Here is a 70,201-nt window from a genome sequence, read left to right as displayed (position 1 = left end):
AGAACCTGTATGCTCTTAAGGTTCAAGATGCATGCAAAGCCTTGAGGAGCAAGGAAAATGTTAGGGACTTGGTGGTTGAGAGGGAGAGTAAATTACCTCTCAACATGTAGTCCCAGAAGAAGTCTCAGACAATTGTGGAGGAGCCACAATTAGACAAGTGGGAAGAGGGATCACATGTAGACATACCTCCAGGTGTGAGGTGGGGCGATGTGAAGTGATAGTACCAAGAATGCTAAAATTGGGCAGGGTCCATTGAGAGGTTCTATCTCATGGATTGTAGCTTGCTATGGGAGCCCAAAGTACATAGTAGTGGGAGGAATCAATGGGATTGATGCCATCAGAGATCAAAGTGACAAAGGCTAGAGCAGTCAGATACTGAAAAACACAGAGAAGGATTGACAATAGTGCAGAAAGGCAGAGTCAGCCGAAGCACAAAGTTTTCAGTTGACAAAGGCAATAGCAGTCAGAGACTTTGATGACAGATGCATCATATTGATTCAGGTTGGATGTTTTTTTTTTTTGGAGTTGCTGGAGCAACAACACTTGGGGAGAAGTGTTGCATGCATAACATTCCAAAGGTTCACGATTGGGATCGATTTGTATTCCTTTCTTGTTGAGAGGGAGTGTTGAAAATAGCAACAAGAAATGATAAAAATAGAATCCAGAAATTCCAATTTTAATTTGTCCTTGAATTAAAATCAAATTTAGTCTCACCAACTACTTGTAAATAATTAATTAATTCATTATGGATTAATTAGTTGGATAAATTCAAGTTATAATTCTTTCTAAAGTCATGCAAAAGTTATCCCTTAAATTAAGGAGATTATCCCTTAATTAAGGAGATAAGATTGAGTTATATTTGAGTTGTAATTAGTTAGCTCAGTTTACTGAGTTAATTCTAGTTAAATTAGTTCCAAACTATTTGAGGAACTAATTGTGAGTTATCAGTCAGTTGCTGCATGCATGCACTCAACTAGTGTACTCCAGATAACTGAAGAGTCTCTCATCAGAAACTCATGCATGTCTATTTTGAGAAAGACCCAATTGAGCTAAATGTCAAGGAAAGTGTACTATCAGTTGCATGTTTTATCCTATAAAGGAAACTCATGCATGTAGTCAAGGTAAGGTTCCTTTAGGATTGTGCAGTTCTGAAAGTGTGTTAGAGCAGTGTTGGAGAGCAGTTTTCCATTGGGTGAAGAAGATCATCCTAGAGGAACTACGCAAGGAAATAAGAGCTTGGATGGCAGAGGAGAAGGCTTGTGAGAAGCTTTGATTGCGTGTGAGCATCCATGAGGATTGTATTGAGAGCTGGCTAGCTGTGAGAGCTAAGGCTTTGTATAATTCTTATGTATTTTCACCTTGTATGATAATACAAATAGTGGGGTTTTTAGCTGAGGCTTTCTCCTAAGTATTTTTTGTGTTTCATGTGCATTGATTCTTCTTCTTATGGTTATATGTGTTCAACTCGATCTTTCTCAATCTTTAAGATTCTGCAAATTGATAGTAGAAGTAGATTGTAGCATTTTGCTTTGGTTATATTGCATTATCTGGTTAATCTACAGTCAGATTTTCTACATGATCTTAGTGCGAGATTTGTAGAGAATTTGAAGAATTTCTACATGGTATCAGAGCCAATTGATCTATAGAGAAATTTCTACAGTTATAAACAGTTATTATTTTTTCTAAATTATAACTTTTTACATCATTATTTTATCCAATTATTTTTAATTTCTTTTCCCTACCTTTTTTGGTCAAAATATTTTCTAATTCCTACTCTTAGTCAAACTGGATGTTATCCCTAATGGCTAGTTAGCAACTCTCTACATCTATTTATCTAAATGCCTGGATTTGATTCCTCATCTTGTCCTGAAGATGAACCACACTAGATGGTTCAAAACGCGTTGACGATAATATCTCTTATGTGATCTTTTCCGAAAGATGTTATTATAATCTCTTCATCGTCGATATTCCAATGTGCCTCTACCTCTAACTTCTGATATCTGTCAGGCTCTGACATCCGGACTTGATATGCGTATTAACGATGGTTAAATCAGAATATCCCATCCTCCTGTATATCAAAACTTTTAAATGGTAAAATGCGTAAAACTCCCTATAATCCATTCACCTCCAATATTTGGACCCGATACAGTTTTTAAAAAACAATTAAATGTGCAATCACATCCACTCCATATCAGAGCCTCCCAATATCGGTGTTTTTTGTTGGGGCATATTATAAAAATTCTTGATGTGCTTACCTCCGATTCCACTCAAATGCTGCCATGTGTCACTATTTGGTATGGCTGTAATGTTTAAATATGAAAAAGATCATTTAACTTATTTTAATTCGGTCTCAGGACTCATGTTTTTTATTTTATAGTTTGTTTATACTTTGGCTTGTTTTTCTCCCCAATTTCGACTAATTTTGGCCCTTTATTGGCAGAGAAGCTTTGAGGATGAAATATACTAATAGATCCAATAACTTATCTCTAAAAGAACTCCTCCAGGTGGAAAAGCGGATCTAAAATGGGCAGGAAATTACTATTGTTGTTGAAGCAATTGAATGTGGTCTTATCCGAGCATGAGAAAAATTGGGCATCTCCTCAAGTAGTAGCCATTCATATTCAGCCAAAATGTGATCTAAAGGAATAATTCAACTCTATTTTACCTTTATTTACTTCATCTGTTGAGAAAATCAAGGGATATTGTTATTATTCCCAGCATGTACAAATACCATCTCTTGCCTTTGTAATAGGGATTCAAACCATGGAAAAAGGCCTTCTTTACTCTACAATTCAGGATTCTAAAAGCACTATTGTAATAGGGATTTAGGGTTGTAGAGGGGAGGAGATTTTAATCTCATATATGAGGAATAGAGATATTTATCGTTTACATATCTAAATTGTGTATGCTGAGAAGAGCTTACACTATTGAAACTCTTGTTTCTTTAACAAAGTTTATGAGTTGTAGAGGAATCTTGAAGATCAAAGCAAGGGAATTGGAATTAATAAATTGATATTCAAGATACTATTGTTTTAATACTAGTTTCATGTTATTATAGTAGAGACTTGTGATTTTTAGTCATATTTGTGCACTATTGTCTATGTGAGTGATTTATTTCAATTATTGTTGTTTATCTCTGCTCTTATGTGTTGAACTTTGATTTCTGAGTAACTATTTACTCAGAGATCAACCTTTTAATTCTGCCTTAACAAACAGTAATAGTGTGTGCACAATTTCCTTGTATTATTGTTTAATCATTTGAGTCGTTGGATTATTAATCATCATCATTTTTGTGAACTACTTCCTAAATGTTGTTGATTAATAATTCTAGTGAAAGGATCTCTGAACAGGATATGTTTGGTGATCATAATATCAACTGATTAAACTACTTTGTTAACTTGATATTCAATATAAGCCAGAAATATTTAAATATCAATCCATTTAGTTATCTTGCTCTCAGTTGGGTTAGATCTACAACTTCCTAATTGAGATAGCTTTAGGTTTTCTATATTTTTGCTTGTATTATAGTGTTAGTTTATATTTAGATTAATTAATACATTCCTAGAAGTCCTCTTCCTAAAGAGGCAAAATTTATTTGTGGCTTGCCTGAGCTCCAGATTAGCTTAAGGATCACTTCCTTGCCTGATCAGCAAGAGCGTTGATCTTATGTCTCTTGTCTATTGGTAGATGAAAGTCATACTTTAAGCTAGTGGAGATGGAGAGAAGGTAACTGGACCTATTTAACCAATCAGAACCACCATTTCAATGAAAAAGGAGTTTCTCGAAGTTCTTATTGGGTGGTCTCCCTTATATTGTTGTAGGCATATATTTTCAAGCCTTCAACAAAATAATAATATACCTTTTTGTAGTTTTAATCTTGAGGATAATAATGATTTTAAATTCAAAATCACTTGTAAAAAGGAAATCTTTGTAAACAAACTTCCTCTATGTTGTAACATAATTTGTAACATAGCTATATATTACAAATTATCTTTCTCTCATTCTTTTCAATTATTTCTTTGCTCAATTCTATTTTTGATTTCGTGCACATACTATGCTGGCATCTTGAGCAACAAAGTTCCACACTCTCATCAAATGCATTAATTGGTACATGCAATAATCAATTTCAAAATTCCAATCATCTATAATTTCTTCTTAGGTTGAGGTTTTATCTTATGATTAAACAATTTATTTCATATTTCCAAATGCATTCTACACAAATGATAACACTCGAGAGCACATCTATACATTTTGACCAGCCATGCATTCCTTTCAAAAATCTTCCTCATTGTTATCCACTCGATTTTTTTGGAAAGAAGATTTTTGATTTTTTTTTTTTTCCTTTACAACAACCTTTCATTTGCAAAGATTAAACATTTAATATTGGTTTGATGTTTCCTCTTTCTTTGAATTCTTTTCAAACATTTGAATCACATACTTATCTTGATGATCATATCAACAAATGTTTGGAATAATTTCAGGGAAGGGATTGTGCAAATAAGTTGCTTCTTGTACATACATTAGCATTAGATGCACATAATATATTTAGTTTTAATGGCAGAAGGGTCTTCAGACACGCAATTTTATTAATAAAAAAAAACAATTACATTTGGAATTTTGCAAGGTTTTACACCCGAACAACCAAACACTCTTGCAATGAGCAATTTATAAGCTCAATGTCCTAACTACCTCTAATTATGGATCACTTATGCAATAACAAGTGTCCACTTACAATAAAAGCTATTCAAACAATCTTACTAAGAATTCTCCTAAAATAGAGCCTAAGATATGACACATTTGTAGAGATCTATCTTTTACAACAATATACTAATTCTAAATGTCTCCATTAAATAATTAAATATTCTAGATTAATATCTTAAATTAATAATTATTTTATTCTAACTTAATAACCTATGATAATATTTATTTTTGGATCATCTAACATTCCCCCCTATGATCCAAAGATACATTACAACAGATACCAAGTTCATCCCTGAACTTAGTAAATTTTATTCTGCCAAGCGGTTTTGTAATGTCGGAGATCTGATCTTCTGAAGGACAATAAATTGGCTTGAGGACATTTTTGGCAATGAGAGATCTGATATGATGATACTTGGTGTCCACATGCTTTGTCTTTGAATGAAAAACTGGGTTCTTGGCAAGTTTGATGGCTGACTGGCAGTCAATGAATAATGATGTAGCTTCTACTTGAGAAATGCCCAAGTCCTGCAAAATTCTACGCAACCAAACAATTTCACATGCTGAAATGTACTCTGCTTTTGCTAAAGAAGTGGCCACTATATCTTGTTTCTTACAACTCCAAGACACTGCTACTGACCCCATGTTCATTAAATAACCTGATGTTTATGCTCAATCATTAATACTTCCAGCAAAGTCAGCATCTGAAAATCCACCAAGTACGAAGTTTTTAGTCTTTGTGTAAAGAAGACCAAAATCTTTTGTTCCTTGGATATACCGAAGAACTCTTTTGGCTGCATTCTAGTGGCTGTCTCGTGGTTCCTGAATAAAACGTGAAATAATATTGACTGCATAAGATAGATCAGGGCAAGTGTTTGTTAAATAAATCAAGATGCCAATCATTTGTCTGTAAGTAGTGATGTCCACCTTTCCCCCCCTTCAAATTTTGAAAGTTTCAAGTTTTTCTCCATGGGGGTAAGAACAAGCTTGCAATCCTACATACCAAATCGCTGAAGAACCTCTGTCGCGTACTTACTCTGAGAAATGAAAATATGATGTGGACATTAGAAGACTTCAACTCCAAGATAGTAGTGAAGTAATCCCAAATCTGTCATCTTAAAACCTGCATGTAACTCCTTTTTCACCTGGGCAATATGATCATCATTGTCTCCAGTAATGATCAAATCATCTACATACATAACAAGAATCACCAGATATTTTCCCTGTTGTCACACATACAAAGTATCATCAGATTCACTACGTTGAAACCATCTTTCCTTAGGCATTCATCCATTTTTGCATACCAAGCTCAGGGAGCTTGTTTTAACCCATATAAAGCATTGATCAATTTGCATAATTTATGTTCTTGCCCTTCAATTTCAAAACTTGGTGGTTGTGTCATATACGCTTATTCCTGTAAATCCCCGTTGAGAAAAGAACTTTTCACATCCATTTGATGAACTTTCCATCCTTTCTGAGCGACCAATGCAAGTGTTAATCAAATGGTGTTCCATTTAGTTGTAGGAGAAAAAATTTCCTCATAATTAATGCCTTCCTGCTACGCAAAACCTTTAGTGACAAGTCTTGATTTATACTTTTCAAGTTCGCCCTTTTGGTTGTACTTAATTCTGTAAACCCATTTTCATCCTATGGGTTTAACATTTTGAGGACAATCAACAAGTTTCCAAATGTTGTTATCAATTACTGCTCGATATTCTTCAATCATAGCCTCTTGCTATTCTTTATGTTTTATTGTTTCGTTGCATGTGGATGTTCAGTAAAATCATGTGCTATTAGTGCAAATTTCCTTCACTTCTGTGTGACTTCCTTGTTCCTATTTTATTCTGCTCATCAAACCTTACATCTTTCAAAAGTTGAACTACCCATTTTGGTAGTTGATGCTCACTTGTTTGAGATTCTGAAAAGTCACCATCATTGTAAAGTGGATTAATATAAACTAAGATTCGTCAATCAGTTGAAGACTCTGGAGGTGGAGAATAAATGTCTGAAGAACTGTTGTTGCTTGAAGATGTGGATGAACTGCTAGAAGATCCTGATGGTGTTGTTGAAGTAGATGGACTGGAGGAATCATCTTCAGATGAAGGAAAATCAAGTTCATACCAATTTGGTGAATTTGGTTGACTTTGCATATTTCCTTTTCTTTGACTGCCTTTAATTTCTAACTTTTGAAGAAGACTTTCGATTTCTTCAGCACTCTTACTCTTTGTTTCATAAAAAATTACATCCCTACTCACAATAAATTTTCCATTGGTCAAAATATGGTACCCTTTCTTCTCATCAGAATAGCCAATCATTGTGCATTTCAAACTTCTTGAGTCAAGCTTAGTTCATTTTTCTTTCGAAACTAAGGCATAGCATATTGGTCCAAAAACTTGAAGATGTTTAACTCGAGGTTTGAAACCAAAACAAGCTTTATAAGGTGTGATTCCGTCTAAAGAAGCAATTAGAGATCTGTTTCTTTAGTAGACAGTTGTATGAATTGCTTCTTCCCAGTATGTTGGACTTAACCTTTTAAAAGTTAATATAGATCTTGCCATTCCTAACAAGGTGTGATTCATTCTTTCTACTACTCAGTTTTGTTGTGGAGTGTAAACATTTGTAAGATGTATTCTTATACCATTATCACTGCAATAAGTTTTGAATTCATTTGAAGTGAATTCTCCCCCATTATCTGTCCTGAGAGTACCTATCTTTTCTTTGACTTCATTTTCAACAAGTTGGCGAAAAATTTTAAACTTTTCAAATGCTTCTGACTTTTGCTTTAAGAAATAAACCCAAGTCATTCTACTGAAATCATCAATGAATAGTAAGAAATATTTGCAACCACCAAATGAAGTTTGTAGTGGTCCACAAACATCACTGTGAACTAGTTGCAGCAGCCTATTTGTGCGCCATGAACTTGTTGGAAAGCTTTCTCGACTTTGTTTTTCATAAATGCAAACTTCACATTTTTCATTTTCCTTTTTGAAAGTGGGAAGTCCTTTAACCATCCCTTGTTTCTATAATTGAGAAATACTATCAAAATTTAAATGTCCATATCTTACATGCCATAATATTATTGGTGAAATTCCTGTAGTCACTACCCCTGCAAAATCAGAATTCCTTGGAATAAATGTCCCTTTCATCCTTAAAAATTTTCCATCTCCATAGCCTGTCATCATAGTTTTCAAGCTCTGTTTGAATGAATTAATCTTAACTAGGCCATCTTCCATAATTACCTGATGTCCTGCTTGTTGAATCGTGACCAAAGATAATAAATTTTTCTTAAAGGTTGGTACATACCATACATTTGAAATATTTTTTTCTCCAATGCCAGGGAGAAAAAATTTAACTGTTCCTTTTCCATAAGGAGTATGTTTTGTATCATCTACAAGAAAAATGGAATTAAGTTGGCAACCTTGAAAATTCCAAAAAAAATCACGTCAACAAGTCATGTGCTGAGTTTCCCCTGAATCCAAGCTCCAAGCATCTTCATAATCACTTCTAAGATGGGATGAAAGTTGTAATGTCGACGAAGAAGTAAAAACATATTCTGAGTTATCATCATCTTGATCATTTGCAAATTGTGCTGAGTGCTCATGAAACTTGGGAATTTTATTAAGAGAAGTTCGACAATCTTCAGCGTAATGTCCAACTTTGTTACATCTTCGACACACAATTTGACTTAAGTCTCTTCCTCTTCCTGGAGATTGTCCTCTACCTCTACTTTCACTTATGTTTTGAGGTTGTCCTCTACCTTGATTATTATTTCCTCTTCCTTGAAAATAGCCTCTTCCTTGATTGTTTCCTCTGCCTTGAAAATTACTCCTTCCTGAACTGTTGCCACTATTAAATTTGTTTCCTCTACTTTGGCTTCTACCTCTACTTTGTACATTATGTGCTGCTTGATTTTGATTGAAATTCCCTTTGCCTATGTTTCCAGAACTATCAGTTGATGATTTACTAGTGCTGGGCTTTGTGAAAAAGAAATCTTGACCAACTTTCTTTTTCTTCCCAAAGGTTTTATCATGTTGGGTCAACATTTCGCAGAGCTCATCAAACTTTAGTTTCTCTAACTTACCAGTTAATTGTAGAGTCTCCAAAAAATGTGTGTAGGAAGAAGGAAGTCCAATTAAAATTGTGACCATAAAACTATCATCTACTGCTTGAAAACTAGCATTAATGAATTCCTGTTTAATATTCTTAAGCCTGGAGATATGTTCAAGAACATCACCTCCCTCAGTCAATTTTTGTTGCAACAATTTTAATTGTAGATCAACTTTCTTTGATTCAGGCTGAGTATCAAAGAATTATTTAAAAGTTCTCAAAGCAAACCATGCATCTGTAGCATTTGATAGATGGACATACATTTCATCATTGATAGAAGATTTAATGAGAGCTAATGCTTTGGCATTCTTAACTTCCCATTTTGCTAGTGCAGCTGCATCTATGGGTTTATTTGGCTTAATATCACCGTCACATATACCATGCCACAGTTCATTATAAATGAGAGTGCTTTCGATGAGGCATTGCCATGTTTTGTAAGATTTTGTACCTTCAAGTTTTTCGGAATCAGAAAACAAATTAATCAGCTTTGACATTGTAGTGTTGAAGCTTCACACCAAGAATCTGGCTAAAAAAAATCAAGATGGACAACACAACATGCAACACACTACGCAAAAACGATCTATCGCAGCTTGGCCTTGACCATCGTATAGTCATTGGAGGAGAAAAATGACTAAGCTTTGCACTTGGCTCTAGTCAATTTCTCAAAAATTTACAAGGTAACTTTCGAAATTTGACTTTTATAATGCTCTTGCAAATCCTGGTAAAAAAATTGTTACACCCCCTCAAAGTAAAAAAGAAAAATTACTTTGGGTTACAATCTCTTTCTTATCTCTCCAAAAAGAAAAAAAATACAAATAGAATCTCCTTATTACTCCAAAAATTACAAATAACCTCATTACTCCACAAATATTACAAAATCCTTATTACTCCGATAATAATAAAATGTTAAATAAAAATATATACCTTATCTCTCCAAATTATAAATTAAAAATCCTTCTCTCGAGCAAAGACTTCAACTTTAAACTTCCAAATAAAGAACTCTTTAAGATGCTGAATTTTTTTTTGTTTCAGGTTGTCCTCTACGCTGGCTGCTAGCTAGCTCAAGCTGGCTTCTTGTTGGCTTCATGCTGGCTTCTTTTGCTGGTTTCACGTTGGCTTCTTCTACTGGTTTCACGCTGGCTTTGCTGGCTTCTTTTGCTGGTTTCACACTGACATTGGGCCAATAGATGCTTGGAATGAATTTTTGTTGGAGATGCTCACGCTGGCTGGCTGATGCTAGAATACATATCGCGACCAGTACAGCAATAAGAACCAACAAAAAACTACACGTGATTGATCTCTCGGGATGTAGGTGCACCAGGCATAGGCACTCTATCCATCACCAAAATTCGAACTCATCCTATCAGGTTAGAAAACCAAATCCAAACCGCGCTAATTCATTTATAATGACAAAAAAGATCAAAGAAATGTTGTATGCAATGCTTTGGTATACCGATTGTTGTAGTTTTTTTTACCATTTGAATGATGTTTTCAATCTCAATTAGTATCTAATATGGGTGAGTTGTAATTAATACACTAATGGCATTGACAGATCAAATAGGATCAACAAGGACTCGAGCAAGCGCAGAGGACTTAGTGAATCTACGTATGCCAACAAATGATGATGCAAGGAAGCGGGGTATTGGTTCCGGTCAAGCTCCCATCCAAACCCCTACCTCCGGCTCAAGCTGTGAGATCTCAAATCTTTGCATTCCAGATAAGATCTACATGTTTTAGGCTCAGATTGCCACCGATATAAGGGTGCGAGAGAGTCGAGAAATGGAGTGGGCTGAGGAGGTAGAGGCAGCTGAGGAGGAGACGCAATCAAGATGTGAGCTATAGCAATCGTGGCCTTGGTAGCTACAATGGTGACCGTTTTAATCGAAATGGTTATAATAATGATAATGACAACAATGAATATTTGGGTGGTGGTTCTGGTGGAGCCCTAAGCATTGGACAGGCCATGGGCCGCCTCAATTCCTCAACGTGTTGGAGCAGAGAAATAACAAAAATTCCAGAAACAGAGGCAATTTTTTTCGATAATAATAAAAAATGATTTCAGATTTTAAAAATCTAAAATCAATGATAAAATTTGTTTTCTTTTTTTAAACAAAAATTGGAGAATTTCCATACCAATCATTTGTTGGTCAATTGAATGGAGTTTTCCAGGACTTTGTTGAGCTGGAATATCCTCCTCACATCCACTGCAACATTACTAGAGCTTTGATACCACAATAATGGCAGAAGTGTCCTCAGACACGTAATTTTATTAATAAAAAAAAACAATCACATTTTGAATTTTGCAAGAGTTTGCACCCAAACAACCAAACACTCTTGCAATGAGCTATTTATAAGCTCAATGTCCTAACTACCTCTAATTATGGATCACATATGCAATAACAAGTGTCCACTTACAATAAAAGCTATTCAAACAATCTTACTAACAAATCTCCTAAAATAGAGCCTAAGATACGACACATTTGTAGAGTCATATCTTTTACAACAATATACTAATTCTAAATGTCTCCATTAAATAATTAAATATTCTAGATTAATAATTATTAATTTAATATCTTAAATAAATAATTTTTTTTTTCTAACTTAATAACCTATGATAATATTTATTTTTGGATCTTCTAACATAAATGGTTACATTGGAAGCGCGATTTTACTTAGTCTTAGTCTACATTTTAGATTAGGATTAGGTGTAGTTTAGCAGTTAGTTTAAATTAAATAAGAAGATGGTTTTGAACTTTGATAAACACATGGGAGAATATGAAGATTCATCAGATAAAGCTATGATCAAATTCTCCCAGGTACAAATTTACATGTTCATTTCCATATGTTCTTAGTTTTATAGAATTTATTTTGTCTTTTAATCATTGTTTCTTTCTTATATTGTGTTGTTCTTCTGGCAAGTATTGGCTTGAGTTAGAAGATTGAATTTTACCAATAAAGTAGTTGTGACAAATCTTAATGCTAAAAGGAGCAATTTTTAAAACTCATTCAAGGAGATTTCCTTTACTTATGAGTGTTTCTTATCATCCTTCTTATTCTCTTTCGAGATATGTTTATTCAAACTTACATGTTTTAAAGCGAGATTTGATAATGGCAATAACATTCCTGTTAAATTTTCGTATGCAAACTTTAATCACAACTCTCCTTTTAGTTAGACAATCCATTTAAATAAAAGTCTTGAATAACAAACTCACCAAGCGAGACAACATTTCATATGCTTGACATAATGCAAAGAACATAACAAGATCTTTATTGCTTATATCAAGATATTACTTTTATATTGTTTCACTCGAGTTTTGCTTATTTCATGATTTTTCTTGTAGTAGGTTGGCTTCTATTTTAATTTTCTTTTATTTAGATTTATTTTCTCTTGTCTCTTGGTTGGATTTGTTTCCACAATATTTCTTAGACCCTTTTGCAATCCCCTTGTGTGTATATTTTACCTTTGTTTGGGATTAATCCTGGTGATATTACCAATCTTTAAGTTGGAGGCCCTTTTCCACCCACCTTTGGTTAATACTTGGGAAACTTTTACTCTTATCTAATGAAATCCATTAGTAAAAGGAAGATAATTAAACCATTATTTTTCAGGCTCGTATTGAATTTCTAATATCATTATCTTCTATTAGTATTTGAATGCTCTCTTACCTTAATACACATAAGAAAAATACTTTACAATAAGTCATATCATAAAAAATATACGAAGGTTACAAAAGTAACACACTAGTTTAGTATTCTATAACTCTTCCAAGCCATCCCCATGTCTTAAGGAGAGCAATTGTCTCCCCATCTATTAGCACAAAATATCAGAGTATAAATTAAAAGTTGTGTGAAAAACCTGAAAGATAGGGGGTCTCCGCAATGGTCAGCCTACCATGATCATGGGCTTTGATTGTTATGAAATTACTGTATCTAGTCACCAAGCTAAGATAATGGCTCATAGCACTTCTCTGTAAGACAAGAGGTCTCATCAGGAGTCAACTTGTTCATGACTATAAACACCTGTGAATGGCATTGGTAAAACTGGTCACCAAGTCACGATAATGGTTTCAGAGTTATTAATGAAATATGTCTTTTCTAAAATACTAAATAATAGATGGGATACCGACATTCCTTAGGGTTAAAAAGGTAACCTTGTCGAGGCTATGAACACTTGATCACAATAGTGTCTCTACCTATGATAATGAGAGTTCACCTTTCTTACCAAACACAATGCTAAACTTTTGTCCTTTAGTTTATGTTGTCATTAATTAATGGTTATTGTAAACATGATCTTCAAAATGTTCAAAATGAATAAAATTTGTTTTAAGGGATTTCATAGAGTCTGAATCTTTGCATTTTGATTTTATTCAACCTTGCTCCTTTTCCTTTGAGGATTCCATTAATAATAAACCAGAGATAACTGGTTCTTCCCAGTGTGTCATCATTGTTGTGGTAAAAAAAGAACCCCCCCATTATTCACTTAATTATCACTATGGGGGCCCTTTAATTGAATAGTTTGCCATATTACTATTTGATTTTGAGAGTTTGGATTGCTTCAATGAGTTCAATATGTTCCTATCTTATTATCATAACTTTGTTATCTCATTTGGTTGTTTGGTTTGCAAATGGTGCTTAAACGAAGATTGAACTTTTTCACTGCCTTGTTCTACTAAATGTATAAAATGTATATTACTTTTGATTTATAAAATTATTCGTTTCTAAATAATAATTTTTATTTGTAAACACTAGTTTTTTTTTTTTTGTTTTTAATCAATTTAATTAATGATGAAAATAGCCCCCGAGACCAATATCTATTGTAAAGGGGCTATAGGCCATAACCCTTTATCATAAATCAATGGAGATATTTTATTAAAAATATATATCATATATCATAGTTTCTAGATTTTGGATATTAGAGGAATTCCTTTCAAAATCCTCGATATCATAAGTCTTGGGCCCATTCAACAATGGTTGTAGTTTATTGGAGGGAGGACCCACATTCCACGTCATTGTTTCCGCTCCCACATATAGGAGATTTCCTTTCGAGACACATTTAAAAAACTTCGATAACACCATTCTTCGATACTCTGATATGGTGTTCCCATTGATATTTTGATATGCCAATCCCACCGATATGTTGATACAACATATCCCTATGATCTCTGATACAACAGTCTCTCAGATCTCTAATCTCCGATAGTGATATAACCTCCGACCTCCAACATCCAATAATCATATCCCTTCGATCTATGATTGCCGGTATCCCAATGCACCTCTGATCTCTGACCTCTAATATGTCATTTCTTTTTGATCTTCAATATATATTCGCCCTTTGATATGTGGATCCGATATGGCCTATAAATAGAGTTCAAATATGATATCGTGTCAGCTTCATATCGCAGCCTCCCAATATCGACCTTTTTTTTTGTTTATGCACAATAAAATTTTTCAATATCTATTCCTCTGAGACCCTCTGTTGTTGCCGCATTTCACTCTCCTATGTGGCCATTGTTACAATAATTAAAAGTTTCTATATCTGATGGTTTTGTGGGAATTAGTTTTTGTTTGGTTTCCTATTATGTTTTTCTCCTATTTTAATATTATCTCTATTACTTGTGATACAGGGAAGAGCCCAATGTTGATTAGGAAGGATATATGCGATCAATCAGCTTTTGAAAACCATTGTTTCAATCAACTTCTAAAAACCATTCACCTTCCCTTCACCTATCTTGGAAACACTTTCGCGTCTAGGCTTTAAGCTAGATTTTTTTTCATCCTTTAGACTGGTAGAGCTCAAGATTGCTTTTGGCCTCTAGAAGCAGGCTCTCCAATCAATATCATGAATGAGAGAAACCTACTTAGATGCCCTTTGACCAACATGTAAAGAAAAGTAACAGAGAATAATCAATGTAGGAATTGAAGCCATCCTTCTCCAATGAACACAATTTGGACCAAGAGTGGAGGAAAAAATGACTCAATGATGGCCTTGGAATGCTCCATATCTAGATAACTTCCCATGTAGGAAAAAATTCCAAGTGCAATGGCTGCCTCTCCAGCCATAGATAAGTCTCTATGATCTAGATGTTTCACAAGGGGATGGATTTAATCAATTTAATTAACTATGAAAATAGCCCCTAAGACCAAGATCTATTGTAAAATGGCTATAGGCCATAGCCCTTTATCATAAATCAATGGAGATATTTTATTAACAAAATATATGATATATCATAGTTTCTGGATTTACGATATCGGAGGAATCCCTTTCAAAATCCTCAATATCATAAGTCGTGGGCCCACTCAACAGTGGTTGTATTTTATTGGAGGGAGGACCCACATTCCACATCATTGCTTCCACTCCCACATATTGGAGATTTCCTTTCGAGACACATTTTAAAAACTCTGATAACACCATTCTCCAATACTCTAATATGGTGTTCCCGTCGATATTCTGATATGTGAATCCTGCGTGTATGTCGATACAACATATCCCCTCCGATCTCCAATCTCCGATCACCGATACAACATTCTCTCCAATCTTCGATGTCCGATAGTGATATAACCTCTAATGCTCGACTTCCGATAATCATATCCCTCCGATGTCTGATCGCTGATATCCCAATGCACCTCCGATATGTCATTTCATTCCGATCTCCTATATATGTTTCCCCTTCGATATGCGGATATGATATGGTCTATAAACGGAATTTAAATATGATATCGCATCTGCTCCATATCGTAACCTCCCAATATCGATGTTTTTTTGTTTGTGCGCATTATAAAAAGTTCTGACATCCATTCCTCTGATACGCTCTATTGTTGCCACTTTTCACCCTCCTATGAGGCCATTGTTATAGTAATTAAAAGTCGCTATATCTGATGGTTTTATGGGCATTAGATTTTGTTTCGTTTCTAATTATGTTTTTCTCCTATTTTAATATGATATCTGATACATGTGATAGAGGGAAGAGCCCAATGTCGATTAGGAAGGATCTATGTGATCAATCAACTTCTGAAAACCATTCACCTTCCCTTCCCCTGTCTTGACAACAATTTCATTTTTAGCCTTTAAGCTAAAATCTATTTTGTTCCTCTGGACTAGTAGAGTTCGAGATGGCTTTTGGCCTCTAGAAGCAGGCTCTCCAAATCAATATTTTGGACGAGGGATACCTCCTTAGATGCTCTTTCACCAACATGTAAAGTGAAGTAACAAAGAAGAATCAATGTAGGAACCTGAGCCATCCTTCTCCAAGGCACACAATTTAGACCAAGAGTGGAGGAAAAGACAACTCAATGATGGCCTTGGAATGCTCTATATGTAGATAGTTTTCCCCGTAGGAAAAATTTCCGAGTGCAGTGGTTACCTCTCTACTCATAGATAAGTCCCTATGATCTAGATGTTTCACAAGGGGATGGATGAGCCTGGTTTCTCTAGCAGGAAAGGTCTGAGCAAGGCATCCAATCGATTTTATGTAGGGAATCAAAAGTCGAGATTCAAAATCATCTTCTTGTATAATTATGAGAATTTGATCAACCAATGCCTCAGCAGTAGGAGAGTTGGTCTTAAATGCAGATCTTCTGAAATTAGGATACTCCTTTGGTATAGCTATAATCGCCATCAATACCATGGCTGAATTACACTGCACTTCAACCTTATCATCTGTGCACCTCAATAAAACACATTGTTGAATCCTCTGGTGCAAGTAGGGTAAACTCTAACCACCATCGCCCAGGTACATCTCCACTCTTTGTTTATAAATTACAAGTTAAAAAGAAGTCTCAATGACCCTCTTGTCTTGCTCTGTAGGAAAAAAACGGTGCCTCTGTAGGACAATGGGATGTAGGCAAGAGGCACATGAACAAACCCATTACGCAGTGAAAAAACTAGGTACACAACTTACACAACTACCTGTGTCTTTCATTATCATAGTGCAACTATGAAAAGCATATTCTTCTAAGCCGACGAATCTCCTACAATGTCATGAAGATGAATCTCATAATAAAAATCCTATCATCTTAATTATATTTACCTATAAAAATTAATATGCCAAATTCGTCTCCCCTATTCTACAAAATTATAATTTTTATGTCATTCTTGAAATGCTGAAAACCCTTTGCTTTAACGACTATGGAGTGGGAAAAATTATAATTATATAACTTAAATTTATATTAAAAATATAAAATTATGGAAAATATATATTTATAATAACAATAATTGTATACTTTAGTGATATCATTTTTAAATTATCACTAAATTTCAAGTTGACTTTGACTCTGAATTTTAAGGTTGGCATGATAAGGCAAAGCGAAGATCTCTCGCATAGTTAAACTTTTCATTAAAACAATAATATAGCGAAAGAAGAAATATATTGTTATTATTATATTTACACAATTAGAAAAATTTAGAAAAAATTGATGATTTAGTGGTTAATTGGGTAGTGGAATAATTATTAATAACTGTTATTTCTTAATGTAGATTAACTGATCATTATTATACCAGAAAACCATACTAAATGGAGATGAAAGAAAATTTCCACATCAACGGAATGGAGATGAAAGAAAATTTCCACATCAACCAAATAAAGAGGACAAATTCAAAGAGGAATAAATAGATAAATAAAAACACAGGGGGTCAAAAAAGTTTAATAAAATCTGTTTAGTCATGAAAGCGATCATTTTCAGCTAATGTCAAAAACAGACCACTAGTGCGATTTGTTGAGGTGTGAAGTAAATGAAGGGTCCAGAGACTGTTGGAAGATGCTGAAAGATAAAAAGGATGAAACAAAACTATATTTATATCAATGAAACAGATTTTTTCATATAAAAAGTAACATTACAATTTATATAAATTGTATGGTAAAACATTGAAAACGTTATCAGCATTCATTGAAAAGCCAAGAAATATTCCTTTCCACATTCTCATTTTCCCAAAATAATTTTTGCCACCACTCAGTCTCTGCAATAATTTGCTGTAACATGGAGAGTTTCTCCATTCCTCTAGGCAATCTTCTCAATAATGGACACCTCCTTATCTTCAAGGATTGAAGTTTAGGCATTGTTTTGTCATCCCACACATCATGGAGTCCCACAATATTCTCTGGCTTCTCACACAATTGCAGCTCCAGTCTTTCTAACATGGGAAGGCCACCACTCCCGACCTGTAACTCCCTGAGCTCACGGCACCGCCATATTGAAATGTACCTCAGATTCGGTAGCTTCTCTAATACCAATCTTTCCAACAGTGGACAATAATTTATAATCAAAACTTGAAGTTTGGGCATTACTCCTTCATTGATTACACCAGAGGGCCCCACTATAGTCTGAAACTTGTACAGCTCGCGAAGGCTCAAGTCCTCTAACAGCGGAAGACCACCAGTCTCAATTTCTAGTGCTTCAAATTCTCGGCAATCGGATATGTCTAACTTCTTTAAGCTAGGTGAATTTTTTGGCTGGACGCTGGAATTTGGTGATATTTCTTTTGAAAAAAAATTAATTATAAGAATGTTTATTTTTTATTTTATTTTTTTTTTGTAAAAATGGATTAAGTACTGTCAAAATTTTTTGTAACATCAAAACCTTAAAATTTAACTACACCTAAGATTTTCTAAGGTTTTTTTAAACTTCATACCAAAATTTCTATTATTTTCTAAGCGCAATTACAGCTGGTTTAGATTACGGGATTAACAACACCTAAGATTTTCTAAGGTTTCTTTAAACTTCATACCAAATTTTCTATCATTTTCTAAGCGCAATTACAGCTGGTTTAGATTACGGGATTAACTTTTTTGAAAATTTACACAGCACTACAATATTGGTATCCTTGTCCCATTCAGAAAAAACGCATTTAATCGTCGTGAAATCCCTCCCACTATGGCAAATCTTAAATCTTATGAATCACTCTCGTGCTTATTTTTTACAAACATTCATGTGACGTTTGTCTGAAGCAGGGCAGACAATCAAAATTTCATTCATGACATTAGATTATTAAATTTAAACAATGAAGACGGATGACACTTACATTATTTTTCTTCTGTAGAAAATGATGTAAAATATATTTTTGCACACATTTCGAGTGTTCCAGATTTTAAAGTGCCATTATCTCAAGAGGCCGAGTGATCAATAAATAAATAAAATGATGTAAAATACATATGATGAGGACAACATCGTAAAGCTCAGAAATTTAAAGCATCTAAAGTTAGAAGAATGTAATAGTTTAATGGGTATTCCAGATGGTTTGTGTCACCTCTATTCATTGAACAAGCTGTTCTTGCCATCGAGCAAGAGATGTGCTGTGCTATAAATGTGTGGGATTTTGCAAATTTCTAGAATCTGATGGAGCTGAGGGCAAGAGTGAGAGTAAAACCAGAAATTAAAGAAAGTACAATGACTACATGGACGGACCTAACGAGGTTGGATGTAAGGTGCGTCCACGATGCAGTTACGGATGTAGCGGAAGATATTTTTCCCTTCAACATGGAGAATGTGAAGAAGTTGGAACATTTTTCCCTGCACAGTTATGAGGGGGTAAGTTTACCCAGTTGCATTTCTCAGTTTCAAAATCTGAGAACTATATATTTGTCAGTGTGTCCCCAACTTAGGGAGCTTCCTGCGTGCAAAATTTGGAATGGAATTCTGGGCGGAGGCTTTCCAATGTTGAAAAGATTGAATCTTCGGATGTTAGACAAGTTAGAAAGTATGGTGGGATCGTCTGTTGTGTCAAGTGAAGAAACAATGCCATAGCTCGAAGATATAGAGATAAGATATTGTAGATCGTTGAAGAGATTGGGAATAAAGAAATTACGTAGCTAAAAGAAGTTAGATGCGTAGGGAGGGATTTCACGACGATTAAATGCGTTTTTTCTGAATGGGACAAGGATACCAATATTGTAGTGCTGTGTAAATTTTCAAAAAAGTTAATCCCGTAATCTAAACCAGCTGTAATTGCGCTTAGAAAATGATAGAAAATTTGGTATGAAGTTTAAAGAAACCTTAGAAAATCTTAGGTGTTGTTAATCCCGTAATCTAAACCAGCTGTAATTGCGCTTAGAAAATAATAGAAATTTTGGTATGAAGTTTAAAAAAACCTTAGAAAATCTTAGGTGTAGTTAAATTTTAAGGTTTTGATGTTACAAAAAATTTTGACAGTACTTAATCCATTTTTACAAAAAAAAATAAAATAAAAAATAAACATTCTTATAATTATTTTTTTTTCAAAAGAAATATCACCAAATTCCAGCGTCCAGCCAAAAAATTCACCTTCCTTTCAAAATTGACTTTATCATCTGCCATTCACTGCTATTAAATTATTGTTCTGCTGACAATTTGATTGTTAGTTTACTATTATTGTGTTTTTAGCCTTTAATTATTGTAGTATTTAATTATTGTTGCCCTGTCAATTTGATTGTATATTGTTGTGTTGTGTTTTTAACCTGTAATTACTGCAGTATTAAATTATTGAGTGTATGTTCAGATCGCACGTTCTGCGTTGCGCTGGCCATTAGGTTATGTAAGCGTCAAGCATCGTTCCATTGTCGATTTCTTGAACCCGGGCTTTAGGTTTGGAATTTGGCATGTATGGGATAGTCTTAGATTTCTTGAACCCGGAGCTTAGTTGGGTTTTGGCAGGTATAGGAGTCTCGTGGCGTGAAGTGAAACAAATTGGATGGGACCGCAAATTTCTAGAGTAGATAATCTCACAAATTTGGCTGGGAAGCAAAAACAATTTTAAAAAATCAAAATGCTTTTTTTCTTAAAGATAGAGATGGATTCAACTTTATTAAAAACTTTCAAGAATGTGTAGGGGCTCAAAATCCAAGTTTGACAACTACAATCTATATTCTCAAAAATTTCTATTTGATTTTATCATAATTTTTCTATTATTTTCTAAACTAATTTATAAGTTCTTTAAACTACGCTAAAACTCATCACTTAGGTTTGGATTTGGCCACGAGTAAACCTCTCAACATAATGGATTGTGTTGGAAAGGCGGAAAAGACAAAACATGAACTATTCACACATAAAACACTAGCTGCTCCTCTTCTATTGATCACACAAAACATGATATTTACAATGAACTCTGTGAAGGGTATTTAACCTTTTCCAACTAGCAACTTGCCTAAAATATTTTAACATGCACACACATTTAACTTAGTTAACTCACACTGTAAATATGAACTGCACTTAACTCTTCATCCATCACTCGACTTGACTCAACGCTCAACACTCAACACTCAGTTAACTGGGTCTCTAATTTTAGCTAACTCCACATGCGGGAGTAATTACAATTTCTAACACTCTTCGTTAATTACGACTGTATGACTCAACATGACTTAACTATCACACAAACATGCCTGCTAGTCTATGTCTCAGCTAGGCTTACAATGACTCAAAACTTTTAAAATTTTGCATTTTCTTTTTCTCTTCTTCCAGATTCTGTATCTTCGAAATTTCTTCATTCTTTGTTGAACTTTCTTGAAGTAGGCTTTATTGACTCGTTGTTGCTGCCATTTTTCTTTGACTTGTCTTGAACTTCTTCTAAAAAACAATTGGATCATGTCTTCTACAACTTCCTCTTCAAATATTTGTTCAACCACAGGCTGCTGCCAAAACATTGCATCTTCAAATTGTCTTCTTTGCTTTGCTTCTTGTGCTTTATATTCATGACTTTGACTCACTTCAATTTTTTCTATTGGTTTCTAAATCCATTCTTCAATGAGCTTCAAATTTGCATCAAATTTATTAACGACCTTGCTTTCAACTTCTTTGCCCATGCTATTCTAAACACCTGCATATTCAAAGACAATGTTAAAAACATGTTTATTATGATCTTCAGTGAGAGCTTCCTGTTCTACATTTGCCTTCTTTTCAACTGCATGGAGATTGTCTTCCACTGTTATGTTGTTAGTGGATATTTTCATAAAAAACTCTTCAATCATTTTATCTTGTTTTTTATCATCAACTCCTGCTAGATGACACATTGCTTCATGAGCAGTTCCAACTTCTTCATATCTTGCTGCTACATTGGCAACTTCAACCTTCAATGTTTCATCAAACATTGCGCTTACCATATTGTCACAATCAATCCCCGTTTCAAAAAAGAAACCACACATATCATTAACATAATGTTCATCCACACTATGGTGGGATATTTGAGCATGCATGTGCTCATTGTCAATTTCAACTTCACTAAATCCATCAACTGTGGCTGGATTCACCAATTTACATATCACTTTATAGTCATCATACACATGTGTCTCATCACAATGGGATTCACAATCATCTGCATCATCCACCTTACAGTGGAGTCCTTAAGCATTTATTTGCTCTTGCTCTCTTTCACACATAGAGGCTTCAACTTCTCTCTCTGCAATCTTTGTCGTATCTTCTTCACCCATATGCATGCTTGCATAATGGGTTTCAATTTTATGGGTTCTCTAAGCTCTGTTTTCTTCTCAAAGTCTTGCTCATCTACTCTCAGATATGCGGCTTTTACTTGTGACATAACCTGTTGTTGCATGTCACTCTCCTTTGTGCCAAACTCTGCTTCCAAGATCTTCCATGCTTCCAAGGAAGTTATAGCTTTTGCTACCTTGCACAAACACTTCTCATCCAATGCATATTTTATAAAATTCAATGCTAAAACATCAAATACTGCATCATATGGGTTATTAGATTCATACTCAATTAACTCTTTAGCTCTAAGAAAAGTTAACATCTTGATAACTCAATGATCAAAATATTCACCTGTAAACATAGGAGGTGGTAGCAGATCAAAGCTACACCAATCACCCTCGATTTCTTCTTTGTCTTATGCTAGACTTTTCAGTTCCTCGGCTACGGCCTGAACCTCTCTAACCATGGCAACAATCTCTGCCTCTTCTTTTTTATTCATTTTCTTAGTCTTCTTCAGTTGCACTTTCCGACCCATGATTGCTGTCATTCCTTTTCTTATAGCTACTTTGCTGATTGCATGAGGCTGTCTTCCATATCACCCCTGAAAAAAGATATGATTTTCAATATGTGTCCCCTAAGACACAATCTTCACCCAAAAATTATCATACTAGACAACAAAAACAAAATATTCTATAAAAAAATAAACTTTGCAAAGCCCTAAACTCTCTCACCAATAAAATCTTTTTACTTATACAATGAAACTTTGTTTTTCTTTTCAATAAAAAAAAACTTAATTTTTTTTTACCAAAATCCACTTTATAATATTCAACCATAAAACAAGCCTTCGAGCCTTAAGAAGAAAAAAAAAACACTCTTTTCAAATCTCCTTCATAAAAAAAAGTACTTCACTAGCTCATAAAAAAAACTTATATCATTACCTTTTCTTTAAACCTTGCATTAAATCCCTTTTAGAATAAAGCACTTTCAATATCTCCATTTAAAAAGGACTTTCGAATGAATAAACCACTTTGAACTTGCTTACCAAAGAAAAAAATTATCTCGTGCTCTCCAAAAAGGTTTAAGGTCTCTACTTCTAATGGGTTGCACGTTAATTCCTTGCCAACGTGGCTTATCAGCCGACAGCGTAACTCAGACTTTGACTTTTCAATAGACGGATCTCTAACTCGAGGGAGCGTGATAGTTCTTCACGACAGCGACGACGAGAACTGGCCTTGGTTTATGACCTTACCGGTGCGAGTCGGTGGTTTCCCAATTAATTTGATGTCCGGCCTGGTGTGAATGAACAACTGATAATATAGAAATTTAATAATACAATACAAATTTCACAAAATAAATTTTAAAAGATTATTGATAATAATATTATATTTTCTTATATTAAATTAGATTATTAAATTAAAATATAATTATGTTTAGAATAGTATTTCTATATTTTAATTTAATTATTGATATTATTAAATAGATAGTAAAGGTTTAATGAAATATTTTAGAATATTTTTAATAATCATAAATTAAAAATTTTAATTTATGTTAAAATAGCTATGTTATTTTTGTTATTTTAATTAAATTGATTAATTTTTTAAAAATATTATATTAATATAAATTATAGTTTTTTAAGTTATTTAGTATCAGGAAACCATTATATTATAAGAATATATTTATATATTAAAAATCTCCATAATTAAAGAGTTTATTGATTCTTTTTACAATTAATAATAATAACAATTTACTCACAATCTCACATAATTTGAAGAATAATAATTTGAAATAAAATTATAATTTAGTTATTTTTTGTGATTTTTATAATTTTAATAATAAAGTATATATCATAAATTTTTATCAAATTTAATAGAAATATTTGTATTTATATTTTTATCTCTCCAAATCAAAAAATAATTTTATTACTGAAAATACTTATCCTGGACCAAAATACAATATTTTGTTCAAAATTCAACATCCTTAATCAAGGTAATCCTATTTGAAGAAACTCACTCGAATTTGTGAAAGGCACATCACTCTTTATATTATTAGTCCCCGCCTGGGACTAATAGCGATAGATTCGGCGTTGACCGGGTATTAATCCTGTGTTTGACCAAGAATATTGATGTGCATCACGATTTTAACCAAAGTTTTCATGTTAAAAAATAATATAAATGTTATTATCTAATTTCTGATTGGGCAATAAAGTTGAGGGTCTTATTGCCGGCTTCGCAGGTTTCAATACATTCTGAATTGAACATAATTTAGTTTGTCCTAAGTTTTTGGTATGTGTTATGACTTTCCTGCATGCACGACAGATGTTTGCATATAGTTCAACTGGGCCAGATGTTTGGATATGAATATCGTTGAAATATGCAGGGGCGTCCAGGGTGGTCTGGAAATGGTTTCTCTGAGTAAGTTCGAAGAGCAGAGGAGCAGAGCAGAGTTCCACGATTACAGTTGTTTTTGTTCATGGGATTTCTTTGATTTGGCTTTGGCCAGTTTTTCTGCAGCTAGTATATGCTTTTTCCTTGCAGAAGCCGCTGGTTAGCTAGATGAGGCGCTCACGGTAATGTGCTTCACAGCAATATCTCTTTACCTGCCTCTGCGCTAGCTGCCCTGCCCTGCCGCAAAGCGCGGTTGATTCACTTAACCATGAACCCCAGCACACCTACTCTGCCCAGCACACCTACTCTATATTTTTTCTTTCACTGTCCCTGTCTCTGCGTAGCTGCTGCTGAGTCAACCGACCAGTGTCAACGCCATACTTCTCTCTTGCATGTATGTAGAGTTTAATATGATATTTTGTTTGTTGTCGTTTTCATATTAATGATAAAATTGAGAGCTGCCCAAACAAAAGATGAATTGATGGCTCACTGATCACCACATCTCTACGCTGTGAAGGATAAAAAGCTCTGTGATAATTTTTTTGATAGTACTCTTCACAATTAATGTTGGATGTAGTTACAAAGGTTAATTTAATGGTTTGAATGATGCAGAGTTTAATATGATAGAGTCTCGTATTTAAATTACTTGGACTGTTACTTCTTACTGTTCAGGTATCCTGGATCCAAAATTTAAGAGAAAAACTACCCTTCATCATCTATACGAGAAAGATTAAAACCTAAATAAAAACGAGAGGACCCAATTCTTTGAATGATAAGCGTGTTACATAATCCTAAATCGTTTTCCTGTGTGTTTAAACCTGAATATAAAGGAAAGGCTGCAATGCTTTGATTTGCAAGATTGCTATATAATCCTAAATCCTTTTCCTATGTGTTGATTTAGGACTGAGATTCCACCTGGTATTTTGGCTTGGAAATTTATTCATTGGAATAACCGTTATGTCATAGAATGGTATAACATGCAGAAGCATGTCATCCTTTTTGAAGACTATATCTGCAGGGTAAGTAATCTAAATTCCTATATTCAATGTTCTAGTCTGCTTGATTGAAAAATAGTTATAGAGTCGCTGCAACTAAGATCTTGCAATAGAATGCGCTGACTGGACCTGAAGTATATTTGCAGATGGCTTTCCAAAACTTCAAGGGGCACAGAAAATTCAACACCTCCTGGAGGCAATATATCTCAAGGAGCAGGGGAAGAATCAATGGCAGCAGTGGCCTCTCCTGCCCTGTCAAGATCTGGAGGCACATCAGCAGAGGAGTGTTTTGCTTGCACCCAGATAGAGACTCCAGCTTTCCATTCGATTAGCTGTAATAAGAGCAACCATCTCCACTCGGAAGCCAATGCAGGTTCCTCTGTTTTTCCAACCGAATGCCAAGTTCATCAACCATGCCTGCAGTCAAGGAAGAGAGATAAATGGATATTTGGAATAGTATTCGACCCAAGAAGCAAAGCCATCCAGAGATGGAACATGATTATTCTTCCTGTGTGTGCCATTGGATTGGCAATTGACCCCCTTTTCTTTTATGTTCTATCCATTAGTAAAGACCTAATGTGCATCTACCTAGATGGGAAGTTCGTTGTTCTCGTGACTGTTCTGCGTTCTACCAGTGATGCCTTGCATTTATGGCATATTTGGTTGCAGCTCAGGCTTGCATATGTGTCAAAGGAATCACTTGTAGTGGGCTCTGGGAAACTTGTTTGGGATGCTCGTTTAATTGCTCTCCATTACTTGCGTTCTCTCAAAGGCTTTTGGTTTGATATATTTGTCATACTGCCACTTCCACAGGTGGGTGTTGATTGACATTTTTCTAAATTCTTACAGCAGCTGGGTGTTGATTGACATTTTACTAAAGTCCTAGAGCAGTTGGGTGTTGATTGGCATTTTACTAAATTCTTAGAGCATTTGGATTGACAGTCTTTGGATTTACATATTTCTAGATTCTTAGATTCTCTGATTTTTATTTAAATATAGAGATGATTTTTATTTAAATATAAAGATCGAGATATCTTTTTAGGGGAAGGCAGAGATGAACTTTATGGTATAAAGAGTTTTTTTATTATAATTATTTAATCTTTTCTATAAATCCTACATAGACTTTATCATATTCTAATTCGTATTGCTATTGAATGCCTATTTATTTGTGCAGGTGGTGTTCTGGTTGGTTGTGCCAGACCTTATAAAAAGGGGAGAAATCACTTATATTATGACAGTGCTGCTCCTAATATTCTTATTTCAATATCTACCCAAGGCTTACCATTCTGTCTGCCTCATGCGCCGGATGCAAAGAGTAACAGGTTACATTTTTGGTACAGTTTGGTGGGGATTCGCCCTGAATTTGATAGGATATTTTATAGCGTCCCATGTAAGTTCAAGCTTCCAACCGTTCTGAGATCAGAAATTTTTCAAAATAACTTATATATAAAGTATCTTATGGTATATTGTGATATTTTATAATATCTGATGTAAGTTTAGGCTTCAAACCATAATGAGATCACAAAAATTTCAGTAAGCGTTGTTTATTTCTTACAAATTTTGCAGTTGTTTTGAGTTGTATATTATGTTTTAGTGTTTTGACAAATTTTGATTATATGTAAGTCAAAACCTTGGAACAGTTAAATAACATCCATTTCAATAACTTATATCTGGATTTTTCATTGGATTTTGTGTAAGGGGAAGCTTTTTAATGTTTATGTATGGTTTAAATTTGTGTCTGCTGCAAATTTCTCTTAGAGTTTACTGAATTTTGAGTTCAAGGTATATTAATTTTGAATTTTCCCAGATTAAAATTCTGCTATATAAATAGCTATGCCAGTAATACATGACCCATGCAGAATTTTGCAACACCAATAAATCAGATAGACAGACAGCAATCCATTGAGATTTTTATTAGCAAGTTCTTCCTTGAAACTCTTTAACCATTATCATGCATATTGTGGAAACTGGGGTTCTTGGGTTTAAATGAGGCATTTTGAAGAGACCAAGATTTTTACAGGTAGCTGGAGGGTGTTGGTATGTATTGGCTATCCAAAGAGTAGCAGCATGTCTGCATAGAGAATGCAAAAACACGAACGATTGCAACTTGTTAATGTTGGGATGCAGTAAACCCATTCGTTATAGCCTTGACAAGGATGATCTACTACCCTCCAGATGGGGCAAAAATGACACTTTTCACTCCGGCTGCTTGAGTGGAGATGGCACATTCCACTATGGCATTTACAAATGGGCACTGCCCTTAGTTACCAGTACACGATGGACAGAAAGAACGTTGTACCCAATTTTCTGGGGCCTCATGACCTTAAGGTATGGTATAGTTGCTGTTCATTTGATGGATTCTTCCTATTATTTCTCTAGTAGCCCTCCTTAAGATGCCAGTGATTACAATTGAACTTGAGGATTGAATTCAAAATTGCAGCACATTTGGCAATGATTAAATTTACAATCGTTATTGTCATACCATGTAATATTTGCATCCAATGTTCCAAGTTTTGTAATTCCCTGCAGACTCCGGCAGGGACTACCACCACAGCAGTGGCTCCTTGTTATCAATGGGGACGTGCATTTGAAACACTAATCAAACAACCACACTCGAATTTGTGAAAGGCACATCACTCTTTATATTATTATCAATGGGGACGTGCATTTGAAACACTAATCAAACAACCAAACCTCAATTAATGAACAACTTTAACATTCAACTTTATTTTAACGCTTTAAAAAAAAATCTCTATAATAATCCTAAGTGATGTGGAGTTGTACATTGTTATTTATATGCGTTTATTTTTAACTCGAAATTTAACATGTTTTTAGTTTTAATTAGAATATGTATTACATGTTGCAAAAAAAACGTCATAAGGCATAGAATATTGAAGAATAGTATAGATGAAAAGATTTGATATGTTATGTAATCTAGATTTTGGCTACTCTAGAAGTGTTTACTTTTGCAACATAAATTACTTCCTCTAACGAAAAGTAATAAATAAATTTAGCTCTACCATTTATTTGTATGATTACTTTGAACTAAAACTTATTCAAACTTCTAGAGTTGTTCTTCCAAATGCTTTTTCAAGATTATCATCATTTGTGAATCTACTTGAAAGTAATCTATGTTGAAAAACACTAGTTTGGATTAGGAATTCAAGAAAGATGAGGGGAATAACGATGGGTAGTTTGGAAAATAATGCTTTTCCTGGTGAATAGACGAATAAGTCTGCAGTTCCAAAAAACCCTTGACGAATGTTAGAAAAGAAAAACGCTAGTCTGGACCAAGAATACAAGAAAGATGAGGGGAATAACACTAGTCTGGATCAAGAATTCTATCAGCATTATGGGTTGTCGGATGGATGTAACATGAATAAATTCCCTATGTGGTTATCAACAACTGATGGTTTATTCCTACAGATTCCCCCTGCAGACTTAAAGCCGCATGTTGTTGTGGCCCAAGATGGAAGTGGAAACTATCTAAGAATAACCGACATTGTCAAGAAGGCACCCTCCCATTTAAGAAATAAAAAATATATGTCAAAGCTGGAGTTTTCCATGAAACAGTGAGAATTTCTAAACGAAAAAACAACATAATGTTTGTTGGCGATGGCAAGGTAAAATTTGTTGTTGTCTCCACCAAAAGTGTGAATTATTCACAAGCATGCATTAATTTTTATTTTTAGTCAAATTTGTGACCACACCAGGGTGAAAACGTGAAGTTGGGTTACACTGTTGTGAGAAATGCCTCCAAAAATTTCACATTCGCCATTTTTCAGCTAAGAATTTTTTTTTTCGGCCGAACTTTTCACCGTTTATAATAACATTAGTTGTTAAACGGAATTTTTGCTAGAGTTGAAAAATCCGAACTATTTATTCGACCGAACTATTTGTTCGGCTGAACTCTTAGTTCGGCCAAATTATTTATTCGGCCGAAAAAATGTTTTATATATATGACGGGCGAGACCCTGCCGTGGAGTTTACGACACCATTGATTTGTCATTGTGTTGTTGAGCACTGCTGATTTTTAATTGTGTTGTCTAGCGCTATGAGGTCTGTTGATTTGAGCCGAAGCCCTGTTGAGCAATGTGAGCTTGGTTTGAACCGAATCCCTGCCGAGCACTGTGAGGTAAGTTAATTCAAGTTTTTTGTAATTTAAATTTTATATTTACAGGTTTTATTGTAATTTTTAATGACATTTACAACTTTTTTGTAGCTTGGCACCAGAGGAATTGGTTGGTTGCACTCATCACTGACAACTTTCTCAGCCTCCTCGTCCACCCTCCTTGTCCGGACTAGGTAAGTCTCTCGAACCAGTTTAGACTGTTCTCTCTTTAACATGTAACCAATTTAGACTCTTCTCTGTTTTTTGAAAAACATTAGACCCCCTTGGGGAATTCCATTGAGTTTTTTTATTGTTCTTGGCCCAATGTCTCTAGCCTAAATGATGTCTCCGCCATGATTGTCGTTATTTTTGGTTATGTTTATATTAACTATTTTACTAAATGGATATTACTAAAATATTTCTGGTGCATGGAGCTTACTAAGGCTAATAATAGTTCACTGATCCAGTCATCGACCGAAAATTGGTCTGCCATGACTTGAAACTGATCCTGATCTCCCGACGCTGGTAGGTCCCCTTCCTATTCTCTCTAAGTATGGAAGAAAGCTTCTCATACCTTATTCTCTTTATAATGTCAACCTGATGAAGAGAATTGAACTGTTGCTCTACCCTGCCTGCCTGATATTTGAATTTGATATTTGAATGCAATGAAAATCAAGAAAGAGTAACTTCCATTTTTTCCATCTAGTACATGAAAAGACAGTTTGGATAAGGGGACTAGCCTGGCCCTTTGGCACCATGGAGCGAAAATAATTAGCGCATAGCCAACACAAATCCAAACAGATTACTACCAAACAGATTACTATCGTTTTTTTTTTTTTTTTTTTCACAATGTAATACTTTCCCCCCATGATTTCTTTCTTTTGGCTTTCAAATTGAATTCATTCTAAGATTTCTCTCCAATTTGTGTCTCCATGAGAGCCATGCGATTATAAGTTTTAGGGGAATTCCAGTGAGTTTTTTTACTGTTCTTAGCCTAGTGTCTCTGGCCCAAATGATGTCTCTGCCATGATTTTCGTTATTTTTGGTTATGTTTATATTAACTATTTTACTAAATGGATATTAATATAATTTCAGTGTTTTGTTTTTTCCCCTTTCCAATTCAACGAATTTTTATTTTTTAATTTAAAAAAGGATATATATATATATATATATATATATATATATATATATATATATGTGAATTCAGACACCTAAAAAGCTAGGACTGTGAAGTGATTTCAAGAAATTTGATTACAAAGAAAAATATGCTGAAAAACTTTCCAAAACTTATAATGGATAGAGTATCAGTAATTGTGTTAATGTGTATTAAGAGTCTTAGTAATAAATTTCCACTTAGTTTGAAAAACATTAAACCCCCCTCGGTTGAGGCACCACCTGAATTTGGGTTGGTAACCATAGAAGGTAAACCCAGTAAAGACTTGCATAGACCACCATAAAGTGCCATGTTGAACCAGAGGAAAAGAGAACTTGGCCAAAAGTGGTACCTGGTTATTAGTCTCAAGAATCGAACTCGTAATTGATCTCACTAAATGAAATTGAAATTGAAACTGATAAATGAATAAATGAAATTGAAACTGATAAATTTCTTGCATATCTAAATCAAGTATTTAAACCCTGCTTAAATTATTTTTTTACCAAATTGTGATTAAAAATTTTCTACACCTATTGTTGGGTGCATGAGGTTGAAGCTAATTAGAGTATTGGCATTGCTTTGTCATCTATTTTTGGTGTTTTAATTTTAATGTTATTGGGTTGACTTGTTCTACATTGATTTTCTTGTAGAAAAACCTTGATGCTTCTTGGTAACATACTTTCCTTTTTTTTGTTGTTATATGTTCATTTTGTTTCCTTTTTCATTATATGTAATTCACTTCAAGCTTCCCTATTTGCTTGGAACATGGGTGTTATTAGATTTCTAAGATGAGGCAGAATACACTTAATTGAAGGTTCTTGTACTTGCTCTTTTCAAGTAGTATACACTTAATTGAAGGTTCTTGTACTTGCTCTTTTCAAGTAGTAGTTTCTTTTTTAGATACATCTTTTTCATTTTTATTTTGTTGGGTGCATGAGATTGAAGATTATTATAGTGTTGGCATTGCTTTGTCATCTATTTTTGGTGTTTTAATTTTAGTTTTATTTGGTTGCTAATTAGAGTGTTGGCATGGCTTTGTCATCTATTTTTTGTGTTTTAATTTTAATGTTATTGGGTTGACTTGTTCTACATTGATTTATCTTGTAGAACAACCTTGATGCTTCTTGGTAACATACTTCCTTGCTTTTGTTGTTATATGTTCATTTATGTTTCCTTTTTTCATTATGTGTAATTCACTTCAAGCTTCCCTATTTGCTTCGAACATGGGTCTTATTGTTACAAAATGAGCTCACAAAAAGATAAAAAATATAGATCAACGACTTCAAAATGAGCCTCTTCGAGGGGGAAACCTATTTTACATTACACAAATGAATAATTCTTGGATGATACAAATGACAAGACCTCCTTTCTATATATAGGAGTCTAAGGGTTCATAATATAATCAAAGTCGGCATAACAATAAAAATGTAAGGGCACAAAAATAACAATAGTGGGCTTCTACGGGGCACAATAATAACAATATGGGGACTACATGGACACAACAATATAATAAGGGGGTTGCACTAATAACAATAAGGGGTTACACTAGTAGTATAGTGTTAGGTCCCTATACTACTAGTGTAACCGCTTATTCAAGAAGTGAAAGATCACATCGAGCATCAACAACAAGTTCTCTAACTTTTAAAGGATAACGCCACTTTGGTGCAGAATTGAATGAAACAATAGGCATATCAACATCACAGTGAAAGAATTTTTTATGTAGGCGATTGAGTATTTTTACAGCTACATCTCAAGCAAGCTATTTATGAGAAGGAAATGTTGGCAATACTACATGCACTTAAGAAACAACGACCTTACCTAATGGGAAGACACTTCAAGCTAAAAATGGATCATGATAGTCTTAAATACTTTTTAGAACAAAGATTATCTTTAGAAGAATAGAAAAAATGGGTCACAAATATGTTGGTTTATGACTTTGAAATCATCTACAAAAAAGGGAAGCAAAATGTTGTTGCAGATGCACTCTCAAGAAAGGATGAGGATGTGGAAGCAAGGGATGAATGGAAGAATGACGAATAAGTGTGGCCACTCATTCAAAAGTTGCAGAATATTCTAGTTCAAACAATATTTCCAAAACTTGACAAGGAAGGAAAAATCATATTGGAACTTGGAATAGTCACAGAAACAAGAACCTGACAACTACGAAATTGATCAATTTCAGAGTATCTCATCAAGTGGAAGAACTTACCTGCTGAAGATTCCACATGGGAGGACAAGAATTTTATACATAAGCATCAAGAACTACTCAAGCATTGAGGAAAAAACTTTTTGAAGGAGAGGGGCATGTTAGGTCCCTATACTACTAGTGTAACCCCTTATTGTTATTAGTACAATTGCCTTATTATATTTTTGTGCCCATGTAGTCCCCATATTGTTATTATTGTGCCCTATAGAAACCCACTATTGTTATTATTGTGCCCTTACGTTATTATTGTTATGTCGGCTCTGATTATATTACGACCCGTTAGACTCCTATATATAGAAAGGAGGTCTTGTCATTTGTAACATCCAAGAATTGTTCATTTGTGTAACATAAAGGAGGTTTCCCCCTCGAAGAGGCTTATTTCTAAGGCTTTTATCTATCTTTTCTATCTTTTTGTGAGTTGGTTTCATAAAATTTGGTATTAGAGATTTGGATTCTAGGGTTTCACTACTCCAATAGGTCATCGTGGAATTTTCACTATAACGTTTTCGCTATGAAGTTTCAGAAGCTAAAAAAACATCCATTTGAGAAGAGATGGGTTTGAACCTCGGGTCCGAATTTCAAATCTTTTTTCGCTATATTTTTAGAGACATGATATGAGAAAGTTATGGTTTTTGCAAATCTCCAGAATTTCATCTCAAATAGTTCATTGTGGAACTTTCACTATAATATTGTTTCTACAAAGTTTTAGACTCTGAAATTAAAACCCATTTGATTCGAAATCTTGGTGAAGCTCGGGTCTAAATCTCAGATATTTTCTCACTATATTTTCAGAGATATAATCTGAGGAAGTTAGGATTTTTTCAGACTCTCGAATTACATTCTAAACAGGTGACCTTGGGAAAATCGTCATAACTTTCTCTCTGAGTAACAAATTGAAATTTCGTAAGAAGTTGCAGAAAGAGGTCAGATTTTAATTTTTTTTGTGTATATGTTTCAAATCCGAAGGTCAAAACAGTGATATGTGGCACATCGTACAAGTTTTATCTATGGAAACATTATATAATCAGGTCACCTTAGGAGATTGGGCATAACTCTTTCTTGGAGAATAAAATTCTGATCAGACTTGAGGGGTTAGAAAGAGGACTCAGAGGGCTACGACAGGACACAATTTTAGAACTTGGAGATCTAAAAGTACACAGTTACAGTCGTTTCAAGATCGAGCCCCTAAAATCAAGAAAAGGCGATATGAGGAAGTTTCATGGCAATGATCCGTTAAATTGGATACTGCAGATGGAGCAATATTTTGATATACATGAGGTGAAACTATTACAAAAGGTACATATTGCATCTTCATATTTAGAATCAGATCAATTTTTATGGTATAAAGGTCTTTGTTCTCATAAACCACTTGTTACGTGGTCAATTTTCATGGAGGAAATGATTGCACATAATGAGGATACAAAGAGAAACACCTTTTCTAACCAATTGATAAATCTCAAACAAAAGGGTTCAATTGCAAAGCACATTGAGGACTTTCAAAAATTGAATATAAGGGTAAATGATATTCTAGAGAAACAAAAGATAAATAGTTTTATCTATGCCATGGAAGCTAATATCGATGGTATGAAAGCATATTGGAAGAGAGGCATGGAAGATTTGAAGAAAGGCATGGAAGGTTTGAAGGAAGGTGGGACAAAGCTACTACAAGAAAGGCCTCCTAATGATGAAAAGGATCAAGAAGCGTCAAAAGAAGAGGATATACATCGAGAACCAACCCTAGAGAAAGAAAAAATGAATCCGACCATATCTTGTACTACAATGTCAGGAATTACCACTCCTCAAACTCTCAAGATAGAAGGACATATCAAGAAGAAGAAGGTTCAAGCAGTGAAATATTAGGAAGAAAAGTATCAAGAAACATCAAAATAAAAGGATACTCACCAAGAACCAACCTTAGAGAAAAAGAAATGAATCTAACCATATCTTGTAATGCATTGGTTGGAATTACCACTACTAAAACTATAAATATAGAAGGACATATCAAGAAGAAAAAGGTAATAGTGTTGATTGATTCAGGTAGTACCCATAATTTTATTCATTGTAAGATAGCCAAGGAATTGAATTGCTTCCTATATCTAGCACTAGAGTGTCAAGTGAAGGTTGTAAGTGGAGGAAACGTAAATTGCTCTAGAAAGTGCCATAATATCAAGTTATCCATGGTAAAATATGTATTGAATAGCCCATTGCTTTCCATTCCAATGGTTAGTGCTGATGTTGTACTAGGATTCCAATGGCTACAATCCTTGGGTACAAAAGCTTTTAATTTTCAAGAAATTTTCATGAAATTTTCTTCGGAAGGAAAGGAAGTTGAATTAAGGGGTATCATAAGGAAACCGGGAAAGATAATCAGCTCTAATGGGATGACAAAGCTTCTAAATAAAGAACAACGAGGCGTAATTGCACAATTATGTTTGCTAATGGTTCCCACATCGAAATCATTTATTTCTCTAGATCTCCAAAAAGTCTTGGACAATCATTCTAAGGTATTTGAGACTCCCAAAGGTCTCCCACATATTCATGATCATGATCATGCTATTCATTTGATTCCATGGAGTGTTCCTCAAAACATCAGGCCTTATAGATATCCATATGTCCAAAGGAGTGAAATTGAGCATATGGTTGCAGAAATGGTAGAGGTTGGTATAATTATCCAACCAAATTTAATAAACAAAGCAAGGGATGAATGGAAGATGACGAAGTAGGGTGGGACCTCATTCAAAAGTTGTCGAAGATCTCAGTTCCAACAATATTGCCAGCACTTGACAAGGATGGAAAAATCATATTGGAATCTGAAGCATTCACAGAATCAAGAAGTCGACAGCTATGAAATCGATCAATTTTAGAGTATCTCATCAAGTGGAATAACTTACCCACTGAAGATTCCACATGGAAGGACGATAATTTTATACAGAAGCATCCAGAACTACTCAAGCGTTGAGGACAACACTTTTTGAAGGAGAGGGGCATGTTAGGTCCCTATACTACTAGTGTAACCCCTTATTATTATTATTGCAACCCCCTTATTACATTGTTGTGCCCATGTAGTGCCCATATTGTTATTATTGGGTCCCATAGAAGCCCACTATTGTTATTGTTGTGCCCTTACATTATTATTGTTATGTCGGCTCTAATTATATTATGACCCCTTAGACTCCTATATATAGAAAGGAGGTCTTGTCATTTGTAACATCCAAGAATTGTTCATTTGTGTAATGTAAAGGAGGTTTCCCCCTCGAAGAATATTATTTCTAAGGCGTTTATCTATCTTTTCTATCCTTTTGTGAGCTAGTTTCATAACATATAGGGACCTAACATGCCCCTCTCCTTCAAATAGTGTTGTCCTCAACTCTTGAGTAGTTCTAGATGCTTCTGTATAAAATTCTTGTCCTCCCATGTGGAATCTTCAATGGGTAAGTTCTTCCACTTGATGAGATACTTTGAAATTGATCGATTTCGTAGCTGTTGGGTTCTTGTGTCCATGATTTCTTCAAGTTCCAATATGAGTTTTTCTTCCTTGTCAAGTTCCAACAATATTGTTTGAACTTGGAAATTGTCACCTATAACCTTCTTTAAACATGAAACATGGAAGGGGGCACTCGGGAAGATGCATGAAGCTCCAATTTGTATGCCATCATACCAATATTTTGCAACGCCTTATAAGCACCATAGTACTTTGATGATAATTCATTATCCTTCTTAGCTTGCTTGAGGGACATTTTTTTTTATGGTTGTATTCGTAAAAATACCCAGTCACCTATATCAAAACTTTTTTCGCTGTGATGTTGATTTGCGTGTTGTTTCATTCGATTCTATGTGAAAGTGAGGTTATCCTTTTTCTTCTTGATATGTCCTTCTATCTTGAGAGTTTGAGGAGTGGTAATTCCTGCCAATGCATTACAAGATATGGTTGGATTGATTTATTCTTTTTTTGGCGTTGGTTCTTGGTGTATATCCTCTTCTTTTGATGTTTCTTAATCCTTTTGCTCCTCCTCTTCACAATCAATGTAAAATAATTTCCTCTCGACACACTTATGACCTTTAGTATATTTTTTATCACAACTATAACAAAGGTCATTTTCTCCTTTTTCTTCCAATTGTTGTGGTATCAACCTTGTAGGTTGTGGAAGGCTAGGAGCAACAAAACTTCAATCTTTATAGTTGTGAGTGGTAGAATTTCTTGTTGCCATAATTTTGCTTTCAATTTTTCTTTCCAACCTGAATGCCTTTCTCCAATGAATTAGGTTCACAAAGATGAACCTCATGTTGAATTCTATCCTTTAAAGTCCCTATGAAGAAATCAATCTTCTGCTTCTCTAGAATATCATTTACCCTTATATTCAATTTTTGAAAGTCTTCAATGTGCTTCGCCATTGAACCCTTTTGTTTGAGATTTATCAATTGGCTAAAGAAGGTGTTGTTCTTTGTATCCTCATAATGTGCTGTCATTTCCTCCATGAAAATTGAGCAAATGAAAAGTGGTTTATGAGAAAAAATCCCTTTATACCATAAAAATTGATTCGGTTCTAAATATAAAGATTCAATATGTACCTTTTGTAACAGTTTCACATCATGTAGATGAAAATATTTCTCCATCTGTAGTATCCATGTTATGGGATCCTTTGTTGAAAATAGCAACAAGAAATGCTAAAAATAGCATTGCTATAGATAGCATTTCGGGATACATTCCAATTTTAATTAGTCCCTAAATTAAAATTCGAATTTGATCTCAACAGCTGTTTGTAAAATAATTAATTAATTCATCTTGAGTTAATTAGTTGGAGAAAATCAAACATGAAGTCTATGTGAAGACATGCAACAATTATCCCTTTGATTGAGGAAGTTATCCCTTAATTAAGGAGATCAGGATGAGTTGTACTTTGAGTTGTAATTAGTTAGCTCAGTTAACTAAGTTAAGTCTAGTTAGATTAGTTCCAACAGTTTGCGGAATTGATTGTGTTAGAGTCAATCTGTTCAGCCCTCTGTCAGAGATCAAAGCTCTTTGTGCATTTCAATTTTAGGTGTCTCGCTCCATCCACTTAGCTGTATTTCGCTAGGGACATGCCATGATCTGATGGAGATAGTCATGCTAGTCATTTTCCCTCATGTCTGGCCCCTGTTGGTTCAGGTCTTTGTCCATAATCACTGAAAATCCATGATAGTCAAGGTCTCGTCATATTACAGGACAAAGTCCTTTTTATTGCTAGGTCTAGGAAATCATCAATGTGGTCTTTGAAAAACATGTCCAGAACAAGCCATGCAGGCCAGAGGGAGACCTTATATAGCTATGGTTCAGAAAGCTTCATCATCACCTGAAGAGACATCGACTCTTCTTCAAAACTCTGTTTTGAAGAAAAGTCAAACAAGGTCAACTATGACAAAATTTTCCAAAAAATCGCCAGTTGACTTTTTCAGATGCAGTCATGGTTTTCATGGCCAAGTGCCCAGTCACACAGTCCCCGCAAAGAAATGCCGAAAATTTCATCATGAGAGCCAAAATTTCAAAGAAAAAATGAAAAGCAGAGTGTTTTAAAGTCAATGAAAAAGGTGCAAAACTCAAACATTAGAAAGTGGGTTTTCAAAGAAGAAAAAATTAAACCCAACTCTCCCAAGCCTATATATACTTGTTTTTTCCCAAAACAAAAACCATTTGTGCTTTGGCAAGCTTGGAGAGAAATTACAAAGGTAAGAGAGCAAATTCATGAGGGTTTGAGTGAAGGAGAGCCGATTTCCAAAGGGCGCGGCGCACACACCAGGGAGCGCGGCGCACACAGAGGGCGTGACGCACTGGCAGCCAACCCACAATGCAAAATCAACAAGGGCGTGACGCACTCAGGGCGCGCGGTGCACTGGGCTTGGCACGCGACGCACACAACCAGGGAGCTCAAAACACTTGAAAATTTGTTTTATATCTCGGTTGAAGGCTAGCAAGCAAGAGGTAGGCTCGAATGAAACCTCTTCTCTGTCAATTTGGTCAATGGCTGGTGTTTCTAAGATGTTGAATGATATCCAAAGCACATTGGCCATCCATGAAAATAATCATCAAAGCAATAATGATAAACAGGGTTGCAAATTTGTGAAGACGCCGCCAAGGTTTTTCTCCCATCCCCTAGTCCCCTCACTCCACATCACTCTCGCCTCCATTCCACCTTGTCTCCTAAGGAAAGCCCCTAGAAATCTCCACTAAGACCCACCCCCGGAGTTCCAAGCAAATTAATGTCGTTTGACAGTGTGCGGCGCACGCACAAGGTGGCGCGGCGCACACACAAGGTGGCGCGGCGCACACACAAGGTGGCGCGGCGCACTGGGAGCTCGGCCACAGTGTTAATATTGCACTGGTGCGACGCATACCCGTCGCGCGACGCACTGGGCAAAGCGCGCGGCGCACAGACCTGTGAGCCTAAAAAAGCACCGAATCGCCTAAATTTTTATAAATGGCTCTCAAAATTGCAAAGGTGGCCCTAGATCCTTTCACCATTGATCCTCAACTCAAAGAAAAATATGATTTTGGTGACCATGAAAACAAAGGCAAAAATTTTATTAAGTAAACCCAAAAATGACACAAAGAAGGGCAAAAGGCTAGGGTTTTACTACAGTAACATGATTGCTAAAATATGCTCCTACCCTTCCTCTATCAGCTAATTCCCTTGGAGCAGTTTCCCCTAATAGTTACCCTAGCTACATTGTAATCATATCCATTCGTCCCTTTATTCCTATAGCTCAAAATATCCCAAACCCTACCCCATCAAAACCATACCCCAAACACTCCCAAATCCCTGATAAATTTCTCCTTTAAACCCCTATTCCCCTTTTCATCATTCCCCTCCTAACACTCCCCTGTTTTATTGTCCCCTTGGTGACAGATTTTCAGAGCATCTATCAGTTTCATTGGATTCAGAGGGTAGCATAAAAATTAGGGTACAAGCAGCAGTAATGGCATCAGAAAATTCATTAGAGTATGAGGAGGGGACCCACAGCGACACATCTTCAGGAGAGAGGGCCCATAGGAGACATCACCAGAGCGGCAGACATCTTAGAGATGAGCCAAACACCCTCACTGAGCTGCAGGCATGCCCACTTGCTATGTCTTGTTTCCAGCACTTGGCATGTTATGAATTTTGTCAAAGGGTGTCGAATGTCAAAGTCCATCATGAGTTGGCCCGCCTTTTTGCACTTCATCTACAGGGAGGCAAATTTGTCCTAGCTGGGGTCACTTTCACCTTGACACTGGAGGCTATATCAGTGGCAACAGGGATACCAAACATTGGGGAGCAGTGGCATAAGAAGAAGAAGGTGGAGAGGCATCACTATGAGCCTTACATCAAGAACAGCTGCTTGAGCCAGCTCACCAGAGTTTTCCCATTCAAATTTTTGAGAGATGAGTATGCCCCACTCATGAGATTTATCATGAAGTATTTCACTTGCGAGGGGAGGTTTTCTCACCTTTATTCCTATCACATCCGCTTGCTCATGCACTTCACCAGGGTGCGGATGATGAGCCTCCCATTTTTCATCTGTAACAACATTGAGAAGATGAAAAACTTCATGTCACGCAAGACCCCATGACAGTAGCTAAACAATGTCTATCATTTTTCTCTCATCCGGATTTTGGTGGACCATCAGCTCGGATTATAGGGTATTGCTTGGGAGGACTTCATCTCCCGTGATTTCTTCAGCGCTCCACCGGTGATATCAGAGGTAGAACATGAGGTGGGAGATCCTTCACATCAGTTTGAGCATGAGATGGGAAGTCCTTCACATCAGTTTGAGCACCATGAGACTGCCATCATGCCAGTATACATCACACATCAGAGAGGCTATCCGAAAGGCACTAGACCTTTGTTTGCAGCAGCAAAGTGAGTGTTATCTCCACCCAAAGTGGAAGGGGCCTTGCTTCCGACATCAGCACCATGGGAGCAGGATAAGGGCAAGGAGACAGTGCAGGAGGAAGGGCCATCAGGTGAGCAAGAGACCAAGTTTGTTCTCCTCTAGGATGATGAGACAGATGCAGAACCTACAAATGCTGAGCTGGGAGAGATCATTCAGGAGAAACAGTCAGTAATTGAGAACCTATCCCTGGACTTGGATCGGGCCAAGTCGAACGTGCAGTATATGGAGCAGAGGAACAAGCAACTTGAGGATCGGCTAGCTGAGATAGAGTTGCAAATGATCAAGGAAAACCGGCGACACATCCTAGCAGCACAAGGCAGACCTATGGAGCAAAGAGACGAAGACCGGGAGTATGTGCTAGAGAAAGTGAACGTTCACTTGGAGCAGCGGTTGGACAAAGAAAATAGGGAGAAAGACATGTTGAGGCACATGACCCATCACTACCAGGCCCGAAACATGAGTTCCAAAGCAAGAATCAGGAGCCTATAGGCAAAACTGAGGAAAGCAACAAGAAAGGTAAAACGGGCAAAAGAGCAAGATAGGCTCAGAATCTTGGCTGATGCTTCCTTGGCTCAGCATGGCACCCCATAGAGATCCTCCAGCCCAAATTTCAAAAAATTTGGGCAAATTTTGGTCACAGGCAAATTTTTTGGACACAAAACAGGAAATTCCTCCTTGTGCGCCGCGCCACTGGTGCGACGCTAAAAATCTAGGACTCTAATTGAGGAACGGCTTGCATATTTGGATTCAGCATCAAGAAATACTACTATTGGTGTCTGGGCAAGAAATTTTGACAAGATCTGGGCCTCCTAAAGGTCAAAAAACACCCAAAAATGGCCTCTCTGCCACTTTTTTGACACACATAAAGAAGTCTTGGGAGAATGAATATTTGGAGGGGAAAATGAGCACCAAATTGAGAAATTCCAGTGGGGTTAGAAAGTAGACAGGAAAGGCTTTCCAACAAGCCCACTTGGGCACATTTTGGACACCTGCAAGTGCCCCAAAACAAGCTCCAAAGTGGCGCGACGCACAGGGGAAAAAACGGCCAATTTGCTCCCGTTTCGCGAAATTTCGGGTCGCGACTTCTCCAAGTGGGTCCGGTCATCTACACTTCGGTTTTTTGGCACAAAAAGTGGCATTTAAATAGTTTTCTCTCCAGATGGGCATCTATCCAAGTGGCAAAAGAATGCAAAGGGTCACCCCAACCAAATGTCATGCTTGAGAGCGCTGCACCTGTAGCTGATGGTTGGCTCTCCATCTCCTTTTCGAAATGATTTGAGTAACTTCCCAACCCCTGGGAATTCCATCTCTTCTCCACACATTCTATATATTGTATGCAAGTTATTTGCAAATGCTTGGCTAGCTTGTAACTTCTGGGAGACTGTGGGAAAGAAACTCTGTTTCTGCACTGTGTATTTTTGACAGAGAATTAATGAAAGGCAGTGGCTCTGTTTCATGAGATTCTTGTGGTCGTGAGTGTAGCAAATGTGTTCTTATGTTCCATATGTATCTTGTTATGTTTCATATTTCATTTCATGCTTCATTTCAGTGAAATTTTCTAAGTGAGATTAGGTAGAATTCAATTTATATTGCTCTGCTTGTGGGAAAATTTCATGTGCAATGTTACTCTTCTGTTGAAAAGGATTCATGCGACCATGCCCTTTTCACTCTCTTCAACAATCTTTCCATTCTGCATTACCTTAAGCCGAAATTGCTGTGCTTGCCGCCTACCTTGCCTCACGAAATAATCTGTGCCTTCATATTCGATTCTCTGTTCTTTGTTGAGCGCGAGTCCCATATACATCCCAGAAGCTCGGTCATTTTAAAAAATCTTTTCCAAAATCCCTTTTCACTTACTAGCCTAAGGTAAATATTGCACTGTAAGTCATCTCAGACCATTTTGCCTATCCATTCTCTGAGCGTGACTTGGAGAGAGCCCTCTCCTGCTCTGGTAGGGCTAGCTACCAGACTGAGCGTGGTTTGTGGTTACCCTAATTTTTGCCTTCCTTCAGCCTAAGGCAGATTTAGGTGCTAACATAGTGGCGACTCACTGGGGATAAGTTGAAAATCAAATCCCCTTATTTCATAAGAATTCTAGGCTTCCGGATGATGAGCTTAGGATTGGAAAGGCTGAGTAAGTTGGTTGTGTCCCGTAATTCCTCTCAATAGCACGCTGGCTTCAAGACGATATACCAGAGCGAATCCAGACCCAGACCCTCCTCACATTTATGAAAATCCCAATTTGATCCCAAGACTCCTCTGTCAAGAAAGCACCATAGCTCCCGTGTTCAAATCCCATTCATGTCTCGATATTTTTGAGTATCTTGAAGAGCTTGAGTTTGACGAACGATTTGAAATATCACTGTTTGAGTCTAAATCCGAAAGTGTTGTTGATTACACCATCCCCAATCCGCAATTTCTTGTAGACCTTGAAACAGAGAGAGCTAATAGATTAATTTATAATTACATTGCCCCACAGCCACAAACTCGAAGTGTAAGTCCCTTGCAAAATGTGGACACTCCTCCAACACCTCCAAGGTCAAATCCACCGAGAATGATGGCTGCCCGTTTCACACCCCTTGTTCTGCCCCAAGTCTTAGATGACATGCCAAATGATTATCAAAGTAAAATCCCATTTTTTGATGGCACTCCTAACAGTATTACAGCTCAGCAACATGTGGATAAAATGGCAGATTTCTATGAACTTCATGAGATCGATGCGGAGAACGTGGCAATGAGGCTCTTTGTACAAACATTTGCAGGTGATGTGAGGAAATGGTTCAGAGGTTTGACGGCTGCAAGTATCACTACCTTGGCGGAACTATAAAGGAAATTCTTGAACCGGTGGGAAGTGAAAAAGAATGCCCTTCAGATTCTGGCCGAGTATGAACAAATCAAGTGGAATGCTGGTGAGTCGGTCCAAGATTATTGTGTTAGATTTAACGCAGTCTACAACAAAATCCCAGACCATCTAAAGCCACCTGTGGGACTAGAAATGATGAAATTTCCGGATGGTTTTGATGCTGACATGGCGTACCAATTGAGAGAGAGAGAACCGGCTACAATGGAAGACATGCAGAAAATTGCGGTCAGTGTTGAGGCAAATCTGCTGTCCAAAAGAGCTAGAGCGAAAGCAGAGAAGAAAACCACGGTGAAAGAAGAATCTTCTTCAATGGATCAGCTGCTCAAAAAGGTAGAACAGATGCTTGAAAGGGTAAAACTTGACAAGCCAGAGCCACAAGTTAGGAATCCTAACTTTCGTGGCCAACAACAACCACAATATAGAATTAGACAAAGAGATCAGCGGACTCAAGAGCAGACAACACAACAGTCGGTACAAACACCTTTGCAGCAGAATTTTGTGCATGGACCAGAGTCAGATGAGGATGGAAATGTAATAGGTGAGGATAACCATCTCTTTACTCCAGATGAGCTGCCTAATTACATCACCGAAGAAGAAGAATGCGCAGTAAATTCAGCTACACACCAAGACACTGATTTTATTCTAGCTAACAAAACCGTGTTAGAAGAAGAATCGAAAGAATATCAAAGAGGGTATATGAATGCTTTATCCACACAATAGCAATGATATTCCCTTAGAAACAGAGATGTACCGTCCAAATCAATTCAGAAAAAAGAAGGAGGATGAAACAACAAAGAAGATCCATCAGCTACACAAAGAAAGGGAAAGGAGGCGGTTGTTCCGGAGGGCAGCAAATCAAAGTTAGTAGAACAATCATAGAAACCAGCCACATCAAAAGAGAAGGAAAGGAAATAGATCCCAGTCAAAGAGGTAGAAATAACTCCCACTTTCAGCCTAGAGAATGAGATTTCTAAGCTAAAGGTATCCATCCCTTTGACTGAAATCATGAAGAACAACGGTTACAGAGGACAGATTTCTAAAATGTTGAATTTGGACCCAATGTCCGACATGGTAAACGTGGAAGATGATCAACCTGAAATGATTTTTGGGCCAGCGACGAATGGTGAGTCTCCTGAGAGCGAGGTGCCACCCTTCTATATCAGTTTACGATTGCATGACTTTGTGCTACACAATGCCATGTTCGATTCCGGAGCTTCTCACAATCTCATGCCCAAGGCTATCATGGATAAGCTTGGTCTGGACATCACCCGCCAATATCATGATCTCTATTCATTCGATTCTAGCAGAGTAAGGTGCATAGGGCTCATCAAAGACTTAGTTGTGAGTTTAGATCAGCTTCCTGTGAAAAATGTTCTGATGGATGTAGTGGTAGCAGACATTCCTAAAAGGTTTGGCATGCTTCTTTCCAGGTCTTGGGTAGCAAAATTGAAAGGGACACTACAGCTGGATTTCTCCTATGCAACAATCCCGGTGTTTGGACAGATGAGGAAATTATAGCAGGAACAAAAGATGAAATATATGATCACAAGCAAGGAGAAACCGATAAATCATCCTATAAACTATGTACATATAGATTTAGAGTCTTTTGTTTTGTTTTCAGATAGTTTAAATGAGATAGATAGACAGATAGTAGAAGCAGATGACATTTCAGAGATAACAGAAAATTTTAGAGAGATTCTGAAGAAAGAAGGACAAGAAAAGCAGCAAAAGATTGGGCAATCAGCTGAAAACGATGGACAACAAGCAAACAAGGGACAACAAACAGATTTTTCAGCACTTGCAAGAAGAAGAAGAAGAAGGCTTGTGGACCATGGATTTTTATGGAGCAATAGGGAATGATGGTGCTGGTATTGGTATTTGGGTACGCAGTCCTTTCTCCACCCCAAACAAAGTGCCTAGCAGTGTGAGAGTTTGCTCTTACAAGCTGGCCTTCGAATGTTCAAATAATGAAGCTGAGTATGAAGCTCTGATTGCTGGCTTGAAGATTCTTAGAAAGCTGAATACAAACAGGATTTCAGTATATGGTGACTCCGAGTTGGTGATAAAATAGGTCAGAGGTGAGTATCAAGCAAAAAATTCTAGGATGCAGGCCTATCGTAATGCAGTATTGGACATCTTGACGCTATTTTCCGAATACACTTTGACATGTGTGCCAAGAATACAAAATAGTATTGCTGATGCTCTTGCCAAGGCAGCGAGCAGCTTGAAGATACCCATGAACTCCAGCAATAAATTTGAAATCCATGTCAAGCACCATCCAACCATTCCAGACAATCAACGACATTGGAAAGTGTTCCAAGATGATGAGGAGATTAAGGATTTTCTGCTCAACAAAGGCAAGTTCAAAGAAACCTTAATTGATGTGGAAAATAATGAGAACAAAGGGAATGGTACATAAGAAGTGCAGATCTATCAAATGGACGTATTACAACTGAAGAATAACATCATTCCTAAAGGCTTGATACCCCTAGAGGAACTTTTTGATCAGGATGATGTATCCCGCAAGCCAACTTTGCAGCCAATGGAGAAAGGTGTATAAGAAGTCAACATCGGTACAGTTTCCAATCCAAAGTTAGTGAAATTGTCCAAAGCATTACCTCCAAAGATCAAGGACAAATATATCAGTTTGATGGCTTCATTTGCAGATGTATTTGCTTGGGATTATTCTGATTTAAAGACCTATGATACAAATATCATTTAGCACACAATACCTATCAAGCCCAATCAAAAACCATTTAGACAAAATCTGAGAAGGATCAATCCAAAGTTGTTGCCATCTATCGAAAAGGAGGTAAATAGGTTGTACAACTCAGGTATCATTGTGCCTATCAGATTTTCAGATTGGATATCTAACTTAGTGCCTGTACGAAAGAAGACCGGTGAGATCCGCCTATGCATCGATTTCAGAAATCTAAACAAGGTCTCATTGAAGGACAACTATCCGCTGCCCAAGATGGACCATATACTTCAGCGAGTAGTGGGGGCATCTCGTATGTCGCTACTTGATGGTTATTCCGGATATAACCAAATTTCTGTCCATGAAGATGATAGAGATAAGATAACATTCACAACTCCATGGGGAACATTTCACTATGCCAAAATGCCATTCGGTTTAAAAAATGTAGGTGCCACATTTCAGCATGCAATGGACTTGGCGTTTGCAAATGAGAAGGATGTGTTTTTGGTGGTGCACTTCGATGACTTGACGGTGTTTTCAAAATCTGATGAAGAGCACATGCATCACCCAAAAATTGTCTTTCAAAAATGCAGGAAATATGGCCTATCGCTGAATCCTAAGAAGAGCTTGTTCGCCATGGAGGAAGGCAAATTACTTAGGCATATCATTTCAAAGGATGGCATCCGCATAGACCCAGCACATGTGCAAGCAATTTAGCAAATCGATCTGCCTAGGAACAAAAATGAGATACAGTCATTCAATGGTAAGATGAATTTTCTACGTCGTTTTGTGCCTAATCTTGCGGAACACTTGAAAGAAATGACCAACATGCTTAAAAAGGACAGCCAGGTGAAATGGACAGATGAGGCTGTAAAATCTTTCAACTTGGTCTAATTGGCCCTTTCTTCAGCTCCAGTTCTAGTCAGCCCAGATTATACTCAAGATTTCATATTGTTTTCATTTGCTTCTGAGCACACTATGGTAGCGGTACTATTACAGAAGAGGGATGATCATGAAAGACCCATTGCATTCTTCAACAGGGCTATAAGGGATGCAACTTTAAAGTACAACATCATTGAGAAGCAAGCCCTGGCATTGGTGAAGGAACTGAAGGATTTCCGGGTGTATATCTTACATTCTCACATTCTGGCCTATGTTCCTAATACTGCTGTGAAAGATGTTTTAGTGCAGACCGATCCGGAAGGGAGAAGAGGCAAATGGATCGCAGCCTTTGTTGAGTCTTGAAAATGTCATTCATTTCCATTACACTTTCACTATTATGTCCATTATATCACCTCCATTTCACTATTATGTCACCACATTCATCCCACTTTCATTATCATTGGGCCACCTTTATGTTTTTCCAATCTTTATTATTTCTAAGCCTTTTAAGTGAATTTGTGGTTAAACATTAGAAAATAATGTGCATATGCTTATACCTAACAAATGGGTTGAGATTGTTGACATGTGTAGGTTGAAAGGAGGCTTCTAGAAGACCCTTATGTGGCACTCTAAGGCCAAATTCGAATTTGGTTGGAAAGAATCATGGGATCATGAGGATATGTGTCACATATCCTAATTGTATTGTAACTCTAAGAAGACATGTGTCTTATCAGTTCCTATTTTGATTAGGACTCTAGAGGTAGAGGGAGAGATTCATGGACTATCATTAATGAGATGGCTCTCATCTTTTTGTATAAATAGGAGATCTCTCTCCTTCATTTGTTAGTCTTTTTAGTCCCTAGTTCTTAAGTTTGTAGTTCTTCCTTGATAGCTTTTGAAAGCTTTGGAGAACTTTGTTGTACTTTGTACTTTTGAATAAATTGAATAAAGCTTTGATGTTCTGAACATGGAAGGAGATGTGAAGTAGATGTCATGGAGCATATTAGGATGTAAGGTAGAGTAGATTTCATTTTGTAAATATTGCTTTGTAGAATGTAAGGTAGAGTAGATTTCATTTTGTAAATATTGCTTTGTAGAATGTAAGGTAGATTAGATTTTTCATTCATGCAATTTTAATTCATGCAAGTGTGTTTAATTTTGCTTTGATTTCATAGGTGGTAGAGGGCCCCTGCCTTGTATAGTTGTCATTTTATTTTTGCATTTTATTTCACCATGTATATTACTGTACATAACAAAGCTTTTTGGTTACTGTTGTTTTACATTTTTCTCATGTATATTAGTTGTACATAAATTGCTTTCAATTTGATTGTAGATTAGTGATGCACATAGCCTTTTAATGAACTAATGACGTGATAGAATCGTCTTGTCCTTTTGCTGAAGCAGCAAGGATAATGGGTCACATAGTCATTCTCTCATTATTTGATTATTGCATTTTATTTCGATTGAACTAGTTGTATATTTACACTTTTGTTTAAATACTAACTCCATCAATAACATGTTTTAAGTTCTTTTGAAGTGCTAAGTTTTGGAAATTACCATTAGAGACAAAGGCCTTGTCTTGAAAATCTTTATCCATACTTGTCCTTTAAAAGTATTCTTAAGACCTTAGAATAGGACTTCCATTTGCATTAAACACTTTAGAAAGCCAACAAGAACAAAACCCCAAAAACAAACATAAACTATAAAACAACGAAGTAAGAGAAAGGTTAACTAAGCACATATAGTGCACCACACTTCATCAGTTTACGATACCCGGATTGATAATTTATGTAGAGCAATTTAAGACGTTAAATTGAATAGACATTTTGGCGCCGTTGCCGGGGAAGTGTAATTAGGAGATCTTATTTCTTACATCTGAAAAAAAAAAAAAAGTTAATAATTCTTGAGTATGCTCTCCTCTTGCACTTTGTGTGATCTAGAGGATCAGAAAAAGGATTGTTAAGTAAAAAAAAATAATAATTCTTGAGTATGCTCTCCTCCTACACTTTGTATGATCTGGAGGATCAGAAAAAGAATTGTTAAGAAAAACTAGGAGACAAAATAAACTTCATCACTTCAATTGATTCAAAAAAAAAAAAAAAAAGAGAAAAAATAAACTTCATTTCATTTCCATTTTCACTCCATGCCATCCATTTCATCAATAAAATTTATTTCCCCATGATCATTTCCATTAAGATTGCCTAACTATCTCTATTTAGCTAAGTGGTTGTTGTGCCAAGTTTCCGCAGCTGACACTGGTTTCCGCAGCTGTAATCAGTTTCCGCAGCCACCACTCTGTTTTTCAAATTTACAGTCAAGATGTTAGTGCAATAAAATGAAAATGCAGGAATGACTAAGCAATATAAAAATTCACAATTTCAGAGAAAAAAAGAGAAGAAAAAAAATCTATGGCTATCTCCATTCCTAGTTTTCGTTGTGGCTTCGTGACTCTTCAAATAGTGTGTTCTTTATTGGTGTGTCTTTCCTGTGGTTGGATTGGAATTTCTTGTCTCCCACATAGATCTCTGATAAGGATCAACAATGTGAAACTACCACCATCACACAATGGCGTACTGTCTTACTTATGGTATTGATATAGTGTTTAACACATCCCTTGTAGTCCTGGTCATGAGATTATTGTAGGAAGCCGAGAGTGAGGAAGATGATATTTAGCGTCAGATTAATCAAATAATTCATCTTCAGCAAATAAGAGAAGAGGTTTCCCTAAAATGTGCTCATAACCATTGCGACAATGGAATAGATAAGCACTTCATTTTCTGCAATTAAAAACCACTGTCCTAAAAATATGCAACATATATGACACTAGGGTGAATCTGCACAGTAGACCTTGATTTAGTTGGATGTATCCAGGGTGAAACGATGATAGATGCCTGCGGGTAAAACAATCAAGCCCCCTTTCTTTAACCAAACTCGAATCCATCTGTCATTACTATCTCTTACATCAAAGTATCCTGCACCACCATTTCAAAGGCCGAATGCAACAATTCAGAACAGTAAAAAAATGATAACTCAGAAAAACGTAAACACAGAAAAACGTCATATTTTAAACGTTCGATTTGCCCAAATGGAGACGAATTTCAAGAAAATAAAACATGGGTTTTTTTGCCAGGTGGGTTAATTAGATAACCCAGAAACCGTTTGGAGAGATTCATGGCGGTTTGGGAGAAATTTGCGGTTCTTTGGAGCGCATTTTTGACTGCCGCGTAAAAAAAATGGAATTTTCAATTAAATGAGCGGACAGTGATTTAATTCGGCTCTGTGCTGGCACCTACACTACCTCTACCACGTCTTCCACCCTTTGCCACCAAGTCTTCTGCCCTTATGCCACCCGTTTGCAATCCAACACCTGTTTAATAACAATCCGAATTGAAGATGGCACTGTGTAACTCGATTTCGTGAACCAATTACATACCGCTCTTCTCCACCGTATAACTCTTATTTCCGTTGTTTATCTTCTACTCCCTCGTACTCATACCATTTCTACTCCCCATTCCCGCTGCAAACTCCACGGCTGTGCTTCAAACCTTGATTACAGTCACCAATACGCCTTGCAATTCGATTACGGCCACTCCACTTGCCTCAAGAATCCCTTTAATCAACTCGTTTTTCCCTTGAACGTCCACACACAGTAAAATTTTCAGCCGAAGTTGAAAGGCGAGAATGGGAAAACTACTCAGAGTTGAACCAGAGGCTACAATAGTGACAACAACCAGTCTACCACAGGAGGGAGAAAGATGGTTTAAAAATAGAGGGTACGATGATCAGGGATGGAAAGTCATGCTTAAAAACCTAGGTATGGATACTTCTATATTTACTAAAGGAATTCCTGTGCATTTAATCAAAGAAGAATGGACTGTGCTGTTATTACTTGTTCAGAATTTTATTACATGCGAAGGTCGTTTTGGCACCATGTACATGTATCATGCCAGGATTATGATGAATTTTATGAAAGGCCATGCCCTTAATTTACCTTATTTTCCACCTATTATCCAATACATTTTCAGCCATTGTTCTTCCATAAACCTTACAACATAACCCAGCTGTCTTACCTCTGTTTAACCCTCACAGGCAGACAAATTTTAAATAGAGTAAAGGATGGGTCGATTACTAAAGGCCGAACCGGAAGGGCTTAAGTCTATGAAAGGGTCAAATAGTTATGATCATGGTTATAGGTTGTTCATCAACTATAAATTAATCAATAAAAACTTTTTTTCTCCATTCGCAGTGTTCCTACATGCAGACAATGATTTTTTTTTTTTTTCAAAATTCATGATTGACTATTTTAGCCACTTTCCGCAACTAGCACAACTTTTCGCAGCCAACCCAACTTTCTGCAGCCAGCCCAACTTTCTGCAGCTGTTTTGTTAAACTCTAGGTTGCAGGTGTCATCAAGCAAAACAAGTCACATGGGTAGCTGGGGGAATGTTGGTACATGGATGGTGTCCTATTCATTCGATCAAATTTGATGAAAGACCCCGGTCAAAGGGAAGTCAAATTGTGTGTTATCATTAAGTCGCCACACTAAGTCGCTGCATGTCAAGAAAAAATAATAATTTTGAATCAATGAAATGAACAATTTATTTGCTCACTTTTCTGAAGGTATTGATTAATTTTGGACTGATGATGAAAGATGAATGGCTAACTTTGTATCCAATATTTTTAGCTACTGAACCGTGCACATTCCGCAGCTAAAGTCCAATTATGCAGCTGTTCTCTAATTCCGCAGCCAGAAAAAACCTCATTGTTCAAATCAGCCTATCTTTCTCATACAAAATCAGATTTTGATGATTTAACTATCATTGGAAAGATCTCAACAAGATATATACATTGAGAAATATATCATTAGAGTTTGAAATGGAAAATAATGAAATAAATTGCTGGAAAGAAGCAACATTCACCTTGGGCACCAATTTCAAAGCATGTATAAATTCTTTTGATTTTTCCTTTGAGAACTTGTTTCATTAATACAAATTCTTAGTTTTGTGTGTAAATATCATAACTAGAGAGATTGATCACCTCTCTCCTTTGATAATCTTACATTCCATTGCAGAAGAAGTATTAATTTTTTTGCAGGTTCCAGGAGGAAGGACAAATGACTACAAGAAAATGGTGTCTCTCTAAGAGACCAATTTGTTTCATAAGAGGATGATCAACAACAAAGAGGAAATATGCTGATGCAAAATCAGATCCAAACACTTGAAAAACTTTCAGATGCTATTGTCTCCATCACATCCATACTTCATAATAAACCATTCACCTCATTTCACTCCATATTTTCCATTTACATTCACATACACTTTCCATCTCTTTTTGTCCATTCATAACCCACAAATAAAAGCAAGAGGCTCATTCACATGCTTATTGCCCATTGTCATTTCTACTCTCCATTGCCATCTTCCATTTTCATTTTCCATTCCTTGTCATTTTCATTCCGCAAATAAGCCCTGCTTCAATGCAAATTATTGAGTCCATAGTCCTTTGAGTCTAATTTCTTTGTAAAAACACCTTGAGGTTTGCATGCCTTAATGGCAAGTCCTCATGCTGACAAATAATGGGAATACATTAATGTCCCTTGTTCGTTAGATCTTCTAGGTGACTCGACATCAGCAAATTCATTCGTACCTAGCAAGATGTGTTTGGGCATCTTGACTCTCATTGTCATCAATGGTGAGAGTTCTCATGTTGACTAGTGGCATCCATTAATGGCCACTAAGCCAGCAATTTCCTACTATGTTTGACATCAGAACATCTTTTCACGTAGTAGGAATTGTGCCAATGAGTTTTGAAGACATGAAGACTATTATTTTCAGCATTTTGGAGCAGATTCAACAAGTTTTAGTAGAAGCAATAAAAAGTCATCTTATCTCTCTATCCATGACTCCTCTTGTTCAGCCACTTGAAGAAGAATATGATCAGAAATTTTCAGCCACTACACATACAACTCATCCATTCCAAAGGGTAAGTGAAGGTACGGAATTTTCTAACTTTTGACCATAGAATTCCATAAAAAGCTAGAATGATAATTGTTGGAAAAATATTTCTCCTCCTCATTTTATAAAATTACCAATACCATCAGTTGGGGGGGAATACATTCATATTCATATCTTGCCATGTCCATATCATATTCAAGAGCTCACATACTTCCAACATATACTAATTATTACATTGCTATTATGAGCATACAATGGCTTTTGAAAAAAAGTGCTTAAAGGATAAATTGGATACAAACAAAATCATGGTTGTCACACAAGAACCAACCATCATGCAATCCAATAAAGATATACTTTGCAACAATAATCAAAATATCATTATGCAAAGTTCAAAGATCAAAATAGAAGGAAAAAAAAAAATGGTTGTAACACAAGAACCAACCATGTTGCAATTCAAGTGAAACACTTTGCAGAAACATGAAGTTATCAAATGATATCATGCAAAGTTAAGCCAAAGCTCAAAGATCAAAAGAATTAATGTAATATATATTGCATGAGGACATGCAATAGCTTCAGTTGGGGGGTATGTTGAGTCTTGAAAATGTCATTCATTTCCATTACACTTTCACTATTATGTCCATTATATCACCTCCATTTCACTATTATGTCACCACATTCATCCCACTTTCATTATCATTGGGCCACCTTTATGTTTTTCCAATCTTTATTATTTCTAAGCCTTTTAAGTGAATTTGTGGTTAAACATTAGAAAAATAATGTGCATATGCTTATACCTAACAAATGGGTTGAGATTGTTGACATGTGTAGGTTGAAAGGAGGCTTCTAGAAGACCCTTATGTGGCACTCTAAGGCCAAATTCGAATTTGGTTGGAAAGAATCATGAGATCATGAGGATATGTGTCACATCTCCTAATTGTATTGTAACTCTAAGAAGACATGTGTCTTATCAGTTCCTATTTTGATTAGGACTCTAGAGGTAGAGGGAGAGATTCATGGACTATCATTAATGAGATGGCTCTCATCTTTTTGTATAAATAGGATATCTCTCTCCTTCATTTGTTAGTCCTTTTAGTCCCTAGTTTTGAAGTTTGTAGTTCTTCCTTGATGGCTTTTGAAATCTTTGGAGAACTTTGTTGTACTTTGTACTTTTGAAGAAATTGAATAAAGCTTTGATGTTCTCAACATGGAAGGAGATGTGAAGTAGATGTCATGGAGCATATTAGGATGTAAGGTAGAGTAGATTTCATTTTGTAAATATTGCTTTGTAGAATGTAAGGTAGAGTAGATTTCATTTTGTAAATATTGCTTTGTAGAATGTAAGGTAGATTAGATTTTTCATTCATGCAAGTGTGTTTAATTTTGCTTTGATTTCATAGGTGGTAGAGGGCCCCTGCCTTGTATAGTTGTCATTTTATTTTTGCATTTTATTTCACCATGTATATTACTGTACATAACAAAGCTTTTTGGTTACTGTTGTTTTACATTTTTCTCATGTATATTAGTTGTACATAAATTGCTTTCAATTTGATTGTAGATTAGTGATGCACATAGCCTTTTAATGAACTAATGACGTGATAGAATTGTCTTGTCCTTTTGCTGAAGCAGCAAGGATACTGGGTCACATAGTCATTCTCTCATTATTTGATTATTGCATTTTATTTCGATTGAACTAGTTGTATATTTACACTTTTGTTTAAATACTAACTCCATCAATAACATGTTTTAAGTTCTTTTGAAGTGCTAAGTTTTGGAAATTACCATTAGGGACAAAGGCCTTGCCTTGAAATCTTTATCCATACTTGTCCTTTAAAAGTATTCTTAAGACCTTAGAATAGGACTTCCAATTGCATTAAACACTTTAGAAAACCAACAAGAACAAAACCCCAAAAACAAACATAAACTATAAAACAACGAAGTAAGAGAAAGGTTAACTAAGCACATATAGTGCACCACACTTCATCAGTTTACGATACCCGGATTGATAATTTATGTAGAGTAATTTAAGACGTTAACTTGACTAGACATTTTGGCGCCGTTGCCGGAGAAGTGTAATTAGGAGACCTTATTTCTTACATCTGAAAAAAAAAAAAGTTAATAATTCTTGAGTATGCTCTCCTCTTGCACTTTGTGTGATCTAGAGGATTAGAAAAAGGATTGTTAAGTAAAAAAAATTAAAATAATTCTTGAATATGCTCTCCTCCTGCACTTTGTATGATCTGGAGGATCAGAAAAAGAATTGTTAAGAAAAAATAGGAGACAAAATAAACTCCATCGCTTCAATTGATTCAAAAAAAAAAAAAAAGAGAAAAAATAAACTTCATTTCATTTCCATTTTCACTCCATGCCATCCATTTCATCAATAAAATTTATTTCCCCATGATCATTTCCATTAAGATTGCCTAACTATCTCTATTTAGCTAAGTGGTTGCTGTGCCAACTTTCCGCAACTGACACTGGTTTCCGCAGCTGTAATCAGTTTCCGCAACCACCACTCTGTCTTTAAAATTTACAGTCAAGATGTTAGTGCAATAAAATGAAAATGCAGGAATGACTAAGCAATATAAAAATTCACAATTTCAGAGAAAAAAAGAGAAGAAAAAGAATCTATGGCTATCTCCATTCCTAGTTTTCGCTGTGTCTTCGTGACTCTTCAAATAGTGTGTTCTTTATTGGTGTGTCTTTACTGTGGTTGGATTGGAATTTCTTGTCTCCCACATAGATCTCTGATAAGGATCAATAATGTGAAACTACCACTATCAAACAATGGCATACTGTCTTACTTATGGTATTGATATAGTGTTTAACACATCCCTTATAGTCTTGGTCATGAGATTATTGTAGGAAGCCGAGAGTGTGGAAGATGATATTTAGCGTCAGATTAATCAAATAATTCATCTTCAGCAAATAAGAGAAGAGGTTTCCCTAAAATGTGATCATAACCATTGCAACAATGGAATAAATAAGCACTTCATTTTCTGCAGTTAAAAACCACTGTCCTAAAAATATGCAACATATATGACACTAGGGCTAATCTGCACAGTAGACCTTGATTTAGTTGGATGTATCCAGGGTGAAACGATGATAGATGCCTGCGGGTAAAACAATCAAGCCCCCTTTCTTTAACCAAACTCGAATCCATCTGTCATTACTATCTCTTACATCAAAGTATCCTGCACCACCATTTCAAAGGCCGAATGCAACAATTCAGAACAGTAAAAAAATGATAACTCAGAAAAACGTAAACACAGAAAAACGTCATATTTTAAACATTTGATTTGCCCAAATGGAGATGATGTTCAAGAAAATAAAACATGGGTTTTTTTTCCACGTGGGCTAATTAGATAACCCAGAAACCGTTCGGAGAGATTCATGGCGATTTGGGCGAAATTTGCGGTTCTTTGGAGCGTATTTTTGACTGCCGCGTAAAAAAAATGGAATTTTCAATTAAATGAGTGGACAATGATTTAATTCGGCTCTGTGCTGGCACCTACACTACCTGTACCACGTCTTCCACCCTTTGCCACCAATTATTCTGCCCTTATGCCACCCGTTTGCAATCCAACACCTGTTTAATAACAATCTGAATTGAAGACGACACTGTGTAACTCCATTTCGTGAACCAATTACATACGGCTCTTCTCCACCGTATAACTCTTATTTCCGTTGTTTATCTTCTACTCCCTCGTACTCATACCATTTCTACTCTCCATTCCCGCTGCAAACTCCACGGCTGTGCTTCAAACCTTGATTACAGTCACCAATACGCCTTGCAATTCGATTACGGCCACTCCACTTGCCTCAAGAATCCCGTAATCAGCTCGTTTTTCCCTTGAACGTCCACACACAGTAAAATTTTCAGCCGGAGTTGAAAGCCGAGAATGGGAAAACTACTCAGAGTTGAACCAGAGGCTACAATAGCAACAACAACCAGTCTACCACAGGAGGGAGAAAGATGGTTTAAAAACAGAGGGCTGGATGATCAGGGATGGAAAGTCATGCTTAAAAACCTAGGTATGGATACTTCTATATTTACTAAAGGAATTCCTATGCATGTAATCAAAGAAGAATGGACTGTGTTGTTATTACTTGTTCAGAAGTTTATTACATGCGAAGGTCGTTTTGGCACCATGTACATGTATCATGCCAGGATTATGATGAATTTTATGAAAGGCCATGCCCTTAATTTATTTTATTTTGCACCTATTATCCAGTACATTTTCAGCCACTGTTCTTCCATAAACCTTACAACATAACCCAGCTATCTTACCTCTGTTTAACCCTCACAGGCAGACAAATTTTAAACAGAGTAAAGGATGGGTCGATTACTAAAGGCAGAACCGGAAGGGCTTAAGTCTATGAAAGGGTTGTTCATCAACTATAAATTCATCAATAAAAACTGTTTTGCTCCATTCGCAGTATTCCTACATGTAGACAATGATTTTTTTTTTTTTCCAAAATTGATGATTGACTGTTTTAGCCACTTTCCGCAACTAGCACAACTTTCCGCAGCCAGCCCAACTTTCCGCAGCTGTTTTGTTAAACTCTAGGTTGCAGGTGTCATCAAGCAAAACAAGTCACATGGGTAGCTGGGGGAATGTTGGTACATGGATGGTTTCCTATTCATTCGATCAAATTTGATGAAAAAGACCCCGGTCAAAGGGAAGTCAAATTGTGTGTTATCACTAAGTCGCCACATTGAGTCGCCACACTAAGTCGCTGCATGTCAAGAAAAAATAATAATTTTGAATCAATGAAATGAACAACTTATTTGCTCACTTTTCTGAAGGTATTGATTAATTTTGGACTGATGATGAAAGATGAATGGCTAACTTTGTATCCAAGATTTTTAGCTACAGAACCGTGCACATTCCACAGCTAAAGTCCAATTCCGCAGCTGTTCTCTAATTCCGCAGCCAGAAAAAACCTCATTGTTCAAATCAGCCTATCTTTCTCATACAAAATCATATTTTGATGATTTAACTATCATTGGAAAGATCTCAACAAGATCTATACATTGAGAAATCTATCAAAGGACAGGGGTTGGCGAAGCTAATGGCTGAATAAAATTTGCATGCATTGGACATAAATCTGATCGCTGCCATGTCCGAGGAGAATGATGAAGGAACTTCAGTTCAGGTATCCGAAATGTTTTCTTTGTCCCCATGGTATTTTGATATAATATATGTGCTGAAAAATCTATCACCACCGCCCGACATGGCTAGAAACAAAGCGAGAACACTCAAATTAAAGGTTGCCAAGTTTTGTATCTTGAATTTTGCAGTGTATTGGAAAGATCCCAGTGGCATTTTGTTAAACTGTCTAGTGGAAGAGGAGGCAAAGAAAGTCATGGAGGATTTACACGGAGGAGAGTGTGGTGGACATATTTTTTGGAAATCAACAGCATACAAAATTTTGAGAGCGGGGTACTACTGGCCTACTTTGTTTGCTGACGTGCATAAGATGGTTAAGCTTTATCATAAGTGTCAAATTTTCAAAGGAAAACAGAAATTACAGCCTTTGCCACTTAAGTCTACCGAAGTGAGCGCTCCATTCCAGCAGTGGGGGTTGGATTTCATTGGGGAAATTCATCCCGCCTCTTTCGGACAACATAGTTGGATCCTTACAGCGACAGACTACTTCACAAAATGGATTGAGGCAGCACCTACCAGACAAGCGACAGACACGGTAATCATTTCATTCCTCGAAAATAACATCTTGTCTTGCTTTGGTTGTCCAAACAAAATAATCACTGATAATGCAGTAGCTTTCAAGTCGAAAAGGATGGTAGAATTCTGTCATAAATATCATATAATTTTGGGTCATTCAACTGCCTATCATCCACAAGGTAATGGATTGGCGCGGAATCTTTAAATAAATCTTTGGTCAACATCATCAAGAAGCTACTGGAAATAAATAAGAAGAGCTGGAACAAGAGGCTGGTCCATGCACTTTGGGCAGATCGAATCAGTCAGAAAAAGTCTATTGGTATGTCACCGTTTGAGCTGGTTTATGGAGTAGACACAGTATTTCCCGCTTCTCTCGCTGCCCTGGTGGTCAAACTTCTTCAGGAGGCCGGCAGTGAGGAAGATTCCATGTAGAGAAGGCTGAATCAAATAATCCACTTGCAGCAAACAAGAGAAGAAGTTTTCAAAAACACATCCAAGTTGTAGGAGAGGATAAAGAAAATTTATGACAGGAAAGCTAAAGCGGACAAATTTCAGTTGGATGATGTGGTGCTGAAGTGGGATGCAAGGAATGAAGAGAAAGGCAAGCATGGAAAGTTCGAAAATATGTGGAAAGGTCCTTTCAAGATCGCAGCATACAGAGGTCAGAATGCCTTTCTTCTGAAGGAAATGAACGCGGAAGACTGTCCTGGAGGGCTGATCAATGGTCGGCTGCTCAAGCGGTATCATTGTTGATCTATTAACGTTGCTTCCACTGTCATTGTAAATACCATTTTTATTTCATTTTGGTTTCAGTATGTAAAGTAAGTTTTTGAATTATTCCAATTGTCAAGTTTGAGTCAATTTCTTGGTTATTCCAGTTGTATAAATAAGTCAGAGTCCTGTGTTGCTTATCAAAATGATGACTCCATAGCCCAATGGACAAGAGGCACTGTCTAGCTCCTCCAGAGATCTGTTGTTCTTGGCACCTCCAAGGAGCTACCATCCCCCATTGGAGCCAATGTTAGAGTCAGTATGTTCAGCCCTCCGTCAGAGATCAAAGATCTTTGTGCATTTCAATTTTAGGTGTCCCGCTCCATCCACTCAGCTGCATTTCGCTAGGGACATGCCATGATCTAATGGAGATAGTCATGCTAGTCATTTTCCCTCATGTCTGGCCCCTGCTGGTTCAGGTCTTTGTCCATAATCACTGAAAATCCATTAATGTCAAGGTCTGGTCATATTACAGGACAAAGTCCTTTTTATTGCTGGGTCTAGGAAATCATCAATGTGGTCTTTGAAAAACATGTCCAGAACAAGCCATGCAGGCCAGAGGGAGACCTTATACAGCTATGGTTCAGAAAGCTTCATCATCACTTGAAGAGACATCGAATCTTCTTCAAAACTCTGTTTTGAAGAAAAGTCAAACAAGGTCAACTATGACAAAATTTTCCAAAAAATCGTCAGTTGACTTTTTTAGATGCAGTCCTGGTTTTCATCGCCAAGTGCCCAGTCACACAGTCCCCGTAAAGAAATGCCGAAAATTTCATCATGAGAGCCAAAATTTCAAAGAAAAAATGAAAAGCAGAGTGTTTTAAAATCAATGAAAAAGGTGCAAAACTCAAACATTAGAAAGTGGGTTTTCAAAGAAGAAAAAATTAATCCCAACTCTCCCAAGCCTATATATACTTGTTTTTGCCCAAAACAAAAACCATTTGTGATTTGGCAAGCTTGGAGAGAAATTACAGAGGTAAGAGAGAAAATTCATGAGGGTTTGAGTGAAGGAGAGCCGGTTTCCAAAGGGCGCGGCGCACACACCAGGGAGCGCAGTGCACACAGAGGGCGCGACGCACTGGCAGCTAGCCCACAATGCAAAATCAATAAGGGCGTAACGTACTCAGGGCGCGCGGTGCACTGGGCTTGGCGCGTGACGCACACAGCCAGGGAGCTCAAAACACTTGCAAATTTGTTTTATATCCCGGTTGAAGGCTAGCAAGCAAGAGGTAGGCTCGAATGAAACCTCTTCTCTGTCAATTTGGTCAATGGTTGGTGTTTCTAAGATGTTGAATGATATCCAAAGCACATTGGCCATCCATGAAAATAATCATCAAAGCAAAAATGATAAACGGGGTTGCAAATTTGTGAAGACGTCGCCAAGGTTTTGCTCCCATCCCCTTGTCCCCTCACTCCTCATCACTCTCGCCTCCATTCCACCTTGTCTCCTAAGGAAACCCCCTAGAAATCTCCACTAAGACCCACCCCCGGAGTTCCAAGCAAATTAATGTCATTTGACAGTGTGCGGCGCACACACAAGGTGGCGCAACGCACTCAGGGCACGCGGCACACTGGGAGCCCAGCCACAGTCTTAATATTGCACTGTCGCGGCGCATACCCGGCGCGTGGCGCACTGGGCAAAGTGCGCGGTGCACAGACCTGTGAGCCTAAAAAAGCACCGAATCGCCTAAATTTTTATAAATGGTTCTCAAAATTGCAAAGGTGGCCCTAGATCCTTTCACCATTGATCCTCAACTCAAAGAAAAATATGATTTGGTGACCATGAAAACAAAGGCAAAACTTTTATTAAGTAAACCCAAAAATGACACAAAGAAGGGAAAAAAGCTAGGGTTTTGCTACAGTAACATGATTGCTAAAATATGCTCCTACCCTACCTCTATCAGCTAATTCCCTTGGAGCAGTTTCCCCTAATAGTTACCCTAGAAACATTGTAATCATATCCATTCGTCCCCTTTATTTGTATAGCTCAAAATATCCCAAACCCTACCCCATCAAAACCATACCCCAAAAACTCCCAAATCCTTGATAAATTTCTCCTTTAAACCTCTATTCCCCTTTTCATCATTCCCCTCCTGACACTCCCCTGTTTTATTGTCCCCTTAGTGACAGATTTTCAGAGCATCTATCAGTTTCATTGGATTCAGAGGGCAGCATAAAACTCAAGGTACAAGCAGTAGTAATGGCATCATAAATTCATCAGAGTATGAGGAGGGGACCCACAACGACAGATCTTCAGGAGAGAAGGCCCATAGGAGACATCACCGGAGCGGCAGGCATCTTAGAGATGAGCCAAACACCCTCACTGAGCTACAGGCATGCCCACTTGCTATGTCTTGTTTCCAGCAGTTGGCATGTTATGAATTTTGTCAAAGGGTGTCGAATGTCAAAGTCCATCATGAGTTGGACCACCTTTTCGCACTTCATCTACAGGGAGGCCAATCTGTCCTGGCTGGGGTCACTTTCACCTTGAAACCGGAGGCTATATCAGTGGCAACAGGGATACCAAACATTGGGGAGCAGTGGCATAAGAAGAAGAAGGTGGAGAGGCATCACTATTAGCCTTACATCAAGAAAAACTGCTTGAGCAAGCTCACCATAGTTTTTCCATTCAGATTTTTGAGATATGAGTATGCCCCACTCATGAGATTGATCATGAAGTATTTCAGTTGCAAGGGGAGGTTTTCTCACCTTTATTCCTATCACATCCGCTTGCTCATGCACTTCACGAGGGTGTGGATCATGAGCCTCCCATTTTTCATCTGCAACAACATTGAGAAGATGAAAAACTTCATGCAGCGCAAGACCCCACGACAGCAGCTAAACAATGTCTATCATTTTTCTCTCATCCGGATTTTGGTGGACCATCAGTTGGGATTACAGGGTATTGCTTGGGAGGACTTCATCTCCCGTGATTTCTTCAGCGCTCCACCGGTGATATCAGAGGTAGAACATGAGGTGGGAGGTCCTTCACATCAGTTTGAGCATGAGACGGGAAGTCCTTCACATCAGTTTGAGCACCATGAGACTGCCATCATGCGAGTATACATCACATATCAGAGAGGTTATCTGAAAGGCACCAGACCTTTGTTTGCAGCAGCAAAGTGAGTGTTATCTCCACCCAAAGTGGAAGGGGCCTCGTTTCTGACATCATCACCACGGGAGTAGGATAAGGGCAAGGAGACAGTGCAGGAGGAAGGGCCATCAGGTGAGCAAGAGACAGAGTTTGTTCTCCTCCAGGATGATGAGACAGATGCAGAACCTACAAATGCTGAGCTGGGAGAGATCATTCAGGAGCAGCAGTTAGTAATTGAGAACCTATCCCTAGACTTGGATCGGGCCAAGTGGAACGTGCAGTATCTGGAGCAGAGGAACAAGAAACTTGAGGATCGGCTAGCTGAGATAGAGTTGCAAATGATCAAGGAAAACCGGCGACACATCATGGCAGCACAAGGAAGACCTATGGAGCAAAGAGACGAAGACCGGGAGTATGTGCTAGAGAAAGTGAACGTTCACTTGGAGCAGCGGTTGGACAAAATAAATAGGGAGAAAGACATGCTGAGGTGCATGACCCATCACTACCAGGCACGAAACATGAGTTCCAAAGCAAGAATCAGGAGCCTAAAGGCAAAACTGAGGAAAGCAACAAGAAAGGTAAAATAGGCAAAAGAGAAAGATAGGCTCAGAATCTTGGTTGACGCTTCCTTGGCTCAGCATGGCACCCCATAGAGATCCTCCAGCCCAAATTTCAAAAAATTTGGGCAAATTTTAGTCACAGGCAAATTTTTTGGACACAAAACAGGAAATTCCTCCCTGTGCGGCGCGACGCTAAAAATCTAGGACTCTAATCAAGGAACGGCTTGCATATTTGGATTCAGCATCCAAAAATACTACTACTGGTGTCCAGGAAAGAAATTTTGACAAGATCTGGACCTCCTAAAGGTCAAAAAACACCCAAAAATGGCCTCTCTGCCACTTTTTTGACACACAGAATGCAGTCTTGGGAGAATGAATATTTGGAGGGGAAAATGAGCACCAAATTGAGAAATTCCAGTGGGGTTAGAAAGTAGACAGGACATGCTTTCTAAAAATCCCACTTGGTCACATTTTGGACACCTTCAAGTGCCCCAAAATAGGCTCCAAAGTGGCGCGACGCACAGAGAATTTGGCGCGACGCATAGGGGAAAAAAAGGCCAATTTGCTCCCGTTTCGCGAAATTTCGGGTTGCAACTTCTCCAAGTGGGCCCGGTCATCTACACTTTTTTTTTTTGGCACCAAAGGCGGCATTTAAAAAGTTTTCTCTCTAGATGGGCATCTATCCAAGTGGCAAAAGAATGCAAAGGGTCACCCTAGCCAAATGTCATGCTTGAGAGCGCTGCACCTGTAGCTGATGGTTGGCTCTCCATCTCCTTTTCGAAATGATTTGAGTAACTTCCCAACCCCTAGTCATTCCATCTCTTCTCCACACATTCTATATATTGTATGCAATTTATTTGCAACGGGTTGGCTGGCTTGTAACTTCTGGGAAACTATGGGAAAGAAACTATGTTTCTGCACTGTGTATTTTTGACAGAGAATTAATGAAAGGCAGCGGCTCTGTTTCATGAGATTCTTGTGGTCGTGAGTGTAGAAAATGTGTTCTTATGTTCCATATGTATCTTTTTATGTTTCATATTTCATTTAATGCTTCATTTCAGTGAAATTTTCTAAGTGATATTAGGTAGAATTCAATTTATATTGCTCTGCCTGTGGGAAAATTTCATGTGCAGTGTTACTCTTCTGTTGAAAAGGATTCATGCAACCATGCCCTTTTCACTCTCTTCAGAAATCTTACAATTCCGCGTTACCTTAAGCTGAAATTACTGTGCTTTCCGCCTACCTTGCCTCACGGAACAATCTGTGCCTTCATATTCGATTCTTTGTTCTTTGCTGAGCGCCAGTCCCATATACATCCCAGAAGCTCGGTCATTTCAAAAAATCTTTTCCAAAATCCCTTTTCACTTACTAGCCTATGGTAAATATTGCATTGTAAGTAATCTCTGACCATTTTGCCTATCCAATCGCTGAGCGTGACTCGGAGAGAGCATTCTCCTGCTCTGGTAGGGCTAGCTACCAGACTGAGCGTGGTTTGTGGTTACCCTAATTTTTGCCTTCCTTTAGCCTAAGGAAAATTTAGGTGCTAACAGATTGTGAGTTCAGTTAGTCAATGCATGCATGCATGCAACTATTGTACTTCAGATACTTGAATATTCTCTCATAAATAACTCATGCATGTCAGTTCAGACAAACACCTGATTATGATCAAAGGATGGGACAATGTACTATCAGTTGCAGGAATATTCCCATGAGGATATCTCTTTCATGTAGAAGGAATTCTTTCCTTGAGGTTTGCGCAGTTATTTCAGAGGTTAGTGAGCAGTGTGTGAGGTAATTACACACAGGTGGCAGCTTGAGGACCCAGGAGAAACTTCACAATGAAATAGGAGGCTTGGAGGGCAGAGGAAAGGCATATGTGTTGTCTATTATGTCTATGAGCAACAGTGAGGGATTGTACTGAGAGCTAGATAGCTTGTGAGCTAAAGCTTTGTGTAATCCTGAGATATTTCCACTTGTATGATAATATAGATAGTAGGGTTTTTAGCTGAGGCTTTCCCTAGAGTATTCTTTTATGTTCATGTGTGATTGATTTCTTCTTCATCTGTTATATTTGTTCTATTTGATCTTGCTCAAAATCGGTTAAGCTTCTGCAAGTTTGTTTGTAGAATTAGACCAAGTATTTTGCCTTAGTTACATTGCATTATTAGGTGATCTACAGTGAAATTTCTACATGGTATCGGAGCGAAGGTGATCAAAGCAGAGAAAAGTATACAAAGAAGGGAGAAGTTCAAAGTTTGAAGTTCTTGATTGTAGAAATCGAATTCTTATCACATCTCAAAGTTCACCAATGGCGTTCAATGGTTTGAGACTCGAGTATACCTTGGATGGCAGCTCGAATTATATAGCCTAGAAGGATCACATGGAAGCAGTATTAGAGGACAATGGTTGAAGGACTTCATTGATCAAGAAGTCCCCAAGCCAGCAGCAACTAATGCCCAAGAATTGGCGAAATGGAAGAAATGTGTGGCCAGAGCGAGGAGGATTCTTCTAGAGGGAGTTCGAGACGATATTGTCTCGAGTCTCAATGGGAAGGAGACACTGTTTTCAATGTGGAAGATGTTAGCGCTCGAATCTGCCTCAGGCTGAAGAAAGCAAAACTCGAGGCAACATCAAACCAAGCTCAGCCTCGTAGCTAGCCCTACGAGGACAGGAGAGGGCTCTCTCCAGTCAATCTCGATAAAATGAGCAATAGGGTGCGAGATGACTCTAGAATGGGAACTGATTTTAGGCTAGTAAATAGATAGAAAGGGGTTTTTTGATAAATGATTGGGTTTTCTGGGCTGCATGGGGCAAAGACAGCAAGAGCAGAGATTTAATCAAAGGTACAAATTATTCCATAAGGCAAGATAAGAGTGAAGTTTAACAATTAAATTGAAATTAAATGGCAATGTAAAGACTGTTTAAGAAAGCAGAAAAGGGCATTAAACAATGAGTCCTTTCCAACAGAAGAAAATTACACAAATACTGATGTTGCTTCAAGGCAGAGCAAATAAATTGGATTCTACCTCCCACACTGTAAAGCTTTCAGCTGGAAATGATAATGAATGAAACTATGAAACATTACAAAGACATATGAAATAGAAGAAAAACATATGCTAAACTTTCATACCACAGGAATCCTATAAATCAGAGCTGTACTCTTCAATTAATCTCTGTCAAACAGTACAATAAAGCTCTCTGTTCTCCTCCACGCACCTCTCAGAACTCTCTACTAACTTTTACAAATGATTTTTAATACAATATAAAGCTCAGGAGAAAACCGATCCATGAAAGGATGGAACTGTTTCAACTGACATGATGAAAAATAGTAAAAAAGAAAACACCACTCATCGGTTCTAAAGAACAGCGCTACATTTTCCATTCGAGACTTTCTGTGATCAATACAAAGGCGGAAGCTGTAGTGTGAACCCTCCGAATCATAACTGAAAACAAAGATAAGCAATCTGTCCCCATTTTTCTGCTCAGGTTGGTAATCTGCGTTTAATTTGGGTTTGACTTTACTCTGCCTTTGAATAAGAACTAATATTTAATAAAAATAGCGCAAAATATTCTCCAATATTAGCGCATACATATCCAGCCATTCATAATTTCCCATAGTCATCCGCATGATCACCTTTGGTTGCCTAACCGATGTCACTAATGCGCCAGTTTGACCTTTCAATACACCGCTTCAGCATGGGAAACATGAGGAAAATCATCGTGAGAAACACTCATGAGAGTCTCACGATGTGTCCTAAGAACAGACAGTGTTATTTCACAAACTCTCAAAAATATACCCTCATAACCAGTAATGCCAAGACCATCAAGCATATTCTGAGTGAGTAAAAAAGGGACAAGTTCAGGTTTCTGTAACGACAAACCTTTGTCAAAAAGACAACTGAAATCGACATGTACACAATCACCTGTCGTCAAGTCAATATTTTCACCATGTCTATCCCCCAAACCAACAATATGACCAACCATGAACCAGACAGCAGTTGTGTGAGCATAAGAAACCCTTGCCCAAAACCAAGATGTTGGCTCAGAAAATGTGTTCAAAAACCACTTATGGAGGAAACATTGGAAGAATCTTGATCTTGGACATTTCCACTTCTTGATTGTCGCGTGCATTTTTGTCATATATCTGTTTCATAGTCTGATTTGTCTTTTGCTTGTCAAACTTGCGACATGCAATGTACAAGTCTTGTAAAATATGCCTTAGACCTCGCGTATGAAGAACCCATTCAACCATTCCGCAATCTTCTGTAAGTGGAATAACAGCAAAAATATGAATATAAAGCTTTCGCCTACGACTTTTTGGATCTTTAGACAATAAAAGATTGATAATTGTCGTGAATTCCATCATACGAGCATCTTTCCGCAGATCATCTTTTGGTTTGCAGAGAACAGGGTGGTCAGCTCCATCACTACCATGAAAAACAATTTTCTTTGGCCTCTGAGACTGTATGGGTAACACGCCTACCAAACGCGTAGCGCACACCTGAGTGCGTAGCGCCTAGGTATTTTTACACTGGCCAGTGACGCCCAGTGCGTAGCACCCACCTCAGTGCATAGCGCATAACTCCAACGCGTAGCGCATGGGTATGAAATCACGGTTTCGACCTTCCAAAAGCTCAAACACGATTTTTTCCTTGGTTGCTATTGTGTTCAAAGAGCTTGCATCACTGCCATAGTTGGGTTTAGTCAAAGCCCAACATGCTATAATATCAAGTCGAGCTAAAGCTGGTGGGTATTTTTCTTTCGATCCTCACTTCCACACATTGAAATTGTAAACATTTCCAAGCAAGTATGCACCATCATAAATGTAGAACAGCTAGCAACTACCCTTGCAAGTTCAGTTAGCAATCCCAAGAATAGATAGACCAGGGCAGCCATATCCATTAATGGTGTCGCCAACCACTTTAATATTCGCGAGCTTTGGCACGATCTCAAATGGTAATTCTGCTCGTTCCCAATACTTTACAATTACAGGGGCAATTTCTGTTTCTGGAACTTCCCTTGGTTTTTTAAAGAAAAAGAGTTTTCTTTGTTGTATCTTGCAGGGATGGTGGCCTGTCTTGGCTCAGCACTTTTTCACATTATTACAAACTCTATTTTCCAATTTCCTTTTTTAATTTGTTGATTTTGAATGAGGGCTTTTCTTTGTCTGCTTGCAGAGATAATTAATATTGAACTTTGGCAAGGAGAACCAGCCTCTGCAACTGAGAAACTACATGGTGAAAAGATACATTCGATGATTTCTTCTTCAAAACAGTGTTTTGAAGAAGAAACAAGTTCACACTATTGAAAATCATAAAAATAAAAACTTACTGAACCTTCCTCTAGTCTGCAGACAAAACCCTGGACTCAAGACATAAAATGACTCTTCTGATCAAAATGGCATTTAATGACTGCCAGTGACGGGAAATGAACATTGGTGAATTTGACTGCAGCGGGCTGACCAGACGGAGTCTAACATTGGCTCCAATGGGGATGGCAGCTGCCGCTTCTTGGAGGTGCCAAGAACTGCAGATCTTTGGGAGAGCAGATAGTGCCTCCGTCCATTGGGCGATGGAGTCATCATTCCAACAACCAACATAGACTTTGACACATTTATTGACTGAAACATGGACTCAAACCGACTTAATTGTAAACTTGAATCACTGAAAAACGGACTCGACAAACTGTACTAAAAAATACTAAGACCTGAAACTTAAAACTTAAAGCTTGGTGGCAGTACATGGCCACCTGTGTTTCTTACAAGACAATATATCCTCAAAATATATCAAAATGCCAATGCAACCAATCAAGAAGATGGCTTCTTGACTGATTCTTCCTATCAGATCTTCTGGTCAACAGTACAAACCTATCACTGGGCATCCAAAAACATAGTTGACCATGATCTCCTTCATCACTGAACACCGTAATAAACACTGTCACTGCTGGCTGCAACACACTTGCTAGAGGATCTTGAAAAATATGAAGATTTTCCATTACCACATCCTGCTGAAAGAACAAGGTGTCCTTTGTTTCAAATTCTGATCTTCCTTCATCATATGCTTTAGTAAAAGTATGCTCATGGGCTTCAAAAAACTCTGAACAGGTAGATGAGCATACCTCCTCTTGTAAAAACATTTCAACACATGAAACATATGAAGAATCTGAAAGGTAATCCTGTATGCTATGATCTTCTGTAGTCTGAATATACTGTAGGTCATCTTCAAATGATATGACAGCCGGATTATCATTATATTCATCAATCATGAAAAAAGAAACTTCAGCTGATTCTTGAAGCACAATATTATCATTTATGTCATCTACCACAAATTCATTCAGAGAAACTTTTTCACTTGCTTGAGCAAAGATCTCACCTTGTTGTTCATGAGATGGCTGAATGACCTCCTCATGAAGACTCCGTTCTGATGACAGACTGGCAGCACGACTGAGAACATTTGAATCCATACCTCTGTCTTCTACATTCCAGATGAACTCAACAGCAAAGTCCACCTTGATGGGTTTCAGCACAAGATATTCCTGGTCATCATAATTTGAATGTTGATCTGAAATAGCTGAGTGGACATTATCAGAATCTGCAATCTTCTTGTTGTATTCTTCTATGGGCAGATTTGAAACGACAGTTTCTCTTTCATCATTTTCAGCCATATGGCCATCTTCAACCTGCTAATCTTGATTCTGCTGCAAAATTTCCTGAGCATCCTGACAAGTATCCTCTAAGTTTTCTTT

General features: G+C 37.0%; 1 protein-coding gene and 1 pseudogene across 1 annotated transcript; one reads left to right on the top strand and one right to left on the bottom strand.

Moving 5' to 3' along the window:
• Positions 1-15,882: 15,882 nt before the first annotated feature.
• LOC149178607 (uncharacterized) lies at positions 15,883-16,671 on the bottom strand (annotated as a pseudogene).
• An 8,894-nt stretch (positions 16,672-25,565) lies between these two features.
• On the top strand, positions 25,566-28,014 carry LOC149178606 (cyclic nucleotide-gated ion channel 2-like). The gene is made up of 4 exons (XM_089422167.1): positions 25,566-25,597; positions 25,720-26,386; positions 26,748-26,963; positions 27,594-28,014. Exons 1-4 carry the CDS (start codon positions 25,566-25,568, stop codon positions 27,963-27,965), a joined length of 1,287 nt encoding a protein of 428 aa, XP_089278293.1. The 3' UTR covers positions 27,966-28,014.
• The last annotated feature ends 42,187 nt before the right edge of the window (positions 28,015-70,201 follow it).

This window comes from Pinus tabuliformis, chromosome 4_1, assembly GCF_031772625.1.
Source record: "Pinus tabuliformis cultivar Carrire ecotype Pingquan chromosome 4_1, CPIR1, whole genome shotgun sequence".
NCBI classification, from domain to species: Eukaryota; Viridiplantae; Streptophyta; class Pinopsida; order Pinales; family Pinaceae; genus Pinus; species Pinus tabuliformis.
The sequence above is the reverse complement of the archived record's forward strand: the minus strand, read 5'-3'. Positions and strand labels throughout refer to the sequence as shown.

Bases quoted from the DNA above. Each gene is read 5' to 3' on its own strand.
- LOC149178606 (XM_089422167.1), top strand. From the start codon at position 25,566: ATGTCATCCTTTTTGAAGACTATATCTGCAGG. The intron at 25,598-25,719 runs GTAAGTAATCTA...GTATATTTGCAG, and splicing joins TTGAAGACTATATCTGCAGG to ATGGCTTTCCAAAACTTCAA. The intron at 26,964-27,593 runs GTAAGTTCAAGC...AGATTTTTACAG, and splicing joins GATATTTTATAGCGTCCCAT to GTAGCTGGAGGGTGTTGGTA.